Raw genomic sequence first — 71,303 nt, forward strand, 5'->3', positions numbered from 1 at the left:
AATCATTATGGGTATCACAGTCGTAAATATTTTCCAAACGAGATGATTTTTTCATAGAAAAACTGAATTTTAAAAAAAAACAATTAAAATAACAGAAAATTAGTGAAATAGCGGTCTAGTATTGCTATGATTGCCTGCTATCCGTTAAATTGAGTTTCCATTTCATTCTCCTTCATCTTTGAATATTCATGTATTGTTTTTTTGTAAAGATTTGTTGCATAATTTTGTAAGTAGTCATTGAAATATTGGATTCTTTTTAATAGTCAAAATTTAGATTTGAATTTTAAAGAGTGTACGAATTGAGTAAATTATACTTAATATCAGGGGTACGTAATGAGTTGAGCAACTCATGAGCTATTCGAATCCAATTCAGTAAATGTTCGACTCAGGTTGACTGGAATCGAACTTGAGCTTGACTCGAAACCTTAACGAGTTGAGTCAAGCAAAGTCCAACTCGACTCGATAAGTTTGTGAGTTGCTATAAGATATTGCTTTGTTGAGTTACTTGAAGATTACTTCCAGAAACTGTACAGGGCTTTCTCTAGTTTGTTGCGCACTTGTGCGTCAATCTCCCTCAAGTACATCTTTATTACATATTCTAATAACACCGAAGCCTTCGTAAACATATACCAACAATAATGCCAACCACCAGCACCTAGTCCTCCAAACATATTCATCAACAATTCCAGATTAGCAGCTCTAGGTGCCGCTGAAAATACAATCGAAAAAATCGAAGGGTAGAAGCATAAAACGGTTGAAAGATGTAGTGAAGGAAGACGGCGCTACAAAATGGAGAAAGCCTATACAATTTCAGGAAGTAATCATGTTCTTTTTAGAGAATTAACTACAGTTTGAAATTATTTTAATTTGTACCTGTAGTACCACCGGCAGCAAGTTTATGAAGCCATTATGAAAGCTCTAACGTCCAACGTCAAGCTTTTAGTTAGTTCTCACGATGGCAAACACAAAAAGATTACAAACATTTACAGAACATTCGACTTGGAACATTTTCAGAATCTTGTCTTGCGTGGCGCCAATGTGTTTGCAGGGATGTTGTTGATATAGGCTTATGCATACATACTCGTGTTTTTATTTGGGGTTAAACAGAAGACATTCAGATTTAAACATTTGTTCGACTTAACAGAATCAATAAGCATTTCATCAATGACCTCAAGGACTACATGACCTTGACAATGCAGCAGAATGCTGCCTTAACAAAACAAAGTTTCAAATCACAGAAACATACATTATTCATCCATGAAACAAAAGAAGAAAGAAGACAGACTTCAATCCTACACCCTTAGACAGATAAGCTGTCTACCTCACTCGGACTCTGTGGAAGTCCTCGTCCTCCTCTTTGGAATAAAGAGTGACCGAAGCATCCATCCTCGACCGAGCGAAACGCCTCCACTCAGACCCGCTTATGCAGTTCACATCGTCTCTTTCATTCTTGCATTCAAACTCCCACCAGTCGGACCCGTCCGTGACCGTTAAAACGATTCGACCATCGGGGAGTGTGTGGCTACGATCACGAAACCTCCACCTTGCTTCGTGGGGTGCTGCGAGGTTAACTTCCCCGATTGCTGCCATTTCTTCAACTCCGCAAATACAACTCTCGTTTTGTCCCTCAAATTGAGAAATCAGAAGACCGTGATGTGATTGCATTTCTCAAACAACCCATCCTTCATTTTCTAGCAGAACAAAGTCTGCTTAATCGAGCGAAGAAAGAAGTAACATGTATGTATGTATATATGTATGAGGTTTAAAAAAGGATATTGTCGCGAGGGAAGGTTAAAGGCTTCCGACATTGTTCCAAGTCGAATGTTTTCGAGCTTTTCTCCTGCATGGGGTGTAAAGTTTTGCAGTTTGTTGGTTTTGGTAATCGCGAGTGCCCAAAATGGGAATGCTCTGTTTTAATGGATAAACTTGGTCTCAGACCAAACAGCGAGCAGTACATAATTCGGCAGAAAGTTTTAAGATTTTGGATGTCGGGAGAGATAGATATATTAAATTGTGGGAAGAAAATCTTTCGACAATGTTCGAACTCGATGTTCTGTTTTGCTATAACTGTGTCTGTGAATGAATGTTTCTAATTTGTTTGTTTTCGGTGTTTGAGAGAACCAACTCATCATTCGGTTTATAATTAATATTGATTTGCTCTGCTTTTTCTCTCTCCACAGATAATCCCGGCATCGCTCGCTCGCGGGAGAGACGATGAATCATATTACCTATTATTAGGATATATTACAAACTTCATCCTCCAGATTTCTTCTCTCTCCAATTTTGGTCATTAACTTTTTTAACTTTTTTAATTTAATCATTTTGAATTACTGATTATTCAGGTCTAAAGTCAATTACAGCAGGATAACATGGCCTTTTTTTTTGTACTGACATGATATTATATTTTAAGTAGATATTTTGAAATTTTCAAAAAGATCGAAATTTAAATATTTCTTATGTAAAAATGATAATTTGTTCTAAAATATATTTTGTGTTAACTCACGGTTGTTAGTGTATCGTACTTAGCCAAATTTCTTAAAAGAACTTGACATAAGCATAAGCCCATCTCGCCAGTTTATTAAAGATCAATAGCAGGATGCGAGTTTGGTTTTGTTTTTTCAACAATTGGAGCTGATTAATTCTAGAGATCGAGTCGATTTTTTATTAGTACTTTTGGCTTTTTACAGGTTCGGTACCAAAGCAGGAAACGACTAGCCGAACAGCGACCTCGCATCAAAGGGCAGTTTGGGCGACGAACACCGAAAAACAATGACCTAGCATCCGAAGGCAATTCATGTGATGAACAGTGAAGAAGAAAACAAGCAGAACAAGATATAAATCAAATCCTCTTGCTGATTACCACCGACTGGTCTAGACTATTTGACAATGTTAGGCTTGATGAACTGTGTTTTATTGGTATGGACCTTCCTCTCTCTTTTTTATTAGACTGGAGAAGATAGAAGACCTGTATAGCAATAAGACCCCATTTTATTTGGGGTGCTGGAACCATGAACATCATGGGACAATAGGGTGCTTAGCAAACCGTTTTAATCATGTTCTATAGGTTAGTTTCTGGTGTTCTTTTAACCATTATTTCATCCTCAAATCATCCTTGGATATAGGGCGTTTAAAAAGTTAATTCAATTACCGATCCAATCAAAACCGATTTTTCTTTAAATATTAATCGAACAAAATAAAACTCGACTAATTCGGTCAGTTTCCGAATTAATCGAAAGTTGTTACAATTTTTTTAATCAGATTAATTTGGGTTTAATAGATGTATCTTTTTTATTTGAGTTAAAATTTGACTGGATCTTGAAACTTTATTGAATCTAGTGTAATTGAATTTTTTTTTTAGAGAGAATGCTTTAGAAAATTAGGAGAAAATAAGAGTGTTCGGAAAAATGTATTAACCTCCCGCTTTAAAGAATAAATACTTAAAAATGTTTTAAAAAATTACCAATCTATTAAACTTTTAATAAATAATTAAAAATACTAAATTAGTAATTAGTAATTATTATTTTATTACACTCAAAAATCAATCTCCAATTATTATTTTAATATATTTATAGATTGTTATTTTAATGTTTAGACTTTGAATTTGTTTCATACACTTTTTTGATAATTTTCTAGTTAAATTTATTAATTTATGTTTATATTAAGTTCTATATGGTATTAGCAGATTTTACTTATAGTTAAAAAAATAAAAAATTCGGTGTGCTTAACAAGCAACGAGACGAGCAACGAGCTTAACGAACAACGAATCGAACAACAAATTTTCTTAATGAGCACAAGTCTAGCAACAAATTTTTTTAACGAACACAAGTCGAATATTACTCAACTCGTGAACGACTCGCTCGATAAGCACCCCTAGTGGAAGCTTGCTTAAGCTACAATAGCACACCTTGCAACCAGACTACGCTTAAGTATTTATAACTACCAAATTTAACACCATGATATCAGGCGTTTCAAATTTATTCATATAGCGGCAAATACTTGTACAACATAGATTCTCAACCGAGAACAAATAACTAGTCCAAACAGAGGCTATTGCCATTCACACTCATTAATATATATATATAGTCATATGATGTTGGCACTTTCATCACTTCTGGGCCTGCAACAATAACAATTTGTTTCAGTAGTTAGCAACCTCCGGCATAATCATCAATGATGAAAATACTAGTAATCTGAGTTAAGGGTGTAAACAGAACAGTACTGAGAATATCTTCTTATAAAGTTCCACTAATTCTTTCGGATCGGTTTTCTTCGTCTGCGCGTACGCATCGATCTTGTTCACCGCCTGCATCACAAAGTTATGACAATAATAAGTCTCACTCCAAGAATCGAAATAGATGAAGAAATGTTGCTCATGTTATATATTGGCTGTATCTAAAGCATCTTCATCTGCATTTTCTGAAGCAACAGAAACATACATGATGGTAGACAAAACATATATGTATGTGTGTGCATATATATATATATATATATATGCTCTAAACTATACCTCAATCCATGCGGTCAGTTTAGGCCTGCCTTCCGTGACGTCGTACTGGAACACCTCCGACAGATACATCTGGAATCTTTCAACAAAAGGAATGAAGGCAATGTCTGCCTGCAAATGACAATATCATTCATGTATCGTTTTGAGAAACAGGCGATGATGTTATTACAGCACCGAGAAAGCGGTTTAGCGATCTCTGAAGAGCCGACTTACCAGAGAAAACTCGTCGCCGAGGAGGAACAGGCCGTCGTATTTTGTAAGAGCATGTTCCAAGTGATCAAAAGCAGCACCTGAGGCATATCAGATCATATGCAAATACAGGATACACTCAGTAAAACAGAAGTATGTTTCATTCAGACTAACCAGCTTCAGTTGTTGAGTCTCCTTTAATGGTAGTAAATACCATCCCTGCAAATTTGTCCATGAGTGATAACAACTCCTCAAAAAACCTCCTCTTGTCAGGATCCTAAAACAATTTCAAGAGATCACTTGGTTTGTGATGAAGAGAGAGAAAATCCACTAAACGATTCAACAGATCTTACATTAGGTAGAAGAGATGGCCCTTCAAAGTTGCCGTCAACATATTTGATCAAATCGAGACTGTCCCCGATGACTTTGCCGTCATGTTCCAACGCCGGCACCTGAAAATCAAATAATTAACAGAAGAATATTGGATCAGCATTTTCAACTTTTTTTTAAATTATTCATATATCAGAACACATGATATCTAAGTGACCTTGTTTTCAGGGTAAACTTTTTCCTTATACCAAGCAGGCCTATTTTGAAGGTTCAAAGGGACCAACTTAATCTTGTCTTGCAAACCCTGCAAATCAACCAAAATCACAACAATTTACTCTCGAAATTTGGGAAAAGAAAGAAAATTGAAAACAAATCCAAGGGAAATATACAACCTTGGAATTCCTAGTGATCCACACACGCTGTGCAAAGGGGCAAGTATAAGTCATATACAACCTTCAAAACAAGGAAGCAGAAAAGGGTCAACTTTTTTATTATGTAGCAATAAACACAAGCAAACTGATATAAGATCCAATTTCTTCTTGAACCAGGCCATAAAATTACGATCGAAACGATGGGTTTTCCCTCTAGGGTTTTCCACGTAAATTTTGGTGTCCTCTTTCTTTCTATTCTACAGAATTCATTCGTTGTTAATCGTTCCAATATTATAACACAAGCAAGTACTGTTAGGCACAAAAAAAAAGAGTGAAACCTGGTAGTTCCATCAAAGAGAGCAGGTTCTTGTGCAGTAGCATCCAATAGAGGAGGCAAAAACTCAGTAGCCATTGCTTGAAGGGGAATTCCTGAGATCTCAGCTTCAAAAGTTTGCCTATTGTTTAATTTGCTCTACAGAAAATGAATTATTTGCCTTTATAAATTTTAGGATTAACTACCTGGTTAGTCACTTATCTTTTAGTTTTATACACTTTTGGTCACTGATTTCAAAATTCATATTTAACTTACGTTTTTATTTAAATAAGATTTGGCCACTCAGAGCTAATAGCCAGTTAAATATTTTGATATATTCACATATTTTGTCCTTGTAATTAACATATTTTCTTAATTTAGTCATACTTTTAAAAAATTAAAATAAATTATGTATTTTTAATTGAAAATAAAAACAAAATATTTTTAAATTAAGTTAATAGTAAAATATATTTAATAAGATAATATAAAAATATTTTATATAAAAAATTATATTATTTTTAAAAAAATTATATATTTAATATAAAATATTTTGTCCCTGTTCATGATTTTTTATTTTTTCTTTAAATTATATTATTTTTAAAAACTATATCAAAAATTTTAAAAATTAAAATTTACACATAAAGTTCAAAAATTAAAATTACATAATTGAAATAAAATTTATTAAAATTTAAAAATAAATAAATATAATTAAATTTCAAATGTTTTGAAGTTAAAATAAATATTTTAAAAATAATTAAGAACGTTAATGTGAAATAATTTAAGAAATTAAGAATTTAGAACGTTATAGTGTCAAAATTTAAGAAATTAGAATTTTAAAATGTTAGAGTGAAATAATTTGAGGATTATGAATAAAAGTTTAATATAAAATAAAAATGAAAATATATAATAAATCGGGTACTGGGTCAGAGGGTACCCGATTAACCAACATTTTGTGACCTATGCTCGACCTAGAAACCTAGTCAGGTACCCGATCCGAAAAATCGGGTATTTTTATTATAAATATCCAATATTTTTTAACTGGGTCAACGGGTTGATGAGTCAGCTCAATCGGGTCGGGTATTTTTGAACAACTTTACTAATATGACATGTGGTATCATTCGATTGGATAATTAAATTTATTTTAACTTATTAAAAGTATGACTAAATTTAGAGAATATGCAATAACAGGGACCAAATGTGTGATTATATCAAAAAAATATTTAACTGTTATTAACGACAGTTAACTCTGGGTGACCACATCTTAACTAAATAAAAACGAAAGTAACTATATCTTAATTAAATAAAATCGTAAGTGATCATAACTTATGTATTTTGAAATCGGTGATAAAAATTGAACAAAACTAAAAGATAAGTGATCAATAGTGTAGCTAACCTTAAATTTTATGGACTTGTTGAAAGGGCTTGGTCAGCAATGACGAAATTGTCAATACTAATATAATAAAGGGTATAAAGTACATATATGGTCCTCCAACTATAGTGTCTTATTTTTTTGAGTCTCTCAACGATTAAAAATTACAAAATATTCCCTGACTATAGGGTATTACTTTATTAAATCCTTCTACTATTAAAAGTTACAAAACGGTAACTAGACTATTTATATGTTGCAAACTCGTCCTTTTTCATTAAAAGAATGATGATAGTCTGAGCTAGACGTTAATATGTTAATTGAGAAATGATAATCGTTTGAGATTTTGGAATCAGATTTTATAATATCACACTCAGCATGCTAACATCCAATTGATACTTTTTTCAATCTTTTAATAATCGGGTGACCATTTTACAACATCTGATAGTCATAAGACTCAATAAAACAATACCCTATAACGATCGTTTTGTAACTTTAATAGTTGAGACTCAATAAAGAAATAACTTATAGCTGAGGGACCAATTGCATACTTTACCCTATAATTAAACTATTATGACAGCTAAATAATAAAAAACGTTAGTAAATTCTCAAAGCAACCATCGCACCAGGCGGCTATAAACATTAGTGAATTTCAAGATTCGTGCTCAGGTCTAAAAATGTGAGGGTCCACAGTTTAAAAAAATGTCAGCATTTTGTTTTTAAGAGGGACGAGAGAATGACACTTTTTAAATAAAATATTACGATTATAAAATTGTTTTGTGATAGTGTTTTAGTTTTATACGTTTAAAAAATTTTAATTTTGTAAGAAACAATCATAATATGATAAATTTTGATATTTTATAATTTCTTGTATTATAAAATATTTTATGATCTCATTTTAAAATATAGCACAATAACTTCACATCTTCGGGAACGGACTTGGTTCTATCGTAAAAACAGTCGTCAAAGAAAAACACAATAACTATACGAAATACAACAACGTATATAGCCTTGATGATGTTAGTATATGATATTTATGTGGGAATTTTCCTTATGATAACATAATAGGAAACTTATGATGAATTATAGAATTATACGCTGCCATATTGTTTGATTTCTAGCGAGGAGTTTTATCCATTAACCAAAACCCTTGTTTCATTAGTTCAGGTTTTCTACTCGAATGTTCATGTTTCATTTGCTAAATCCTCGAATGATACAATCGACCAAGCCATTAAAGGGTCATTTCATTACCATCACTGTCGACTTCATCCTCCAATCATTCAATCTACCTCTTCTTAGGTGGTGTTTGTTTTCACTGTGCAAGTTCTTCAAACAACTTATGTCTGCGTCGCGCAGACCACGCGCAGACATTAGACTTCGCAGACTGTTTGTTTTTTAGAAGACAGAAACTCTTCAAACGTCTGCGTGAGCTCTTCTTGGTGCAGACTTGTTTTTATGACTTCAAAGGTCTTCAAACATCTTCAAGAACAATTATATAAAATATAGTTATTTATTAAAACAATTTTAAATAATTTAATAAGGTTATTTATTTTAAAATAATTTATTTTATTTTAAAATAATTTATTATAAAATAATTTATTTTAAAATAATTTATTATAAAATAATTTATTTTAAAATAATTTATTATAAAATAATTTATTATAAAATAATTTATTATAAAATAATTTACTTTAAAATAAATTATTATAAAATATGCATTGATTTATTTTAAAATAATTTATTTTAAATAATTTATTAGTATGAATTGATTTATTTTAAAATATAGATTGATTTATTTTAAATAATTTATTAGTATGGATTGATTTATTTTAAAATATGGATTGATTTATTTTAAATAATTTATTAGTATGGATTGATTTATTTTAAAATATGGATTGATTTATTATTGTAGTTGTATGGATTGATTTATTTTAAATAATTTATTAGTATGGATTGATTTATTTTAAATAATTTATTAGTATGGATTGATTTATTTTAAAATATGGATTGATTTATTATTGTAGTTGTATGGATTGATTTATTATTGTAGTTGTATGGATTGATTTATTTTAAATAATTTATTAGTATGAATTGATTTATTTTAAAATATGGATTGATTTATTTTAAATAATTTATTAGTATGGATTGATTTATTTTAAATAATTTATTTGTATGGATTGATTTATTTTAAAATATGGATTGATTTATTATTGTAGTTGTATGTATTGATTTATTTTAAATAATTTATTAGTATGGATTGATTTATTATTGTAGTTGTATGGATTGATTTATTTTAAATAATTTATTAGTATGGATTGATTTATTTTAAAATATGGATTGATTTATTTTAAATAATTTATTATTGTAGTTGTATGTATTATTTAAATTTCAGTATTGTAAAACTAAAATTATTTAAATCTCAGTATTGCAAAAATCTTTTAAGTTTAAAAAATCAGTTTATTTATATTTCAGTTCATTTTAGCCGTCTGCAGACGTTAAAAAACAAACAGTCTTCTTCTTGCAGACTGCAGACTTTTGGTCAACCTCTTCTGCTGCAGATGCCTACAGATGTGGTCCGCAGACTACAGACCTTTTACCTCTGCAAAAACAAACACCACCTTAGTGATAGTAATGATAAAGGTCTCTTCCCTTAGGAATGCATGCTCTTAGTAACAAAGTTAGCTACTTTAATCTTCATGACCGTATCTTCCACTTGATTTTATCTCGTGTTCTTCGACCTTGCGGCACCAAATATTCCATCGTTTGAGAGATCGACTGTTGGTGGATGCATTGTATCAAGGTGGGACACAAATTTAACTTGGCAAACCTGGTCTTAAATGACATAACTAGTGCCATCAAGGCCAAATCTCATCTGACTTTCATATATGCAATGTGCCTTGGTTATATTTTTAGATCCTTGATATCGACACTACGTATGAGCAGGACATCGTTCCCTCCATTGAGAAGCCTATCAGATGGACTTCAATGGAAAAGCTGGGTAATAGTGAACAACCTGAATTGAATTCGACAGGGACGTAAGATCCTCAAGGCAGATCATGATGATGGGACCATGGATGAGGCTTATGGTGACCATGAGGACGTCGCGCCACATGATATCTCCATATAAAAGCTTCACGAGTCAATGATGCAAGCATTTAGTTCTTATACTTCCATGTGAATTCTCGATTTAACGAGATGATGACTCATCGAGATAAGATGAAGGCTCGTTAAACCTCCCTTAGTGAAAAGATTCGAGTGATCCAATGTCAACTTGATAGTTTCAGCTTCCCATTTCCTCTATCATCATCATTATAGTTCACGTTTTAAATATATTATGACTTAGTCGAACTTTTTCAAATACATACTCAATTATTTTTGCACTTTAAAGTTGAGTTTTTTTTAAAGAATTTTAACTCGAATGATTGATCTCTTTTTCAGAAGGATCGATGCTTGTGATCATAGTAGTCATTGATATGACTCAATTCCAAAAAGGATTGATCTCTTTCTAGGAGAGCCTATAAAAATCAATCATTTCTCACGAATGATCGTTCCCTTGTAAAAAAAGGACCAATCTCTTCCATTGAAGAATCGATCTCTCTGTTAATAATAGTCAAATATTTAAAAAAAAATATTTATATCTTTCACAGAAGGATCGATCCTTTGTGTCACAAACGTTATCTATATTTGTAGGTAGCGATTTTATTAGATCTCCAACGGCCCTAACAGCTAGAAATCATAAAAAATAATCTTTAATAGTTTTAAACACATGCGTAACACATTATATGTTAATCAATTAAAATTTTATTGAAATAATAATTTTTAAAAATAAAGAAAATGGAAAGAACATTAGAATATGGTTAATACTTCAATTATTTATAATTTCAAGCTTCTTTTAATTTAGTTTATATTTTAATAACTTTTTTATAGTTTATAATCATTCAAATAACATTTTTTTTTATATAAACCGTCAATATTATAAAAATAAGTTTATATCATAAAAATAAAATTAAAAGTGAAAAAAGGCAAACGAAAAAATTCTCAACGTTTTCTTGTTTTTTCAATTGCATCCTTAATGTTGTCATACCACACCAGTAAAAATGTAGGTCACTAATCGGTCACCTAAAAATGGTTTATTCGAAAGAAAGAAAGAAAAAAACTTTAGAATTTCATTTGCAAGAAAAATATTTAAAAGGTGCAATTGAAAAAAGTAGCAAAAGTTGAGGGATTAAATACAAATATAATGGTCCCCAACACTCAACACCACAAAAGCAAGCCTAATCTGCATCATTTACACTGGTCAAAAAGCTGGCGGAGCATTGTTATATGCGCAATAAATGTTGTTATCCTTTAAGGTTTCGGGTTCAAACTCATTGAGCTTAGCTAAATTTACTTACACTGCTGATCAAGAATTCCAAGATTGAACCAGATATCAGTAAAATTAATATGAACTATATGAAATATACCCAAACTCAGACAAGGTCCTGATTTTCCGTTCAAACTCAATTCTAAGCACAAACCAAACGATCCTAGTGGTCTCAAGTTTGAATATGATGTCTAGAGGGGTGTTTGAGCATTCATTGACAAATTTTTAGGACTCTTTCAAATAGATACTATCTTATAATCATCCGGGACTCGATTCTAACCTAAGTGAAAGGATATAAATAAGTGCATATGAATAGGCTTTGGGGACCGAGCCAATGGACTCAATGGAGGGTAACATCCTCACGCCACATGCTAGAGGAAAAGTGGAAAACTCAGCACCGACCAAACCATTTCATCTAAGGCAAATCTAAGTACAAGAGACTTTATGCTCCCCATTTATGTTTCAATGCAAGAACATCTGTCACTGTGTTTTATTTTATCTTAATGCGACAATAATTACTGTTTACCTTGTATGAATTCAAGATGGCCCTACTCTAATCATTTGTCTTCTTTCCATTGAGCTTTGAATTCTTTCCTTGGCATGCCTTAGAGTTTCAAGAACTTCCCCTATACGTTTGCTGACTATCTTCATCTCCGGGGCCAACTTGGTTTCTGGTAGGAAGAGCGGGACCAATGCCAACGAGTTATCAACATAATCATCACCACCACCATCCTCAAAATTCTCATTTTCTTCATTATCGATCTCCACTCTTGGAGCTTTCAAGCTTGAAGAACTGAAAATGAATTATATGAAGTGATCAAGTTAAATATTTAGTGAAAGCAAAATCAGTAGGATAAATGTGGGCAAATACCTTGTGTCATTAACCTTTGGAACTTCATGGCCTGAACTTGGTTTAACACTGGAATTCTCATGTGAAGAGTCTTTTGTATCAGATTTAGTAGTCCCTGAAGAATTGGAATTTTCTTTGCTGAAAGAAATTTCAAAGCTTTTTATAGATGCAGTGGTGTCTGATGCCTTTTGAGACATGGAAGCTGTTTTTTCTGGGTTTTTGGTGCTCGAACTGCTTGTGGATGAAGCACAAGAAACTGCACGGTGCTCTAATTCTTTCAAAGTAGGCAATAATTTGAGGGATTCAAGCTTCTTCCTCAGCAATTTGAGCCTTCTCTCAGCTTTGTTCCTTAGTTTGATCTCTTCTTTCAATTCTATCTCAAGCTCCATTAGCTGCAGTTGGAGAAACAAAAGAAAAAAATCAGATCTTTTTCTTTAGCCGATTGAAACAAAGGCTACAACAACTTAACCTTATTTCCCATAAGTTCAGCATCTTGTTTTGCAGTGTTTGAAGCTTGCCTCTCAGCAAGAAGCCTTCCCCTCAAGCACTCCACAGTCCACAATCCTTCATCACTTTCCTCCATCTTTCACTGGAAGGAGAAAACAAAAACAAACCAACCCAAATTATATTATGAAGCAATGACACTCACTGATTGAGGAAAAAGAGGAACCCACTCACCATGCACTTTGTACTAAAATGACAGCACAGTAAGCTATGGCCTGTAATTAATGGGGGAGTTCTTCCAAAACAAAAGACTCTCGGGCTGCTAACAATGTTGCAAAATCCAAGGTAAAGGCTTTGGCCTCTTTGTCTTCTCCAGGTGGCTTAAATGTCATACCCTTCTTCAAAGACACAGCATTTGGCTGCTGTTTTCCTCCTCACTCTTGCCTTCTGCACTGCCACAATCTTTATGACACTTCTTTTAACATTCTACAAATTGGGGTTAACACAAGAGAAAAAAATTGAGAATGAAAGCAAAAGAATCAAATATTTAATCTTTTAGTTGCAGAGATTTTGACACGCATCAGTCAAAGGGAACTCTTAAATTGTCTTTCACTTTACTCAAAGAAAATTGATGAAGATGAACAGCCAAATGGTACAGCTTCAAGCAAACTTATTTTCAAGAAGTGGGCCACTGTTATTTATGTATTTGTTTTTGTAACTGGTAAAATAGGCCCTGAAATATATTTATTGTTGTGGTTTAGATCCACATTCAGTATCAATATGGAAGTAATGCCATCAACCACATGAATTAAGTGATGATTTGCTGCTAACGGAATACATTGATTGACAGATTGAGCATCAATTGCACTGAGAGATTTGGGTTATCATGTATGTGGAGCCAAGAGGGGAATGTTGGTGGTTAGAATTATAATGGAATTGGCCGGCAAATGCCAATGTAGGCATGTTGTCTGCAAGTTTATGTACATTTCAAGAATCTGTTGACACCCTGTTTCTTATCTTATCTTATCTTAGCATTATCTCTTCCCCCTTTGATATGCAATAAAACAAGCAGAGAAAAAAATGAAGAGCTTGACCCATTTCCTCGAACTTCATCCTCTCGCCTCTTTTGCTTACGAGTTAATTGGAAGAAAATGATTGAAAGACAAGTTAGTATTTTATTCATCAATTTAAAGTTGGTGAAATTATTGCTCTAGTCATCTATCTCTCCACCTCTTGCACTATAAGATAGTCCAATTAATTCTTAGCCATTTTACTTCCTCCTTATTTGCAAGAACCAACTTACTTCATTGGTTAAAAGAATCGTTGTTATTTCTAGAGATCACGGGTTCGAGCACCATCGACTGCAGCAGGGTGATTGAGCGGTCAATATCAAATGGTTGAGAGTATTTAGAACAGATACTACTTTGTAATCACCTTAGCTTAATAAAAAAAACTTACTATTCTTTAATCCATCATATAAAACAAAATTACTAGAATTTTTGGAATTATCAGATACTAAAATAAACATGTCGGAAAAAAGTTCTCGATCATTAGACATCGATTTTTTTTTACATCGGTTTACGGGTGTTACAATTAACCCTCAATTCCTTCTCCAAATTCTTTTTGTAACATCCCTTTTAATGACAAATTTCAAAGAAAAGCTAAGATTTCTTCATAGAGACAATGTGAATTGATAGCAAGACGTCGGAGAGAAAGAAAATTTAGTGTTTCATGTTAAGTCCAAATTGAATAGATGGAGGAAATAATCTATATTCCAAACTATTTTATGAAAGTAGTCATTGCAACGTTTTCCCAAAATTAGTTCATTAAATGCAATAAGTGCCGTCACAAGTAAGACCAAGGTCAAACTATTTTATAATATTCCCTTCTCTTCGACGACAAGAGCCCTTCTTCGTGAACCTCAAGTTCTAGGTTTACATATTCTTAATCTTTTTTTTTATCAGTTTTCTTTTGACATTATTATTCTTTATATGATTATTGATAGGCCCACATAATTTATTAAAAATGATTCATTTGTCAGACGGTCATTATTATTTAATTTGTCAACTTACGAGTAGTCATTATAATCTTAAATTTGAGATTAGTAATAAGAATCATTACAAAACTCTTCATATAAGACTAGGAAAGGAGGACCTTCTTCTTCATCAATGATTTTTCTTCTTTGAACTCCAGGAACTAAACAAGATGAGTCGTTCTTAATTCTACCATGAACATCTGGTTGCGACTCTTTATTCAAATCATAAGAGGTGAACTACCTATAATCTTCACAACCCAAATATTACTATCTAACACAAATTATAAACTTTTGATATATATATATATATATATATATATATATATATATATATATATATATATATATATATATATATATATATATAATAATATGTTTGATTATAATTTTAAAAATTGATAATTGACTGTAGAAATTGAATTTATAATCGATTTAACTGTAAGATAGGAAGAGTAAAAACGACAAAATGTAATTATATCAACATATTAATATAAAGGTAAAAACGACAAAAATCAATTATAATCAGAAAATTTATCAAGAACATAACTTTTTAGGTTGGACATAGTAATATTTTGGGTTGAAAACCTTTTCCTTACAAATCATGTAACATAATAAATTTGGTTTCAATCAAAAAAGTTGTTGTAAGATATTTTCGATTGTAACCGAAATTATTATTAATTATATATTTTTTAGATTTGACATGTAACATTTTAAATTAAAATCCATCGCATTATAACATTTTAGGTTGGACAATATCATCGTAAATTAATCTAAAATTAATCATACTTCAAGGACGAAGGAAGCACCTTTGCCCATATGGCATGCCACATGTAAAATATAAATTACGTTTATACTTCAAGTGGTGTGTCACGTAAATAAATACACTTCTTTAAAGAATGTCTCTTCTCTTAAAAAGATGTTGTCACATAGGCACGTCTTTATTCTAAAAAAAAAATTAAAGATCTTTTTGCTAATTTGGTAAAAAGGAGTTGAAAATATATTATTTTAATAATTTAAGCTTTATTGTTGTTGTAAATTACCTGGACGCAACAACAAACTTTACGTGCAAAATAAAATAAGAAGTTGGCGCATGATTAGTCTGACAGAAATGCTTAATTAGTGTAAGTTAAAGGGTGAATTACAAATTTAATGACGAAGTTTTACTCAACCTCATATTTCATTTATTATATTTTAAATCTTTTCAATTTTCTTACTTAATATTAAAATAAGTGCCTAAATTATACTATAATTCTTGAATAGGTATTTAAACTATTTTTGAACTATCCAGGTACCTAATGTTATCATTTTAGGTGCTTGGGTCATCAATGATATTAATTTCTCTGTTAAGTGACACATGTCATATTTTTGGTGATTTTAAAAATTTTATTCAAAATTAAAATTATATATTTTTAAAGAAAAACATAAACATTTTGAAATAACCCTAAAACTTTGAAAACCTTCATTTCAACCCCTAAACCCACGTCGATCGTCTCCCTTTGCCGTCGATAAAGCTCCACCTGATCTCATCTCCCCGACGACAAAAAACCCATGAAATTGTGACCGATCGACGGCGAATCGACGTTTTATACCCAACAAACCCTAGGATGAAGATCGCGATCCTACGCGATCTCGACGACCAATCGATGACAACTACGATGGCATACGACTAGGAGGATGGTAGGGACTACATTGGCGGCAGTGGTCGTGGCCGGAAAAGGCAACAGTGACACGTTAAGGATAGGATTTTAGGATTTTAGGTATTTTGGGGCTTTTTTATAATTTAAGAGAAATTAGGTTTTTTTATAAATATAATAATTTTTTAAATAAATTTCAAAATCACTAGATTATGACACGTGTCATTTAACGGGAGAAATTAGCGTCGCTGACGGTCCGATCACCTAAAATGATAACGTTTGTAACATTAGATACCTGAATATGTCAAAAGATAATTTAGGCACATATTTAAGAATTGAGATATAATTTAGACACTTATTTTAGTATTAAGTTTTATTATAATTATAACTTTTAAAGTCAGTGAGTAAAATAAGAGCGAGTAAAGTTTAATGATCAATTTGTAATTTACCCTAATTTAAACTAATAAAAAAAGAAGAGACTTGTCGTCAATCTAAAACAGGGTCAACAAAATAGTTGTTTAATGATACAATTATTAGATTGAATTTGATAGTTAGCAACCCTTGTCCAGGTTTTGTGCAGCATGGATGTCGACTAGTCTGCTACAAAATTGTTTATGCATTAGGAGACCGGAATCCTTTTTATTTTTAAATAGCATTTAAAATATTATCATAATCAATATAAAAAGTTGTAATATTTATAATATATTTTCGGTTACAATCAAAAAGTTATATAATGAAAAGTTTAGGATTTATAGTCGAAAAATTATATATTTTATAATAATTTTGATTATTAAAAAATATTAATCTAATTATATTGTAAAATCTAGAAAGTTATACATTTAAAAAGATTTTTGATTGTAACTTATTTATATTAACGAGTTCTGTTTTAGATATTTATATTCTAAAATGGAATAATTAACTAACACATGGTTCTTGCTGCAGTTTTCTTTATCTCCAAACCCCTAACCGGCTAACTTGATCAAGGAGAATTTCCATGATATAATCAGTCAACATAATGAATTGTTTAGTCGGGATTTACGTTTCTGTCTATATGCATTATTTATATTAACAAGTTCGTCACTTGCTTTAAATAAGTGAAGAGATCCAGATGTTTCTGTAGGGTTTCGTTTGAGTAATAGAAGAGATTCGAATCACGATGACATCAATGGAGCTTGAAGAGTTGCCTTCAGAAGAAACCCAGCACTCGGGCTCTGCAACTTTCAGAGGTTTCATTATTCCGATGGAAGACGAAGGCAAAAACGGTGAACTTGTCCTCGAGATTCCCAGCAGCTCCTGATGCAGGGAGATCCGAGACAGATGATGCTGAGCTGTCAGATTGCACGTTGATGGCGCTGAGATACCATGAGTTGGCAGATCAGCGCAAAGGCGGGAATTGATTGTGACATGTTCCTCATTGGGGTCGTTTTGAGTATGTTTCAGTCTTTTGGCCATAACTTTGGCTACAGGTGTCAGAATCGCGCATAAGACCCCAATCCGGAAAGCTCTTTTCGACGCGCACGCTCTCCACATGGAGCTATGCTCCATGTGGCCTTTTTTTCAACCTCAAATTCTGCCGTTTTCCCCTCCGAATCACTAGATTTAGTTATTTTTTACTATTTATGGTAATATTTCGATTGTTAATTAGGAAGTCAATTTAAATCCGATTTTAGGCCGGATTTTTGGGAGATTGCTTATTTTATTTCGAATTTTAATTTAGAGTGATTTTCGGGATTTTGCTATTTTTGGCAAAATTCTAATAAAGACGATTTTTGGCTATAACAGTCCGGCTTGTGGACTGCTTTTTGGATTATTGATTTTATAATATTTTATTAAACCCTAGAGACTTTTTTTCTCTGGTTTTTGGGCGAATTTTCTCTTGTGAATCGTCTGTCGGAGCTAGCCTACAGGATAATCACTATTCTGTCTGGCGTCAGTTGGTATCAGAGCTTCAACATCTTCTTGGGAAATTTCACCAGTTTCAATGGCTGGAGGTCGTGGTCGTGGTCGTCGTGAGCAGGTTCCGAATGAGGAAGCCCAACGCCGTGATCGCAGCGTTCAGGATGTGATGATTGCGGATTTGCAGAGGCAAGTCGCAGAATTAACCCAGCGCCTGACGGCGCAGGATTTCGAGGATCGTGAGGCCTCTGATCACGATACCAATTCCACTTTCGAAAACCCATATCACAATCGCGCAGGATTCCGGGGCGCAGGATTCCGGGAGCACCGTGGTCGGGAGGAGCGTCATGGAGACCTCGGTTTTCGGGTCGATCTCCCTGAGTTTTCTGGTACGTTACAGGCCGAGGGATTCGTGGATTGGATTAATGAAGTGGAGCGTATTTTGAATATAAGGAAGTCCCCGATCGTGTGAAAGTGAAACTGATCGCCATCAAACTCAAGGGCAGAGCATCTGCGTGGTGGGAACAGTTACGACGTTCACGAGAAAGACAGAGCAAAGCCAAGATCACTGATTGGGAGAAGATGAAAAAGAAGATGAAGGGCCACTTCCTTCCCTTCGGCTACACGCAAACCTTATTTCAGCGACTTCATGCGTTGAGGCAGGGCGCGCGATCAGTCGATGATTACACGGAGGAGTTTTACCAATTGATCGCCCGGAACGATTTATCTGAGACGGAGGAGCAGATGGTGGCGCGATATTTGGGGGTTTACGCCAGCCTTGCAAGATGTCCTCAGCCTTCATTCATTGTGGAGTGTTTCGGAAGCATACCAGCGTGCACTTGCTGTTGAAAAACAGCAAAACAGGAGACCAGTGATCAGGAGCGATCACAACAGTCGACCAGTTCGCCCTCAAGAGTCCCGTCCTGCTCAGCAGCCACCGCAGGGTAATTCTAACCCTACTATTAGATGTTTTCGTTGTGGTGAACAAGGGCATAGGGCGACTGATTGCAGGAAGCCTGCTAGTCAAAAGGGCAAAAATTTGTTGATTGAGGAAAACGTGGAAGACGAGACTGAGGAGATTGGCGAACCCGTGTATGACGATGATGAGATCGATGATGTGCTGTATGGAGATGGTCATGAGACTCTGGTCGTTCGCAAGAGTCTACTTACCCCCAAGGGCGATTCAGGGGACGATTGGTTGAGAACCAATATTTTCCACACGACTTGCACAGTTGCAGATAAAGTCTGCAAAATGATCATTGACAGCGGCAGTTGTGAGAATGTAGTGTCCGAGGAGGTTGTCCAGAAATTGCAGTTGAAGACGGACCGTCATCCTAAGCCATACAAGTTGTCATGGCTAAATAAAGACAGTGAGGTAACAGTTGATAGGCGATGCCTCGTGTCTTTTTCAATTGGTAGAAAATATTTTGATAATGCCTGGTGTGATGTTGTGTCTATGGATGCGTGTCATATATTGTTGGGTCGACCTTGGCAGTATGATCGCAGTGTCATTCATGATGGACGGAAGAATACATATTCCCTTAGCATCAAGGGAAAAAAGATTGTGTTGGCACCCGGCGGGAAGGACTTACTCCTACCCCAGTAACCCATAATACTAATCTGCTTTCTATGTCCAGGTTTTTAGATGAGATTGAGCATGGCGGCGTGGTCTATGCCTTGCTACCTTGCGAGAACAATGCAGTAGACGTGGATACAGATTTACCAGTAGAGGTGCAGCGGCTGCTAGCAGAATTCTCTAACTTGATGCCAGAGGATCTTCCTCCTGGACTACCACCTATGAGGGATATTCAGCATCAAATTGACCTTGTTCCTGGGTCAAGTTTGCCAAATCGACCAACATATCGCCTCAGTCCCAAGGAGGCCGAAGAGTTGCAGCGACAGGTGGAAGAGTTATTGGAGAGGGGCTATATCCGAGAGAGTATGAGCCCATGTGCAGTCCCTGCTCTGTTAGTGCCAAAGAAAGATGGTTCTTGGCGTATGTGTGTTGACAGCCGAGCGATCAACAGAATTACAGTGAAGTACCGGTTTCCAATTCCCCGTCTAGATGATATGTTGGATCAGCTATCTGGTTCTAAGATCTTCTCAAAAATTGACCTTAAGAGCGGTTACCACCAAATCAGAATAAGGCCTGGAGATGAGTGGAAGACGGCATTTAAAACGCCACAAGGGTTGTATGAGTGGATGGTCATGCCTTTTGGGTTATCCAATGCGCCCAGTACATTCATGAGATTATGCATCAGGTCTTGCGGCCTTTTATGGGGAAATTTGTTGTAGTTTACTTCGATGATATCCTCGTTTATAGTCCGACATGGACTTCACACTTCGATCACCTCCGTGCTGTTTTGAGATGCTGAAAACGGAGTGCTTGTTTGTCAATCAAAAGAAGTGTTCTTTCTTCACTACTTCTGTGACTTTTCTTGGTTTTGTTGTGTCTACTGATGGTGTTCATGCAGATCAGTCAAAGATAGATGCAGTCTTGGAGTGGCCCAGACCAAGAACCTTACATGACATCCGAAGTTTCCATGGCTTGGCGTCTTTTTACCGTCGATTCATTAGAAATTTCAGTACTCTGATCGCCCCTATCACAGAGTGCCTCAAGGGGCGTGATTTCCAGTGGTCTGAGGAGGCAGAGGCCAGTTTTCAACTGGTCAAGCAGAAGATGACCGAGGCTCCAGTTTTGGCACTTCCAGATTTTGACAAAGTGTTCGAGGTAAATTGTGATGCATCTGGCGTTGGCATTGGTGGTGTTCTGAGTCAGGCAGGTCGTCCGGTTGCTTTTTTCAGTGAGAAGCTATCGGGATCAAAGAAAAATTATTCCACTTATGATCTGGAGTTCTATGCCATAGTTCAGTCCCTGAAGCATTGGCGTCACTACCTAGTACAGAAGGAGTTTATTCTGTTTACCGATCATGAGGCCTTGAAGTACATCAATGGCCAACACAAGCTGAGTAGACGTCATGCCAAGTGGGTAGCATACTTGCAAGAATTCACTTTTACGCTGAGGCACCAAGCAGGGAGTTTGAACCGCGTCGCAGATGCCCTGAGCCGTCGTACCTTACTTCTCACCACCATGAGTACTAAAGTTGCAGGATTTGAGACGTTCACAGATATGTATGCAGCTGATCCTTCCTTTGGAAGGATATTTCAGGAGGTAACTGAGGGTCACCGTCATGATTTTGTTTTGCATAATGGGTATCTGTTTCGTGGATTACAATTGTGCATTCCAGATTGTTCATTGAGGCAGCAAATTATAAGTGAACTCCATAATGAGGGACACTTTGGCCGAGATAAGACATTGGCCCTTATCTCTTCTGAATTTTATTGGCCCAAGTTGACTAGTGATGTGGCCCATTATGTGGACCGTTGTTATGTGTGCCAGCGGTCTAAGGGAGTTCTCACCAATGCGGGATTGTACACTCCCTTACCTGTTCCTGAAGCTCCTTGGTTCGATGTCAGCATGGATTTTGTACTAGGCTTACCCCGCACCCAAAGGGCCTCTGATTCTATCTTTGTTGTGGTTGACAGGTTTTCCAAGATGGCTCATTTTGTAGCTTGCAGAAAGACTATGGATGCTGACCGGATTGCCCATCTCTATTTCAAGGAGATTGTGCGTTTACATGGTGTTCCTCGATCCATCACTTCAGATCGTGATACTAAGTTCATCAGCCATTTCTGGAAGAGCCTGTGGGGGAAACTGGGAACACATTTGAATTTCAGTAGCGCCTACCACCCCCAGACGGATGGCCAGACTGAGGTGGTGAACCGAAGTTTGGGAAACCTTTTAAGGTGTTTGGCAGGAACGAAGCCGAAGCAGTGGGATTTGGCATTGCCTCAGGCAGAATTTGCCTACAACAGATCAAAAACAGAACCACAGGTTTAAGCCCATTTGAGATTGTCTATGGTCAGAACCCATCCGGGGTGTTGGACTTAGCCCCTATTCCACGTATAGGACGTTTCAGTCCTAAAGCAGATGAGATGGCAAAGTATCTTCGGGGTATCCATGAGCAGGTGAAACAGACCATTCATGAAAGCAATACCAAGTACAAGACTCGGGTCGACAATCATCGTCGTCAGGTACTTTTTGATGTTGGTGATTTTGTTTGGGCTGTATTAACTCGTGATCGTTTTCCTGTTGGTGAGTATAATAAGCTTAAGGATCGGAAGATTGGACCTTGTGAGGTCGTGCAGAAGATCAATGATAATGCTTACAGGTTGCGACTTCCCAGTCACTTGAAGACTTCTGATGTCTTTAATGTGAAGCACCTGAGTCATTGTTTTGTGGATCCTGATGACACTACTCTGAACTCGAGGACGAGTTCTTTCCAACCCGGGGCGACTGATGCAGGGAGATCCGAGACAGATGATGCTGAGCTGTCAGATTGCACGTTGATGGCGCTGAGATACCATGAGTTGGCAGATCAGCGCAAAGGCGGGAATTGATTGTGACATGTTCCTCATTGGGGTCGTTTTGAGTATGTTTCAGTCTTTTGGCCATAACTTTGGCTACAGGTGTCAGAATCGCGCATAAGACCCCAATCCGGAAAGCTCTTTTCGACGCGCACGCTCTCCACATTGAGATATGCTCCATGTGGCCTTTTTTTCAACCTCAAATTCTGCCGTTTTCCCCTCCGAATCACTAGATTTAGTTATTTTTTACTATTTATGGTAATATTTCGATTGTTAATTAGGAAGTCAATTTAAATCCGATTTAGGCCGGATTTTTGGGAGATTGCTTATTTTATTTCGAATTTTAATTTTAGAGTGATTTTCGGGATTTTGCTATTTTTGGCAAAATTCTAATAAAGACGATTTTTGGCTATAACAGTCCGGCTTGTGGACTGCTTTTTGGATTATTGATTTTATAATATTTTATTAAACCCTAGAGACTTTTTTTCTCTGGTTTTTGGGCGAATTTTCTCTTGTGAATCGTCTGTCGGAGCTAGCCTACAGGATAATCACTATTCTGTCTGGCGTCAGCTCCGCTGTTCCGATACAAGATCCGTTTGTTCTTTCCTTCAACAACTTAACGTACGACGTCAAAGTCCGCCGCAAGTCGAGGTTCCCGTTCGCCGGAGCGAACAACGTTATTTCACCGGAGAATAGCGGTAACACCAAGAGCTTGCTCAATGACATCTCAGGCGAGGCGAAGGAAGGTGAAATAATGGCGATTATGGGTCCGAGTGGGTCCGGTAAATCGACACTGATGGATGCTCTTGCCAATAGGATTGATAAGCATAGTCTGAAAGGGTCCGTCACTATTAATGGTGAACCCTTACCTTCGGGGCTGTTGAAGGTGATCTCTGCATATGTTATGCAAGATGATATGTTGTTCCCTACGCTGACGGTGGAAGAGACGCTGATGTTCGCGGCCGAGTTGCGGCTCCCTCGATCGCTTTCGAAGGAGAAGAAGAAAGCGAGAGTACAAGCTTTGATCGATCAACTAGGGTTGAGAAATGCGGCCAAGACTAAGATCGGAGATGAAGCGCATAGAGGTATCTCTGGAGGCTAACGTAGGCGAGTTTCGATCGGGATCGACATAATTCATGATCCGATACTGTTGTTCCTCGATGAACCGACTTCGGGACTCGATTCTACCAGTGCATACAGTGTCATTAAGGTCCTACAAAGAATTGCACGACGTGGGAGCGTTGTTATAATGTCGATTCATCAACCAAGTTCCAGGATTCTTGGCCTACTTGACACACTGATTTTCCTGTCACGTGGTAAAACTATGTATTGCGGTACTCCGGCGAACCTGCCACATTTCCTAGATGAGTTCGGGAATCCGTGTCCCGATTACGGTAATCCGTGCGAGTTTGCTCTCGATTTCATCCGTGAACTCGAGGAATCTCCCGGCGGAACCCAGAAGTTAGTCGAATTCAACAAGTCATGGCAGGACTCGATGAATAAGGTCTCCAATAAGCCGAGTCTTTCGCTTGAAGATGCAATAAGGAAGAGCATTTCTCAAGGGAAACTAGTCACTGGTGCCACTGCTACAGGTGATGATCACCATAATCTAGTATCTTCAGTCCCATCATTTGCCAATCCGTTGTGGTACGAAATGTTGGTGTTACTCAGAAGGCTGGCACTAAACATGAGACGAATGCCGGAGGTTTTTGGACTCCGTTTCGGGGTGATAACCATGACCGCGATTATCCTAGGCACCATGTTTTGGCAGGTTGATAATTCTCCAAGAGGAATCCAAGAACGAATCGGATCCTTAGCTATATCCACGAGCACCATTTTATTTACCTGCTCAACCGAAGTCCCCGGAGTTCATCAAAGAGCGATTCATTTTCATAAGGGAAACCGCATTCAATGCTTATCGACGTTCTTCGTACGTACTCGCTCGATCTTTATTCACGATCCCGGAACTGTTCATCCTTTCCCTCTCCTATTCCTTGATAGCCTTTCCGGCTATCGGCCTCGCCGGTGGTGTCTCCGGATTCATCTTCTTCTTCCTCACGGTACTCAGCACATTCTGGGCTGGAACTTCACTAGTGGCATTCATATCAGTGCTTTTCCCTGATTACTTCCTCGCCTTCGTGATGTCCGTGGGCCTTGTTTCCTACTACCTCTTCTTCTGCGGATTCCTCATTTCTCGAAAACGACTCCCCAAATACTGGCTTGGGGTTCATTACGTCTCACTGGTGAAATATCCATACGAAGCGTTCATGCAAAACGAATTCCGGCCGTCTCAATGCTTCACTCGAGGTCATCAGATCTTCGACGGTACACCGATCGGAAGGCTACCGTCATCGGTGCAAGACGATATGCTGGCTAGCATGGGAAATATTGTGGGCACCAATTACACGGATTCAACTTGTATAGCAACCGGAACAGATGCATTGAGGGTGCAAGGGATCACTGAGTTAAGCAAATGGAACTGTCTCTTGGTTGCTGTTGCGTGGGGCTTTTTCTTCAGGGTCTTGTTCTACTTGAGCTTGTTGCTCGGAAGCAAGAATAAAAGGAAGTGATGCCATCGGAATCCATGTTTTTGGCCACATTCAGCAGCTACTCAAACCCTTTCTTTCTTTACACTGAAAATCAAATAAATGTGTTCCCTGTTTTTCGTCTTTGTTAATAATTTTGAAATTTCATTTGTGAGAAAAAGAAAATGATGTCGGTTATATTGTATGATTTCATTATAATCGATATGATATATGTTTTTTTAGGCCCTTCAGTTTTAGGTTTCACCTCGATTAATATGGACCGACATGCATTGCACAAATGTTAGTTGGGGACTCAAAAGAATTCTGAAATTGAGACCTACTGCTGCTCCTTTTTTTTGCTTCTGGTTTCATGCGTACTAAGGAAATATGCGAGCACATTCGACCGCAAGTGCAGAAGGTTATTTGGCAGCGTCTAATATGGTATCCTTTGCATATTCCAAAGCATAGCTTGATTGCTTGGATGGCCATTTTGAATAAATTACCAACCAGAGATCGTTTAGAAAGAATGAAAATTTGCACGGATGGACTATGTATAAACTGTAGCACTCATCAAGAAACTAGAGATCATATTTTCTCTAATTGCTCCTTGGCTGTTGGTATATGGAAATCCATCCTTAACATGAATGGGATGAACTTTTATGCTTTGACTTGGGATGAAATGGTAGCTCGTGCTTGCTCCTCTTGGAAAGGAAAGTCCCTCTTAATTGCCATTTTGAAGATCTCGTGGAATGCCTTCATTTACTTCTTGTGGCAGGAACGTAATCAGAGATTATTTCAGGGTCGTTTTCGATCTGCTGACGATATTCTTAAAGAAATTGTCGATGTGGTTGCAATTCGTCTAAGGGACAGATCCATAAATAAACTAGATAGTACTAACTTATCCCTTTGTAATGCTTGAGGTATAGTATAACCAATCATTGATGTGTAATTAGGCTGTTCTGTTTTGTTGATTGGTTATTGGTTCTATCAAAACCTTATTGTTGTGGTAATAAAATGTTGAATTATCCACACACAAAAAAAACCTCGTAGGTATATTATATATGTTTCTAATTCTTTATGCGAACACCATAGATATTGCAGCTGCATTTGATGGGCACATGACTATCATACTCACATACCAGTCCCCACTATGCCACATAAACATGCTTGATATTTAAGTGAAAAGAACTTGACAATCTTGTAAATATGAAAGTGATAGTTACTCGTAAGTTACTTGTAAATATGACGAGTCTTCGAAAAGCTTGTTACATGGATGAAATTATTATCTATCGTTTTAGTTAGGTACGATCGAATATTTATAATCTAATTTATGTTTATCCAATATCTAAACTGAGCTTGACAGTCAATTAGTGTGGAGAATGTTAAAGCACCTCAAGATACTCAAAAATGATATATAGTTAAAAAAAATACATGTTGTCTCGAGAAAAAACTAAAAAACGATGTTAGTAATCATAATTAATAAGTAACAACAATATGTGAATAAAATAATGTATAAATAATGATAAAATAAAAATAATAAAAAACTATAGATTAAAAAAGATAATGAAAACAGTAGGCATATATTAACGGAGTTGATTTAAGTGATAAACAATTTGATATCGTTCAAGCAAGTCTCGAGTTTGAGTCCTTGTGTACGCATAAAATCTTTGCTAGGAGAGTCACCCACCAAACTCAAGTGTACGACTCGGATCGATCCGGATTAGTAAATGCAAAACCTTATGAATCAGAAAGGCAACAAAAAAACAGTGCGTATATATATTAATTAAAAAAAAATTAAAGACGATGATAAAGGAAAATAAATAAATAAGTTTAAAATGTAATAAAAGTATTTACACATTTATAATAACAACAACAACAATAATAATAATGAAATATATATATATATATATATATATATATATATATATGCGAGATTAAATTGAAATAATAACATAAATTAAAGGATAAATTTAATATAAATTAATATAAAATTAGAATTAGATTAAATATCTACAAAGATCGAGGGATTGAAAGGGTGATTTACCCTAAAATATAAAAAAGGTGTGGATCCTCCGTACTTCCAGGTCGTGTGATTAAGTTAAGCCTAAAACCACACTCTTTTTTCTATTTCTTTCTCTATTAATTTCTCTCTGAATTCTCTCTAAAATCAATTAGGCACCGTAGCTCATCGTCAATCACTACCACAAGTCGGTCGCCATTGATGATGGTTGTTTGGGTCCAAATCTAATCGGCAGACACATATATGTTTTCTAATTTTGAATTCTGGCTCATTTTTTGTCGAAAGATGCTCAAAATCCCATGAATCAGTCAAAAACCCTTTGCCTTCCACCTTACTGGTTTTTTATCTCAATCATCGAATGAAGTTGATTTTAAAATATGTTGATCTCCACATTAATCCCCTCACGTTGGTCGTCTGGATCTCCAAGGAAAGGCTCTGTTTGTTGGATATTTTTAAGGGATTTTCTTGTCAGATTCATTTGCATCCATGGCCATTTCTTCATTTTCAATTTCGTTCTCTTGATTCCCCTCAATTGCTCTGTCCCCTCAACAAGGGTTGAATGAGAGGTTTTATTGATAGAGATGTAACAACGGATGATTGATTGTTGTTGTAACGCCACGGATCTCGGGTTAGGAGATTTGGGATAACCCGAGATAGGCCTTGGATTAAACCTCTAGCTTGTAAGAAGCTTTGACCCAAATTGAGGTGGATTTGGGCTTGAATAAAGCCTAATAGAGATTAAAAAGGGTGTTTTTAATATGCCGTCAGAATCAAAGGGACCAAAAAAGTAATTATACCATAGTTCAAAATTAAAGCTAAAAAACAAATTAAGAGTGCATGATCTCACATCTGCGGTATTCTCATATCACTTTTTCACCATTTTCCTTGTCTTCTTCCTCTTCCCTTTCAAGGCCTCTCCATTTTCCTTTAGAGTTGAAGTAAAGGTGGGATATTTATAGCTTTTGAGACCTCAATCAGCAGTTTAAAGGTAAGAATCATAATCATCACCTTCTAAGCTCCAATTCAAGACTACTTTTGCAAAGTTTGGCCACGGTAGCAAGAAACATGTTTTTGTAGGGGTAAGAGATTTCAAGATATCATCCCATTTTCAGTCATCTATAGGCTTAGTAAGTGTTTTTAAACCATGCTTAATCTTTAAATTCCGTTAGTGACCCTTGCTTTGGTTCTTGGCTAGTGAGAGAAGTGGGGAAAACTCTCAATCAAGGGGGAAGGAGAAGCTCACCTTGGGTTAACCTTTGGACACCCATAACAACTTAGAATCGTCATGTAACTCACTCTTAACTCATCTATACCACATGTAGTTCATCTAGGTGAGATTTGGTAAGTTGCATAAGCTTGAAGCATTCATGGTAGATTGCATCATTTGAGTGTTTTCAGTATGTTTACAGACTCTTTATGACCCCTAATGTCACATAAAACACTTAAACATCAGTTGGGGACCTTAATGGGGCATTTGGGGTAGAAAGGATTGTTCGTGCCAAAATAGGGTACCTAGTAGCAATATCACATTTGGCTACTAGAATTTGTAATTTAACTCTAGTATCGATGCCCGATGAATATTATCGATACCATTGAGTCAAAAAATCCTTTTGTTTTTGGCTATCTGAAGAACAATATATGAATTGTTCATCCAGTACCGATACTCAAGCCTAGAAATACTATATCTTTTCTCGAGAATGACACCCAACTTAACCCATTTGCCCCTCCAAGGCCCTTAAACATTATTAAAGTCTTATGCAAGCTTATAGGGGGTCATAAAGAGTCATTTTCATTATGAATAACATCATAATCTGAAATCTACCATGGATGCACTTCCATGCTTCATGAAATCATGCAAACTAACCAACCACGACTAGTGATCTACAAGTAGTATGGATGAGTTAGAAATGTATTACCTTGAATTCTAAGCTGCTGGAAACACTCAATGCTCAACCAAGTGCTAGTTTTTCTTTCCCCTTGCTTTTGGAGCTTTCTCTAACTTTCCTCGCTAAACAAGGATCAAACACATGAGTTACTAACTTGTTTTAGAGCTTACAAAGATGTTAAGTGGGTTTCCTAAGCTCAAATCCCTAAAAACGGGTTGGAACAATATGTGCTTCTAAACCCTCACTAAAATCTCTCCTATGGCTTCCGATAAACCTCTACAAAGCTAGTAGGTTGATCCAAAATTTCTCTCTTGTTAGCCCAAAACTATTAACTCAAAATTTAGAGCGTTGCAACTATAACTATTGAATACATTGTTGTATGATTAGTAATTAATTTACTTTGTATTAGAATTGGATTAAAGTTTCATCACTTTCATTACGATTTTGTAAATTTATAATTAATATTAGAAACGTAAAAAAATTATAACATAACAAAATATTAAATTTATAATTAAATATTATTAGTATATAGAATTATAACATAATAATATTATAAACATAATATTTACATTTTTAATTTCTTTATTAAAGGAATAATAATGATAATTTTATCATTGTAATTTAATTTTAAAGGAAGTTGAAAGGTTATATGCTAGATTTATTTTGGAGGATTTTCTAGTGAAACAAACACAAATTCACATCAAATATGTCAAAATGGAGTGAATTGAAAATTTTAAGATTCAAAGGTTTTTATCAACGGTGGCTGCTGACAATCGGCGATGAACAATAGCGACAGTGACGAGTGACGACCAGCGACAAGAGACTTCGTTTGAATTCAGGAGTCAAATTAATATTTTATTTAAAGTTTAGAGTCAAAATGATATTTCATCTAAAATTTAAGGGTCAAATTAAAATTTTACCTATTTTACTAGCATGTCATATCAACAAACTTTTAAAAGTTAACAGTCCAGTGACCAAAATTTAATATATCAATAACGTAAGTGACTAAAATGTAGCTTTTTCAAAATCAATGATCAAAAGTGAATAAAACTAAAACTAAAGTGATCATTACAATAATTTACCTTAATTTAAATATATATTCAAGTTTATAAATTTCAGACAATGTATAATTGATTAGGTGCTGATTTCGGACATTATGATGGTGCTCATCCTTCACCACACTTAATTAACTCTCTTCTTCCCTTAAAATTTTATAAATTTGTTAAAATTTTACAACTTCATCAACACTAACATGATATTGTGTGTCTGTCGCTGGCTATATTGGCAGTGGTGGTCGAAGCTTGGGGTGGAAGAAGGTGGGTGATTCGTGTAAGTTAATAAACCCTAATCCAATGACAAAAAGATATGTTCATACGTCAGAATTTTAACAGTTCAATGCTATAATTGAAACCAACACCAGTGTTCAATGCTACAATTATCAAATTTTAGTTTAGTGAGAAAAAACGATATTAAAATAGAAATTTAGCGATATTTGAAATAACTTTAAATTCAAGTTGAAACTATTTCCTATTTTTCGGTATATATTAATTTAAGTTTGAATCATTTTAAATTCAAACTAAACGCACGAGTTGTTAACTATTATGGTTAAATCAAATTTTGATTTCCAATCCAAATCTTAGGTTCGGACAAAATTTGACAACTCTAGTTAATTATCATACATAAAAGAACATGTTTAGGCCAGGGATGGGCCGGACTCGATAGATTCCGATCCGATCGGGTTTTTTATAAAAAAAATTTAAATTTGGGTTGAATTTTTTTAAGTGTGTTATTTAGGTAAGGTTCGGATTTAGGGTGAAAAATACTCGATCCGACCCAAAAATATATAATTTTACCTTATATATTTAAAAATAATTACAATAATATCCCTCTATATATAATTTTTTACAATTAAGTCATTATTTTTATTAAACAAAAATAATATTTTTTATTATTTTAAGTCGAGTCTCTAAGTTATATATCGGGTCGGATGAAACCTTTTTTTGGTCAAGTCGAGTCTCGGGTGGAGAGTTCCTTGTTCTCGGATCAATTAGACCAAAAAGCCGACCCAACTTGACCCATACCCATCCTTACTTTTAGATTTTGGTCGACTTTTATAATGGGATCTGAATTGGTATGTCGAATTAAGTATCATACAGAAGAAACAAGTAAAAAAGCCATTTAGTTTTTTTATTATTATTAATTTGAGTAAATATAAGATAATATCTGTTCAAAGATAAAATATCCGTGTTTTTTTATTATTATTAATTTGAGTAAATATAAGATAATATCTGTTCAAAGATAAAATATCCGTACCCCTAATATCTCTGACTCTCAAACTCGGATCCTCAAAGAATAACAACAATTCATTGCCAACGAGAAACAAACAAACAAAAGGCATTGCCATTCAAATTGCTGAGGAAACCAATAGGAAATACACAGAAGTTGAAACAGAAAAATGTTTAAATCAATGGACTTGCATATGTGAACCAAAATATACTCCAAACATTGACTAACAATAATAAAAATTACCATTAACAATCAATTGATCTAGTGAGATAAAGCAAACCGAATTAGGAAGATCGCCTCGCCTCTACAGTATCGGATTTGAATTAGTCGACCAATAGATCAGATACCAATAATTAATTCAAAAATAATGAAAAATACCATTCAAAGACCTTACAAACTTCTAGTTAATTAATTAAACTCTTGCTTTTAAAATTCAGCCAGCTAAGAACTCGTTAAGCAGTGATAAGAAGCACAGAAGCATATTCAAATTTCAGTAACAAGTTAAACATAACAAGAATAGTATGGAGAAATACAGTAACTGATCAAAAGAATATTCGAAATTTAGCATCAAGTTGAAGAGAATAAGAAGCATATTCAAACCTCTGAGATCCAAGGTAGCTTGGTGTAATTCTCAAAGCTCGAACTCTTCATCTCTGAGAGCGATTTCAGCAGCCTCTTCATCATCCTCATCCAGAACGAAGTACTCATTTTTCTCCACCGGCCTAAACATGTAAAACATAAACAAATAAAACGCAAGACTCGCGGCCTCCTCGGCTGCATTACTAACCCATTGATATTTGTAAGCGGCGATCGTCCTCAAAGCAAACACCGCAATTCTCGTGAAATACAAGTACCCGATCACCACGATGTAAAACTGCCTAAACAGTGTCAACTTCGCCAAATTCCTCGCGGCCTTGCCATCGGTTTTCGAGGTTTCTCTCAATGAACGGATCGACCAAACGATCGGGAAGATGATAGCGCAACAGCAAATGATATCAACCAGCAAAAACAACTGATTCCATGTTACCCAATCTTTAATGAACGGCCCAGTTTCTCCGATCACAACCGAAGCGATATTAGCTAAAACTTGGAGCGGAATCACGATCATCAGAACCTTCTTCTCCCTTTCTTGTAGAAATGGTTTCAGAAACGACCAACCGGTGCCGATCAAAATGATGACGGTGAAAAGCAAAACGACGCGAATGAATTGAAAAATGTAGAATAAAATATCCCAACCGTGAGGAGTTCCGGTGACCTTGACGTAATGCTTATCTTCGGCGGCGCATATCAGATTCAACGCTTTGAATAAAAGCAATCCGGACATCAATAAATGGAGCCGGTGTACGGACAGTTTGTTGGTGTAACAAATGTAGATCCAACAACCAAGGAAGACTAAGTAAAGGATTGAGAAGACGGTGTAAAGGGAAGGGAGCTGGGTTAGACCGGCGGAGAGGTAATCTCTAGAACCGTCGCGTTCGAGGTTGTAGGTTTCGGCCCGGACGTTCATCGAAACGCGTGTTTCGGGGGCGCAATTGGAGAAAAAGAGGGAGTATTCGTTGGGGGAAGAAACGGGGTAAGTCTGGTTGAAGCGCGACAGCGGAGGCGGGGAGAGGTCGGCGAAGGTAAAGAGATGTTGGATGTAGCGAGAATCGAGGACGCAAAAGTGAGGATTTTGTTGAATCTCGAGGAGGACTTGGAGGAGAGCTTCTTCGGATAAGAGGAAGAAGCCGAGGCGGGAAGCGTCGGGGTTGGGAGCAGTGGCGGAAGAAGAGACGGAGACGGAGGAGACGGCCACGGAGACGTAGCCATTGTGGGTGAAGCCGAATTTCTCGAAGAGGATCATGGGGCGGGAATCGGAGGTGATGGTCAGGGTTCTGATCTCGGCGGTGGAGGAAGAAATGAGCGAGAGGAGGAGGAGGAGGAGGATTTGCCGGGGTAGTCTGGTCATTGTGGGCGGATCTACGGCTGTCGGCACGGTGATTCGCGGTGGAAGGAAAACGGAGGAAGCGATTGGATTTAAAAGAAACTGGGATCGTAGATCTCAACTTGTCAAGTGATATTCTAGACGGCAAATATACGCCTCCATTGCTGAGTTTGGGTCAGTCCAATATAATGGGCTCACAAATCAATCAACTAGCCCAAATGGTGCAACCCACTTTTAATCGAAGAAATTGATCCGACGTGAAGCAAACATGGCAACTGACTTCATCTCCAACATAAACAGTGATACCACTGGTCTATTAACTTTGTTTCCCACAGCACCCCACCACTGGTCTATCAACAACTTCATCCAATTCCTCTTCGTCTTCTTCATCGTTTTCATTCAGTTCAAGCGGACTCCATGATTTACAATTGCTGAAAAGAAGCAACAGCGCGAATTCCGAGATCGAGCATTCGATCGAGGAAGCAATCGCTCACTGTAAGCAGTCTCAGCAGCTGTCTAGTTCGAGAAAGACTGCAACTGAAGTTGGGGTTTGTTCACTTTCTGCTTCAAAGATTTCAGTTAGCGGGGACCAAGAAAAACAAAGACTTTGCAGCATATGAATATGAAAAAGGAAAAAACACTGAAAAATTGTAGCCAGTTCCTGTTACATTCTTCCAAAGTGAGTGTCACTGTCAATCCTGTGTGAGATACTCATATCAATTTGTTAATGTTACTGTAATAGGTTCCTGTGGAAGAACATATTGAAATCCATGGAAGTTTTATAATTCAATACAATGGTCATTTTATGGCTTTCCTTTTAGTACTTGCTCAAGATACTGCATGATTAGAGTTGATTGAATCCAGCAACTGTTCTTCCTTGGACTGGGACAAAAACATTCTCTTTTACAAGGACTCGCCAGTTTCCACATTTGACAATGATCTTTTACCACTTAACTAAGTTTTACACAGATGATGCTAAGTTTAAAAGTCAATCTCTTTTGATTACAATTAAGCCCCGGAATTTAAAAATAAAAATAAAAACTTTTTTCCAGTAAGAGCACCAGAACTTCAAATCTGCAGATTCTGCAAATACTGTGAATTTTACAAAAGCTGCTTCTTTTTTTTTTTTACATGAAGCTTTTTTAGCAGATATAAATTCTTTATTACTGTTTCAGCCTTTATTTTATTACCGATCTTACTTTAAAAAAGTGGGTTTAAATTACATTTTGATACCTTAAAGAAAACTTTGATTAAAGGAACACCCCACCTGCTTACTGCAGATTAAGGCTAATTAAACTAAACCAAAAGCTTTATGTCATTTCAATTGTATACTCTTTATGAAATGATTTTGATCACCATGAATACTGAAAACAAGAGCAAAAAAATCTTTCGATCTTATCGTTATTTTCTCAAGATTGTGACTAACCATTAAACTAGAACAAAACGTGCCTGCTAGATTTTTGACAAGATTGGAAAGGAAATAACGAAATTGCATAGTAGCTAAGTTGACAGATGTTGAGTCCTGACAAGACTAAAAAAAAAGCATTTCATTTTCCCTGCCCGTATGGTCAAGTTTTGTTTTCTCCATTTGGCTAGAAAAAGGAAGTGCAACTGCAAGGCTCTTAACACTTTGTAAGCTAGTGAAATGGAGCTTCATTTCAATGGAAACTCCAACTATTTATTCGAAAAAAGACTGAAAGTTGGATTCCAAAAGTATATGCTTTCATGCACAGTTTTTGTATTTGCTTTGCTTACTTACAACATAGAAAAACAGAAAAAGGTTTGCCCTTCTTTTCGAAAGGCGGTGTTAGCAGAAGAAACAGATCGGATCGACATTGTTAATCATAACATCCTCTGCAAGTAAGTTTCGGTAATGAATTCTTTGAAAGTTTTGCATTGGGACCATTGTCTGCAAGTGAAGCATGTGAGAAAATGTTAGGTGGTTTCAAGAAAAGATACTAAAATTAATAAAATAAACAAAAAATTTGTGTAACTTGTCATGTTTCTTACACTTTGTTCTGAAGCACAATGCATCTTCAACATAATGTTGACATGTATAAAATAATCAAACTATTCTCTCATCTAATTCAAATTAAACTTTATGAAGTTGGTCATCAGTATGACAGATAAGTAGCATGTACATATCAAACAAACGATAAATTCTTTTACTAGAGGTTTTTAGCCAGCATTTCAAGGTGACCCCTTTCTAAAAATTTCCAAGTTCTTCCATAATTCAGACAGGATGACAAAAGGTGAAAGAAATTACTGAAAATTTTGAGACAGGGAAGCAAGGCGTGTCTTTTTCACATTCAAATCTAAAAGGGAAAAAAAAGAGTAAATTCCATCTTTTGAAATAGACAAAACGAAGAACATGCCACACCCTATTGCTTGACATAAAGAAATTGAAGCATTTTCCTAGGAACATTGAATCATGAGAAGAATAGTAATAAAGGCAGACTTCATAAGCATAAGCATAAGATATTTCTATGTGCAATGAATGTTGTAAAAGGCATTGGCTATCGATGTCACTAATTATTCCATGATGGCATCGGTTCAGAAGGAAACTATGCAGGAGAATCACTGCAATACTCACCAGTACCTTTGTTATATTGAAAGAAGAGGAAAAGGAGCATTGTTACACTGGGAATCAGATGCATTACGGGCGTAACAAATAATCTAGAAGATGAAGCCGGAAGATGAAGCCGGATTATTGACTAATTGTTTTCCTCGATCCATTGAATTACAGAAGGAGGTATGTGTGTGTGTGTGTGTGTGTGTGTGTGTGTGTGTGTGTGTGTGTGTGTGTGTACAATCCGTATAAGCTCATCAGCAAGAAGCACCAGGCTAACATTCTGCTACAGTTAGATCCATTTACATATGAGCAGGGTTTTAAATAGCGGTCCGCATCTGCGATAACGCCCGCGAAATAGCGGTAGCGTTGCCTTCCGATATACTAGCTATAACCACAATAGCGCCCGTTATGGCCACAATCACGGTAAAAGCAATATAATCGAAAACGTGACTGCGATTTGAATCCCTGCATATAAGTAAAAAGATGCAAGCATCCGAGCTCAAACTGCATAGAATTTCTTGTGTTCATTGTTCAGTATCTCCATGTCAGACATGTGTGACATTGACATGGACTGAGATCCTCTATTCATAGAAGACCTGCGGATTGATGCGGTTCACAATCACCCAATAACACAGTGTCCACAACGTTGATACCATGATAACAGTCCCTATACCAGTAACTAGGTAAGCTAACCACCTCTCATCTTCTCCAACCACAATATACGAAAGGGAAAGAAATGCAATGGAAATCAGTACACAAGCCGACCACATGAGCTTATTAATAATAGCCATCATCTGCTTCTTTGCTTTTCTCTGTATGACTACAACTGAGGTTTGCACCACCACAACAGCCAACGATATGAAGAGGGAAACAACGTCAAAGACGATAAAAATCATAAACTGCAGTTTTGGAGCGATTCTCGCTTGTCCAGGAGAGACTCCTGGTGAAATATCTTGAGGACTGTCAGCATATTGGCCTGGGACATTGAATATGGCAGCAAAAGCAATAGTGGCGATGAGAACAGCCACCACTGTGGTGTAGTTGATTGCATTATTGAGACTGTAGGAGAGATTCTCGCTTTTCATATTTTTGCTTCATAGGCAGTTACAGTTTTCTGGATGAATCTTTGCCTTTTTCAACGTGAATGAGTAGTTATTTTGAAATTATTTTAAAATTAGTGGATCTGATTGAATGAGACTATGAATGACGTTGTGAGTCAGATTCATGAAATAATTTCTCCTTACATTACTGTTTATTAAATTAAAATGTTAATTACATCATATATCCTCAAATTAGAAGCCTTATTTTAAGTTATTCTTTAAACTTTTAGATATTTTAATTTCATCCCTAGATTATGATGTTCATTTGAAATTAGTCCTTAAACTTTTGAACATTCTAATTTCATTCCTAAACTATGAAACTCTTTCTAAAACGGTCCACAAACCTTTGAATATTCCTATTTCATCCCCAAATTCATCAAAATATGTAATTAATTTCAACCATAGTTTAACCTAATTTTTTTCAAATATATAATGATATGACTTGGTCTAACAGTTTTATTAACACGGAATGTGATTAGAATATACGTATAATTTGGGATGAAATTAAAATGTTCAAAAGTTTAGGGACTATTTTATAATAAAGTCATAGTTTTGCGGATGGAATTGAAATGTTCAAAAGTTTAAGGATTAATTTAGAATGAAAATCATACTTTAGAGATAAAATTGAAACATTTAAAAGTTTAAGAACTAATTCAAAATAAGGGTCATACTTTGAGGACATGATGCAATTAATTCTAAATTAAAATGGAAAACTACACATTAATCATCAAACTATTCACGTGATTCCGTCTTGGCCTCCCAATTTTTTTATTAAAAACCTCATACTTAACGTTATGTTTTGATTTTATTTTGGTCATTGTTAAAATATTACCATAGCTGCAGACATGACATTTTTTTTTCCGGTGGCAATGTAACATTACTTGATAACCACAAGTCATTTTGCATCATGTTTCATATCTTCAAACCGTCTAGAATCTGTTGAAGATACCTTGACGCTCAAGTAATAGAATTATCAATCAATGAAATGGTTATACAGGACACAAGAAGGGTCAATGACTCAGAATGTTGTGTCCAACGTGTTTCGTCCAACTGAATACTTACCCTACATGGACACTGAATATTGTGGGTTTTCATAATTCTTGCTGGTGAAGAAACTATTGAATGCAGATTTTTGTATATAAATTTCCTAAACCAAAAGCAGCTTTTACAAACCTGTCACTACCTCAGATACTAGTTCATCTACCAACAATCTCTCGATTCCCCGACCTATTTCGTCGACATCCGTTCTCAAGTCTAACCATTGAAATTCTCCTGCAAACACCGTCTCTCCTTCATCCATGTGAGGTTTCTTGCTTTGGCTTACTAGTGACTTGCACAGGCTATCTTCAAGCTCTCCGATGTTGCATTCCGGAATAATAAGTTTCCTTCCAGATATCATCTGGGGTTGGTCTCTGTATTGCTGATAGATCTCCAGTATCTTTGAATTAATCCTATCAAACATCAACCTCCTGTCAGCCCTTGACCGAGAATTTACGTTACAATATTTTTTCTCGAGTTCTTCAAATACTAGCGGATTCACTGGACATTCTGTAGAATGCCATGCTGCTAAGAAGGTATCCGGTTCGGCTCGTCTAATTCCAGAATCGACCAGCACATCAACTATGTACACAGATTCCCAATTTTCTTCTGGCTTTGGTCTCCCGTTTTCCTCAGCAAGCCCAACAGATACTTCATTGCCATCATCATCACTAGAAAGAAGCATAGCTCCATCTTCATATACCTCAGATTCTAGTTGTAATTGTCGAAGTTGCATCCGAAGCTCTGAAAGCATAAACAGTAGTAAAAAAAAGGAGTGGAAGCTAAATATAAAAGTAACAAAACTAAAACCGCCATTTACCATGAAGATCAGCACTAATACTCTCGAAGCATTCAGAACCAGATGATGCATCATCTGCAAAAGGGGCTTCTATAACTGAGACTGGACTAGGTTGCTCTGCCTCCTTAGAGCATACTTGAGATTCTAGTTCCGGTACAGGGCAATCGGGTGTCATTTGCTTAGGTCCCTCAGATGGTTCCTGGAGATTGTCACAAAAGAGATGCGTACGTTAAACTGAGTGGAGAAATATCTCCTCAACAATTCATATAATCTACAAATCTACATAATATAACAAATACCTGGGAGTTCAAATTATCTAGGTCACTGGTAGAAGCAACAACAGCATTCAATGAAGCAGGAGCCGACAATTCAATGTTAGAAGGTTCAGAGAGCACAGGCATATTCAGATCATTGACACCCTCTGCATTTTCGACTGAACTTGAATCCACGGCAGTACCAGCAGAAGCCCTCGAGACCATAAGAATGTGTTCGGATAGCTTATTTTGCTTTACTTGATAAGGGGTGTTCTCAGAATCTTGTGAAGTGCCACTATAATCCTTATTGCTGCAACTACTATCCAGAAATTGAGATTTTTTAACACGGGATCTTTGGTTGCTAGGTAATGGAGCTTCCTTTTGATTAAAATTGCCTTTTACTGCTTTGTTTTGGTCCAACTTGAAACCCTCTTTTGGAATTACATACTTGTTTCTGAGAAGACTTTCATGACGTGCGCTTTTTCTGGGACTTCCGAAGTCAGTATATGAAGCAGGTAGAGAACGTGATCTCGAAAGATTACCAAGACAACCATCCTTCCAACCATCCCTACTGCTAATGCCTAAAGGTTCATTCCAAACTGCAGGCCCACCACAACGACCAACCTCACTGCATCCTTCCATACCAACCGAGCCACTAGAATTTCCAGGAATCGCTTCCCTATCTGAATTGGCAAGCATTTCACCCAGTGTGCTGCCCCTGCTAACCACGTGTACCTCTTGAGGCTTGTGTGTTATTTTCCACCTCTCAGACAATCTATTCTTGGCCTCTCTACTGACTGATGATTCACTAGAACGGGATGATGACCTCTATGTCGCTCATTCCAGCCAATGTTATCTCTGTAGGACAATGTTGTTACATCTGAATCATTTGCAGATTCAGATCCGGATACATCACATGAACTCTCATCCCCTGCATATCCTCTCAACTTGGAGGTCGAAATAGTCATGGAGTTATTGTTAAAGCTATTTTTCATTTTCCTCGTAATCTCCTTGCCCATCATTTCCCTAGAGTCTCTAGGATTATGCGTTGAAAACACAGTATCTTGATGAACATTATTCTTCCCCCGCATTTCTGCCTCCTTATCTTCGACCCCCAAAATTTCTGAGTGTCTTGTGAACTTGGATGGAAAATGATGAGAAGAACGAGGTGATGAAGAAGTTCTGGAAGAGTTCTGCAACTTCCCAAGATTTGGTTTCAAGACAACAATTCTTGTAGGTACAAAAGCTTGCCCTTTTGTCTCTTCTAATTGAAACGTAGGTGACTTGGGGGGATTGTGAGCAGCACATCTCCCATGAGGGTGACTCGGACAACCTTCTTGATGTCCCTGAGGAGATTCACAGTGATGCTTCGTACGAGTTTTACTCCCATTTTTGTGTGCTAAGCTACCATTCTCCTTATTCAGAGTGCGTGATGACTTTATAGCGGATACATGGCTACAATGGGACTGGGGTGGCATTCCTCGCAAATCATGCAAATGCTTTGTGAATAATGAATCAGGTTGTTGAAAGAATTTCAGCAGAAGATCAGTGTTGGAGTCTAACACCTCGAGGGTATCATTGAATTCCTTAGAATCTTGAAGCTTTTCGTCGGTTGAAAGACGTTTGGCCTTCATAAATTTCTGCCCAATAAAGGCTACCTTCGCATCGGAAAGGTTTGAATTCGCAGAACCTTGAGAGAAACCCGCACTCTCCATTTTCAATGCATCTAAAACTTCAAAAACATCTTTAAATTCCTGCTCATCCTTAGAACTTTTCCTAGAAGATTGCCAGCTATCGAATGTACTACCCTGACTACTCTCGATTCCGTTTTGATGCTTGTGGCCATGCTGCCGAGGCGGCAGTCCATCAAGCCCCATCAACCTTGCAATAATACTCGGTGACCGTCTTCTAGGTTCATTTTCTTTGGACATCTCTCGCGCCAACAACTTATTCATCGGTGTCCCAGTCGATTGTTTTGAAGATGTAGAAGTGAACGCAAACATTAACTGCAACAATCAGAAACAATTGATTGGTGTTACAATCGAGAAGCGTTTAATGGTAAGGAGTATAAATCTTATCATATCAAACAATGATGGAAACAAGAAAAACTAGCACACCTGTTTTTCATTAGTAGTATCACTGCTGCAAGAACTAGAATCGGATGGCAATTTAGGACAATTTCTCTGCTTTTGAATATTCATGTCTCCTGGAAATAAATCCTTATAAAAATCATAAGAATTATTCTAATAAAAAAACAACCCAGCATGGAAGCCCAGACACAAATATTCAACCCTGGGAAAATGTTTAAACGAAAGGAAAACAGGGGGACTAAGGCGTTTGGTAACTAAGAAAATGTAGGAAAACAAAATCAACTTTAACGTGAAAAAGGAAAGAAGCTTATAATCATGAGTTCTTTTAACCTTTTTTTTTTTTTTGCAGGATAAATTTAGCAACACAACTCACTCATTTTCATGAGTCATTTTCAAAATGGAAAAACAAATACGGAATATTTATATAATGACAAGAATTCCAAAAAAAATCCTTCTGCCTCGCATTCCTCGACGGAAGAAACAAGCGATCATTTAAAAACACGTTAAAAAGGGGAAAAAAGAGAAGAGAAAATCGAACCTCTGAACGAAGAAGGGGCAGTTAAAGGAAGCAGGTCGATTAAGGTCTGATCAGAAGAGAAGCTCGAAATCTTATGACTCCAATACCCAAATGTCTTCATTTTCACTCATTTGAACTGATAAAAGAAGAAAGAAACAAGTAGTCGGACGAAATATAGATCCGAAATGCACGAAAAAAACTCATAAGCCAAAACAAAAACATATCTCTGAACAAAAGAAACTCTTAAGAAAGTTTATTTTTTTGGGGGGCGTCAGAAGGTGAAGAAAAAAAAAGAAATTTGTTAGCTGAGCTGGTTAAAACGGAGATCGTGACAACGGCGGCGGCAATAAAGACGGGAGTGGAGGAGGTGGTTCATTAGAACCGTCGAAAACGGGGAGAGTGTGTGGGAGTGAAGAAAGAGAAAACAAAAATGAAATTTTTGAACATTCAAATGCCGGAGTGAGAGTGGGGGAGAGAGAAACAAAGCCGCGAATTGATTTGTCCACATGTCAGTCTCGTGTGTGCCACGTTTTGTATCCTTATTGGTTTTGATTTCATAGAAAATGCCTTCCTTGAAATATTTAAATTTAAATCCATAAGGACTATATTTTTCAACCTGTCGGAAAAATCAATTAAAATTTAAGAACTTCATATATTTTTATAAAGTTTGAGAGGTGATTTGATCCTTAAGTAAAAAATTAAATATTATTTTAAATTTAAAATTATATTTTCGTCCCTTGAAATTTTAGTTTACCCCTAACATAAAATCATGCATTTGTCATTAAATAAAATGTTTTTTTGCTAAAAGTCAAGGGATATAATTTTTTTATAGGACAGATGTATAATTTTATATTAATATGTGAATTTTAAAATTTTATGATAGATGAATTTATAAAATTTTAAAAAAAATTAAAATAGATTATCAATATAAAAAAATTAAAATAATAAAATATACGATAATTTAAAATTTAAGATACTAAACTGAAACGGTAATGAAGTATATGTAATTGGGAAAAATGAAAATAGATTGTGTGTAATGGTCTGTTTGGAACGGAGAAAACAATTTACGAAAAATGTTTTTCCCGTTTTCAAGTGTTTGGTTTACGTAAAACTCCCAGATCAACGGAAAATGAAATCCGGTCAATGGTAAACTTAGAGTAAATTTTTTCACAAGTCAAATATGTTGGATGAAAAATGACTTGCCCTGCTTCTTTTATAGTAAGGGGTTTTCTAGATAGAGGATCTTTACCTGCAATTAAAAAATTGTTTACTGTTGCGTTTTTTTAGTTAAACTAGATAACATGTCACTATCCGTTTTATTCAATATTAGGTATTCAAATTTTATTTTCGTCTCCCCAATCAAAAGATCTAAACAGTAAAAATTTATTGTTATTTTTTAAAGTTTTATATTCAAGCAATCCATACCATTAGGGATGTAAACGTTCAATGTCAAATGATGAAAAATTATCTATAAACATATATTTTCTTATATTTACATGATATTAATAAGAAAAAACTATTTTCATCATACGACTCAATACATTTAAGTGGTACTCGAGTATTTCAATCCACTAATGCACACGAGAATATATATGAAATTTTATAATTTTATATAGTTTTAAGTATTTTTATATTTTTATTAATAATTATTTTTTTACATAAGTCGCGTATCAGTTGAAACATCGCTGTTAAGTCTTCAGCAACTTCAATTCTTATGCAATATCCATTAAAGTATCACTGGATTAACTGAGAATTACTTTTCTACAATTGAAAAATCGTTGTAGCAAAATTCATATTATATGTCTCTAAAATCGCTAACAAAATATGCAGCAATAAATTATTTCAAAACTCCACAACCTGACCCATAGCTCTAATACTATTTATTAGGAATTTGAGAGCAGAAAAATAACCAAAGCGATGTTAACATAAAATAAGAGATGCATAAGATACGAGATTTAACGTGGTTCAGCATTGTCTACCTTCACGGACGAGAAGAACAATAATCTACTATAAACGTAGAAAACACGAACAATTCAAATACATGCTATCACACGTAACCCAAAACTCTATAGATACCAAAGCCCTATATATCTCAAAACATACTTCCAACATCCCTACGAAATTATATTTACAACATAAATCCCAAAAATTACAGAAATTCTAAAAAAATTACATTTCTCCAAAATAATTATCTCTCACATTAACATTAAATGTTAAGAAATAATCTCTATTTATAGACTTAGATATTTGGTCATTAAGAACTCTATAATTTCTTAACATAAAATAAATATTTACTTTATTAAATAAAATAAATTACCAAGTTATCTGAATTACAATAAAATTTAACCCAATTATCAATTATAATTTAAGTCAAAATATAACATCATTACATAATAAAACATAATTCTGTTAATATTCAATTTTTAATAAACTTAATATCTTTTTAATTTAAAATATTTAAATAAGTATATTATATTAAAAAATTAATTATTATTTTCATCAATGAATTCAAATATTTTTCCCACACTTCCATCTAGGGGTGTAAACGAGCCGAGTCGAGCTCGAGTATTATTGAGCTCGACTCGACTCGACTCGAAAACTCTGAAATAGAGCTCGACTCGACTCGAAAACTCACGAGCTTAAAATTTTTAAGCTTGACTCGAACTCGAAATCCTAAACTGAAGCTCGTGAACAGCTCGAAAAGGCTCGAAATGAAAAAAAATCTTAAAATTAACAAGATTAAATCCTCAAACTCAAACTCGAACTCGAACCTGAACCATAAATACATGAAAGTCTTATTGTATTTTTTAAAAAAAATCAACACATAAATGTTAATATTATTAATAATTTTTTTTAAAAAAATAAAATCTTAATATATTATATTTTCGAGCTACTCACGAGTTTTTCGAGTCGAGTATCAAGTAGCTCGTTTCGGCTCGTTAAGAATTCGAGTCGAGATCAAGTTCGAGTCGAGTCTATTCAATCCGAGTATTTATCGATCCTTGACCGAATCGATCTCGAATAACTCACGATCTGTCTCGTCTCATTTACGACCCTACTTCCATCCCATCACGATGATGGAGATTCGAGACTGGAGAGTGCTTTTTTCCCTATCATTTTCATTTCTTTCCTTTTGCTTACTTTTTTCCACAAGGGACATGAGCATGTGAAAAGAAGTTAGAACAGATCAAATAGAAGGATAGCATCTTTAATTGAATGTCTTTTCATATATTTGATATAAATCGATTTAAACTCAAATAATATTATCGGTATTATATCTTTATATCTAATTTTTTTTACTGTTATCCGTATTAAATTCTTAACAATCTGTTTGTTTGTGGAACTGATATGATAACAAAGGTGCAACGATAATAAAGTTTAAGGTTAACTACACAGATGATGATCATTTATGTTTGTGTTTTGTTCATTTTTAATAAAAAAATATAAGATATGATCACTTTCGTTTTTATTTAATTAAGATGTGATCACTCCGATTTAGCTGTCGTTAACATCAGTTAAATATTTTGATATAATCACACATTTAAAAATGATATTTTACAATCTTCGGGTCTCAAAAATGATATTTTACTGTGGCAAGGAAGCACTTGTAAAGAGTGGTTGGATTGGGCGGCTTCTTAGCTTGACTCTATAGGGCTGGCAAGATTAGTTGTGCTTCTATGGAACATATGTAATAGGCACAACAAATTCGTCCATGAGAGTGAAGTTCAAGAGGATAGAGAAGTCATCATTGCTGCTTGGAATATTTGTTCTGATTTCTTAGAAATCAATGGGAGGAGGGTGCCTAATAAGGGAACACCGTTCAGAGCAAGAAGATGGACTAAACCCCTTAAGGGGTTATCAAGATCAATGTGGATGGTGCGTTTAGTTCTATAGCTAAGGTTGCAGCTTTAGGTGTGGTTGCACGAAATTCTCATGGATTGGTGCTTAGAGGTATGTGTACGAGGATCCAATATCCTTACAATGCGAAGATTGCTGAAGTGGAAGTTGTCATCCATGGGCTCAAATTTGCAATTGATAATGGAAATCGTCAACAGGATCGTAAATTGGAAAGATGATGTGTCTACAATCAGATTGTTACTCAACGAAGCTCGAGGGTTGATTTCTTCTTACTTAGGGTTTAAACTTTTCTATGTTAACCGGATCGTAAATTGAATGAACTTCGTCGAATCTCAATCCGATGTGGTTTTTTTATGGATGTACCTGAATGTATTAGACATATTGTAATTGATGATGTCATTGGCTTTTAATGAATCCTTTTTCTCAAAAAGAAGAAGAAGAAGAAAGAAACCAGTGATAAAAAAATATAAAACACAAACATAAATGATTATCTGTGTAGTTAACCCTAAAGTTTAATAAAAAAATAATAATAACAATCCCAACTACTGAAATATATTTTTTTTAATTCGAGCTTGTTAGATACATAACTTAAATCTCGAAGTTCATTCAAGTGCTAGAATTAACAGTGTAAAAAGAAAAGCATTAAATCAGGTGTGTTCAGTAGGTGCATGACGGTTGCTTATATTAATCGTTAGGCAATTCCTAAGAAATATTATTATTTTGTTGCTGGTTGGAAGAACAAGAAGAAGTTAAAGTTAAATAGGTTAGACTAAAGTTGTATTGGATGCCCAAAACAACTATAATTATGGCTTTCTTATTCATTCACTATAATTGTCTGTTACCCTTTGACGGACCAATTAGCTTAATTAAGAAGGAAAAAGATGCCCACAAAAGCTAATCAGGCAGAAACATACTCGTTTCACTCAACTTAATCTTCCCCTTCAAGAATGAATCAAATGGTTTATGTGATACAGAAACTGCATTGTACTCCCTTCAAAATAATAATAATCTTCCCCTTCAAAACATATTATTGGTCCAATATAAATCATTTGAAAATATTACTAGAAAAGAATTGACCAGATTGATTGTCGTTAAAAAGTAGGGTTTCTCGGAACATGTTAAAATTCACTCATACAAAGAGGATGATGGAGTTGAGATGGAAGGTGGGCTTATAATAAAAAAAAGCTCCAAGTAGGCAAGTAGTGGTATATATGTAAGTTGCATTATAAGGTACATGAATTTAAATTACGATTTTGGTTGTATAATATTTATTGTAGTTGCGGATATAATAGACACTATTACAATGATTGTGTGTTACTGTCATGTAATAATGATGTCGGATGACACCATTATCGTCACATAACGGGTGTGTCGACATTGTTTTTCGTCCAAGCAGAGAAAAAATAATATGAATAAAGAAAATTGTGAGATTTTCTTTGAAAAGATTTGTGAAATGTTGGGAGTCACCACCAATCATTTAAGGTGCAATTGAAACACCATAAAAATCGAGTGGTTTTAATAAAACATTTTATTTTTATCAAAACACCATGTTTGGGGTCTACGAAAACCAAAAAATAGGTTCGGGAGTCAGTTACGCGTGGGGAAATATTAGTACCCCACAACACCCAAAAATTGGTACATTGTGGATTATCCTATATTTAAAATAAAAAATTTTGAGTTCGAAGTTTTATTTAATTTAGAAATCAATACGAATACAAAGTTGAAGAGGGTTACCAGCGGAGATTAAGAAAACAAGATAAGGGGTTTTTTGAAAAGGGTGTCCACCTACTTCGAGAATTACCAGCGGTCACCCCTTGAGCATAGTACAGAGGATACGCCATTAACTCTTTGGTAAATGAATATTGTCTTAGTCTTGAATTCGTAATGCAATCAAATGGCCCATTTATTGAACCTAATTAAACTAAGTGATTAATTAAGGCTTCCTTTATCTCAAAGTGTCAAATTATGAAAAATAAATAAAGAACCTAGAGTCCTAAAGCTAAAAATGTAGGCTCTAATATTAATCATACTTGATTTTAACCAGTTATTGAATCAAATAATCGAAATGGTCCCTTGAGCATTTAGGCGAGGGCCAACTCATATTACTCCCTAAATTAAAGGGACTAGATTAAAATCTAACCTAAAGTGGAGGCTCTAATTATCCTAATTGATTATGTTGAAGGAGTATATAAATAAAAAGGTTCAAGGACTAAAAAGTGAGAAACCAAGATTAAAGCTCTAATTACTAACCCTAATTAATCTTACCAATCATTAAATCAAATAATCAAAATGAACCCTCGAGTATCTAAATGCGAGAGCCAAATCGAATTATTTCCTAAATTAAAGGACTAAAATGTGAGAAATCTAAATCTAAGGTTCAATCTAAAATGCAAGAGCCAATCATTGTATGATATAAAATTTGTGTTCGTTCTTATACGGGACAGTTGTGAAAAAAGAATACACAAGGAATGAGAAGAATCTGCTGTCATCGTTGACTCTAATCTGAATTGTTCAATACAAGAAAATGGTGTATGAAATGAACCTTCTGCAAATTTCCATGCAACTATTTGTTGCGGAAGACGGCTATCGGATAGAGCAAAATCACAACTGATAATTTGAGAAAATAAGGATAAAGATAAAGAAGACACAAAATTTACGTGGAAAACCCCTAAATAATATAGGATAAAAACCACGAGCAACGGTAGAAGAATTTCACTATGAGAAAATAGGAATTACAACATCTCTCGATCTACCAAGGAGAAAACAATGATAATTCTCTCTTGATAAAAAAAAGGAGAAAACAACTCTCAAGAAACTCTCTAAATTCTCTCTAGTATTGGAAGAAAGCTAGAATGTTTTGTGATGGTTTTGAAGCTAAATGAGCTAGGGTATTTATAGTTGAAGCTTAAGAACTAATTTGTAAATACCCTAAATTACAATGACTAAGTGTGCATTTCTACCATTGCTAATTTTCAACACAAAGCCACCCTTTTTGACATTTGCCATTCGGTGCATTAATTGCACCAAAATGGTCTGACTTTTAACAATCTCCCACTTGAAGATTTGATTGGAACAATCATATCTTCACACCATTCTTTCTACATTGTACCTTCATGTTGCTTACGTTTCTTACAGGCCACAAGAGGATCGGCACCAAGTAAACTTATTAGCATTTATCACCTTTGTCAAGAAATCTGCTATGTTCTCTTTGGTATGGATTTTCTGCATATCTACCGTCCATTCTTCCACCTTTTCACGAATCAAATGGTATTGTACTCGTATGTGTTTTGTTCTTGAATGAAATGTTGGATTCCTTGCTAGATGCAATGCGCTTTGACTGTCACAAAACAGAGAGACATACTCTTGATTACGCCCAAGCTTCTCCAATAGCATCTTCAACCAAATTGCTTCTTTACTGGCTTGTGTAGCTGCTACATATTATGCTTCTGTTGTGAACGTAGCCATAATTGACTGCAATTTTGAAACTCAGCTTATAGCTCCACCAGCAATTTTGAACACATATCCTGTAGTAGATTTGCTTTTATCCAAATCTCATGCATAGTCAAAATCTACATACCCATTGATTAGTAAGTTTGATCCTCCGTAACATAATGCAACATTTGAGGTCCCTTTGATGTATCTCAGGATCCTCTTTACTGTATTCCAATGCTCTTTGCCTGGATTCGCCATGTAAAGACTAACCACTCTCATTGCTTGTGCAATGTCTGGTCTTGTGCATATCATAGCGAACATTAAACTTCTCACTACTGATGCATACGGTACTCGAGACATCTCCATCCTCTCATCTTCACTGCTAGGACTCATACTGGAGGATAATTTGAAGTTAATAGGAAGAGGGGTAAAAATTGGCTTACAATCTTGCATGATGAATCGTGACAAGATCTTCTTCAAGTAATTCTTTTGTAAAAGCCAAATCTTCCTATTACTTCTGTCTCGGTGAATTTGTATCCCTAGAATCTTGTTTGCTGATCCCAAGTCCTTCATTTCAAATTCCCTAGCCAGCTGTGCCTTCAATTCTTCAATATGATCTTTGTTGGGTCCTGCAACCAACATGTCATACACATACAACAACAATATAACAAAATCGTTATCACCAGACATCTTGAAATAAGCACAAGGGTCTGCATTAAGTCTGTTGTATCCAAGACACATAATGAATGAATCAAATCTCTTATACCAACACATCGGCGCCTGCTTTAGACCGTACAGAGATTTGTTCAACCTGCAAACCAAGTTCTTCTTTTCTTTTTCTTCAAAACCTTCAGGCTGGAGCATATAAATTTCTTCTTCAAGATTTCCATGAAGAAAAGTTGTTTTAACATCTAGCTACTCTAGATGTAAGTCCAATGTAGCACACATTGCCAAAACTACTCGAACTGTTGTTAGTCGAACCACAGGAGAAAATATTTCATTGAAATCAATACCTTCTTTTTTAGCATATCCTTTGACCACCAGTCTTGCACAATACCTCTAAACTTGATCGTCAACATTTCGCTTGATTTTGAAGACCCATTTGTTACCAATTGGCTTCCTTCCTTGTGGTAATGGCACAAGGTCCCATGTATTATTTTTATAAAGGGCTTCAATTTCTTCTTGTATCGCTATCATCCATAGTAAAGCATCTGAGTTGTTTATTGCCTCATGGTATGTTGATGGCTCACCGTCCTCTGTTAAAAGGCAGCATGCAATATTACCTTTTATAACATAATATGAGTGCCAATTGGGACGTCTTCTCACATGATCTGATTAACGAGTTGTTGGAGCTTCAGAACTCTCTAGTTATTGTTCATCATGTGCTGGTTCTGCTTCAGAAGAATCTCCTTGTTCAAACTCCTTTTCCACATGTATCTGTGTAGTCTCTGACTTTTCAGCGCTATCATCATCTTCTTTTCTTTGTAGCTTATCTTCTAAAAAGATAACATCCCTGCTTATGATCACTTTGCGGGCAGTGGGATCCTACAAGCGATACCCCTACACCATCAGCATACCCCAAGAATTTGCATTTCCTGGATTTTGGATCTAACTTTGAAATTTCTTGAGAGTTGTACATCACGTACACTATACTTCCAAATACATGGAGGTTTGAATAATCAGCTGGTTTTCCAGTCCACATCTCCATTGGTGTCTTCAGCTCTATTGCAGTTGATGGAGCTCGATTCACCAAATAACAGGCGGTATTGACTGCTTCTGCCCAGAATGATTTTTCTAGGCCTGCATCCCTCAACATTGCTCTTTTTCTTTCTAACAATGTTCTATTCATCAGCTCTGCCACTCCATTTTGTTGAGGAGTGTTCGCCACTGTGAACTGTCTTTTGATGCATTATTTCCTGCAAAAGTCATCAAATTCTTCACTTGTGTATTCTCCTCCATTATTTGTTCTGAAACACTTGATCTTATTTCCAGAATCAAGTTCCAACCGCACTTTGAAGTTTTTGAAAGTTGAAAATACATCTGACTTCTTCTTAATAGGGTACACTCAACATCTCCTGGAGTAATCATCAATAAATGAGACAAAGTATTTTACTCCGCCTAGGGATATAACTGGTGCTTTCCATACGTCAGAGTGAACCAATTCTAGAACACTTTTACCTCTAGAATTTGATGTGTTGAATTTCAATCGGTGCTGCTTACTTGTTATGCAATGCTCACACAAAGGAAGTGATACATTTGTTAAGCCTGGAAGTAGTTTTTGCTCCACAAGGACTTTCATTCATTGTTCTGAAATGTGTTCAAGTTTCTGATGCCATATCATTGCAGAATCTGAACTACATGAGGCAACAGAGGCTTCTGCTTCTAGCAAAGTCTCTCCTTTCAGCATTTACAAGTTTGCAACTATCTTTTCGCCTTTCGGCACCACAAGCGCTCCACGGAACACCTTCATGATTCCTTTTTGTGTTTCAATCTTGCTTGCATTATTATCCAATAATCCGTAGGATAATAAATTTTTCTTCAGGCCTTTCACGTGCCGCACATCTCGAACAACTTTAATTGTTCCATCATACATCTTCAATTTGATGGTTCCCACGCCAATGATCTCTAAGGCATGATCATTGCAACTATACACAGATCCTCCTGAGACAGGTTCATAATTATGGAACCATTCTCTTCTTGAGGTCTTGTGATATGTTACCCCTGAATCAATGAGCCATATATCTGCAAATCTTTTTCTACATTCCACGGTGGTTGACATTTCACAGTATAGAGCATCTCCATCATCTGAAGTGTTTGCAGTATTGCCTTGTGGATTGGACTTTTTATTTAGACTCCAATAATCATTCTTCAAGTGATCATTCTTTCCACAGTTGTAACACTTTAAATTCTTCTTGCTCCTCGACTTTGATCTACCATGTTTGTGACTGCTGCTTTGGCCACGTTCTGTTGATCTCCCTCTCATCGTTGTCAATTCTTCTGCTTGTTGCAGATTTACTTGTCTGTCTTCCTTGTTATTGCGCCGATTTTCTTCTTGTAGAATAGTAGTTGCAACGTCATCGAAGACTAGACTGGTGACATTACTGTTTGTCAAGTTGATGATGAGTTGATCATACGAATCAGGTAGACTTTGAAGTAGAAGTTCAGCACGTTCTTGTTCTCCTATTGTACATCTTAAGGATGTAAACTGAGAAAATAACGTGTTCAATGTGTTTAAGTGCTCCGTCACTGAAGTATATTATGGCATACGGAGAGTGTACAATTTTCTCTTAAGGAAAATTTTATTGTGCAGCGATGTGGCCTCGTACAGTTTGGTGAGATGATCCCATATCTCCTTGGTTGTCTTCTTTTCCTCGATGCTTGACAATACTTCATCTACTAATGCTAGATGAAAGTTTGCCATAGCATTCCCGTCCATTTCGATCCATTTGTTGTCATCTGTGAAATTCACCGGCCTTTCACTAATAGCTGCTAGACAACTGTCTTTCCTCAGGATGACCTTCATCTTCAATTTCCATAATGAGAAATTTCTCCCATTGAATTTTTCAATATCAAATTTCGTTTGCCATAGCATTCCCGTCCATTTCGATCCATTTGTTGTCATCTGTGAAATCCACCGGCCTTTCACTAATAGCTGCTAGACAACTGTCTTTCCTCAGGATGACCTTCATCTTCAATTTCCACAATGAGAAATTTCTCCCATTGAATTTTTCAATATCAAATTTCGTTGCCATAGCTTCTATTACAGATAGCTCCCACTATTTCACTATTGTGAATAGTTCTCTGGAACCTTCAAAGAATGGGTAATACCTTCTTACTTTCTTATGTTGGAGGATCCACCTTTTGGTGGCAACCAAAAAGACAATAAGCAGATATTACACACTCAAATCTGGCTCAGATACCAATTGTTGCGGAAGACGACTATCGGATAGAGCAAAATCGCAACTGATAATTTGAGAAAATAAAAATAAAGATAAAAAAGACATAAAATTTATATAGAAACCCCCTAAATAATATAAGATAAAAACCACGGGCAACGGTATAAGAATTTCACTATGAGAAAATATGAATTTCAACCTCTCTAGTATTGGAAGAAAGTTAGAATGCTTTGGGATGGTTTTGAAGCTAAATGAGCTAGGGTATTTATAGTTGAAGCTTAAGGACTAATTTGTAAATACCCTAAATTACAATGACTATATGTGCATTTCTACCATTGCTAATTTTCAACACAAAGCCACCCTTTTTTACATTTGCCATTCGGTGCATTAATTGCACCGAAATGGCCTGACTTTTAACACTAATCAGGGCAAGAATACGAAATCGAGCGAATTTAAAATCTGTTTTGAATTATAAATAGATTTCGGATTGTTTATCACTTTAAATGAGTTTGATTTAATTGTCGATTCATTAGATGAACATTTTAATTTATATAAATTACAATTGAATTTTATGCCTATTTAATTTATTATTAGCTTTATGAACAATTGATTAATCTAGTATGATATGACATTAGATTCCTCAAGTAGTATTGGGAGTTAAAATTTTGATTTTATAAATATAAAAAATTGGATTGAAAAGGTCGTCATCATAATGAATCTCTACAATATCTGTTCTAAATTAGTACAACAATAAGTCAAATACAAGTGGTTATATGTCACATGGGTGTGCAACATTAATCTCATGTCTGAAAGGAAAAAGGATAGTAGTCTCATGATAAGTAGCATAATAATAACATTCTGACGATCTAATTTCACGTCGAGCATCCAACGCTCTATTAGTGAGGCAGGTAGATTGGACAATCATGATGAAAGCATTAAGATATTGAATGTGAGATAATATCATACATTGAAGAGTTGAAAGATATTAATTCCACATCAAAAGAATAAAAGGAGACTCTAAAATCTAAAAGCAACCACATTACATATCTTATCAAACGTATCTTTTGAGAAGATATTAATAATCTTGTTGGCTTACTATTGCACCAGGAACGTATATCCACTGGCCTACTATTTTCAAGTATCTCGAGTGAGACCTGAATCTAACATACATAAAAAAACGTACACCCAACTAACTTATTCTTATAGATTTCTACGTATAAGTTCTAGGTCATACAAAAAGCATCATCAAGCAAATATTTTCACATCATAATTTTCTTGTACTTATCAAACATATCTTATCAAATTTTAGATTCCTTACCGAATCTCAATTGATAACAAGGTACACTAGCATAGGGTATTGTTTTCGTTATTAATTCTAATCCTTCAAATACAAACTATTGAATTTGAGTATAAATTGAAATTTTTTAATAATAATTAAAAATAAAAATATTTGAATCAAGCATTAAAATAATTAAATTAAATTTACTCAATACATGGAACTTGAATCAACAATAGCAGAATAAAATCGGAGAATTGTAAATGCAAACTCAAGTAATTTGTAACAAAAATATCTTATTCGCGTAGGTGACGGTGGAGATGCCCAATGCTCTATAGTTTGAAATGCAACATTTTACAGATTTGGATCTTAAATTTAAGGCCCAATATACTCTTTCCACTCTATTTTAGACCTGAATAAGCCCAAATTTAGCGATTCTCGATTTCAAATTTAACATAAAAATATTTTGAAGTTACTTTTTTAAAACGAAATTAATTTAATAAATCTTCTGTATCTTTTTTATTTATTTTTTAGCTGGGAAATTATTATAATAAATTGTTATATTTTTTTTAATATACCATATTACGATAAATATATATTGAGTTGTATACCGCCATGTCGTTTCTGTATGGTTCCAGTTTTCAGGATTCCACCGCTAGCTGAAGGATTCCACCGCTAGCTGCTCCCATGGTCCATTGTTTGACAGCACCATAGGTGTTAAGTTAGAGCACGCCAGGGACAGGAGGTCTCTAGACTTGATTTCTCCTTGGTCGAGTGGTGTGTTGGACGCAATTCATCGAGCTTGCAGAGATAGATATAGCCTAAGCGCGAGCACTTTGAATAATCGCCTCCGACGACCAGCTTTGCCATTGAAGATGAGAATGTAGCATTGCTTCCATATCCGCCAAATCATTATACCGAACATATGCCTTACCTATAGGAACCTCCATCAGTACATGCATTATCATTTAGATTAGAATAAAGCCAATCAAAAAGGAAATGGGTGAAGAATCTCCCTGTTCTTTGTCTCGGTAAAATTTGCGTCCAAGTGGTCCTAGTGTTTGAGCAGTCCCGAAGGACGTGAAGGATGTTTTCTTCCTGGTCACCGCACATCGAACATGAAGGGCTTCGTGGTGTGTCAGAAGCTTATATCAAAGCTTAATTAGAAAGGTTTCGTTTTGAAGATTGAGAGGGTGCAATCCAATATTCCCATGGGAAGTTGGTTGACAACATCACTCCCATTTGACAAAGGTCATCTTAGGATGATCATTCGTTCCACCCCAGATGAACTGATGGGCAATCATATCTATTTTGTCACACACGTCTTTAGGAATAGCCACAGTGCATGAAATAATTCGGGATAACTAACGGAGTAGATTCGGCCAACGTGATTCGGCATGTCAGAGAAAGCTGCGAAGCGGTCCAATTATTCAGCTTGAACGTTATCCACGATGAATTGAAACATACTTTTGGTCACTCTGCTATGAAAAAAGCGGTATACCTAGGTAGGTGCTAAGGTTAAAAGAACGTTTAAATAATAACTAAATGCATATGATGATAGATTAAATTTACTTGAGGTAAAAAAAATTCACATGAGTGTTCATCATGACCATATTTTAAGCCATTTCATTTAGTTTTACTTTGATTCTGATGTAAAATATCATATATTACTCATGTGTTGCATCACATGCATGCATTATGCACATTTATATTTTTATAGTCATTTAATAAGTGTTTGTATGATTTTTGTGTAAGTTATGATTTTTTTAAAATGAAGATAAGATACCGAGAAAGAGAAAAAATAATATATCTCAATTCTACACTAATTGGACGGAGTCGTTTGTAGATCATATCAAAATAATATCAAAACTCTTATTTGAGTTTTATTGATTTTATTAATTTCGAAGAAAATAAAATTGAGAATAAAAAGAAGAGAAAAATGAAAAAGTGTTAGTACAAGTTACGTTACAAACGATGATCGACAATGATCAAACAAAAGTGGGCAAGGACGTTGGCCACGAGGATGAAAAAAAAGTTAAAAGTTTAGATCAATTTTAGAAATAAAACACCCTAAAAACACGTGTTCACATTAAAGATTTAATTATTGAATGATCAAATTTTGATGTATTCTTATATTTTTTTATTAACAATATATTTTCACATTCTAAAATTTTATAAATTCATTAATTTTATACATAAAATTGTGCATTATTTGTCTCTGATGCTGATAATCATCCGTCGGCGTCCTTGTCATTAACACAGCTCTGAATCCTTTGTCTTTTCTGTATCTTTGTAGCTTCTTCATGGCTTCCTTTTGTGTAAGCCTCGAAGAACTCCTTGTTCTCTTTCTCCAGCTCATTCCAAACTGCAAAACTTAACACCCTTCATTAATTTCCACGAATTCATCCACACACAACGAATTCATCCACACACATATATATGTGTGTATGTATGCATGTATGTATGTATGTATGTATGTATGCATGTATGTATGTATGTATGTATGCATGCATGTATGTATTTATGAGAATTAATTAATAATTACCTGTAGAAGTAATAACTGGTTTTATATTTGCATGCTTAGACAAAGCTTCCATGCACTCTTCTTTGCTCATCTTAAATATCAAACACTCTTCAATGAGCCGGTGCACCTGCGTTTATATATTCACACGCTATCATCAATATATTATTTATATCAAAAAATTCTACCACCAAATCTTTAACGTCAACACCCCTTTCTTGTATCCGTTATTGATAGTGGCGGATCTAGAAATATTTTTTAGGGCACACATATGTTCATAACATAAAATTTTTAAATGGGGCTGGTACAAATAAAATTTTAGGATGGACACCGTACAGAAAATAAGTAACTAATCAGAGAAAACTCATATTTCTGGGTGGACACAAAATTTTAAGGTGATCACTATCAGTAAAATAAGTAACTAATTGATGAAAATTCAGATTTCAGGAGGAAGTGCCCACCCTAACGAAGCTGTAAATCCACCACTGGTTACCGAATACGAGTAAGAGATGTAACATAATATTTGTAAAACATTCCTTATTCGAAAATCCGATAAATTTTAAAGAAACAAAATTTCACCGATTTTCGAATAAAGAATGTTTTACAATGACATCTCGAACTCGTATTCAATAACAGATACGAGAAAAGAGTGTTACATAACGTTTTTATTTTCTGAAAGTTTTAAATTCGATCTTAATGAACTCTAATAGTCCCTTACTAATCAATCCAAGCATCTGATAATTTGTAGAACCATATTTGATGATCCTACTTATGATCAACAACCGAATACAGGAAAGGAGTGTTACATAACGTTTTAGTTTTCTGAAAGTTTTAAATTCGATCTTAATGAACTCTAATAGTCCCTTACTAATCAATCCAAGCATCTGATAATTTGTAGAACCATATTTGATGATCCTACTTATGATCAACAACCGAATACGAGAAAGGAGTGTTACATAACGTTTTAGTTTTCTGAAAGTTTTAAATTCGATCTTAATGAACTCTAATAGTCCCTTACTAATCAATCCAAGCATCTGATAATTTGTAGAACCATATTTGATGATCCTACTTATGATCAACAACCGAATACAGGAAAGGAGTGTTACATAACGTTTTAGTTTTCTGAAAGTTTTAAATTCGATCTTAATGAACTCTAATAGTCCCTTACTAATCAATCCAAGCATCTGATAATTTGTAGAACCATATTTGATGATCCTACTTATGATCAACAACCGAATACAGGAAAGGAGTGTTACATAACGTTTTAGTTTTCTGAAAGTTTTAAATTCGATCTTAATGAACTAATAGTCCCTTACTAATCAATCCAAGCATCTGATAATTTGTAGAACCATATTTGATGATCCTACTTATGATCAACAACCGAATACGGGAAAGGAGTGTTACATAACGTTTTAGTTTTCTGAAAGTTTTAAATTCGATCTTAATGAACTCTAATAGTCCCTTACTAATCAATCCAAGCATCTGATAATTTGTAGAACCATATTTGATGATCCTACTTATGATCAACAACCGAATACAGGAAAGGAGTGTTACATAACGTTTTAGTTTTCTGAAAGTTTTAAATTCGATCTTAATGAACTCTAATAGTCCCTTACTAATCAATCCAAGCATCTGATAATTTGTAGAACCATATTTGATGATCCTACTTATGATCAACAACCGAATACAGGAAAGGAGTGTTACATAACGTTTTAGTTTTCTGAAAGTTTTAAATTCGATCTTAATGAACTCTAATAGTCCCTTACTAATCAATCCAAGCATCTGATAATTTGTAGAACCATATTTGATGATCCTACTTATGATCAACAACCGAATACGGGAAAGGAGTGTTACATAACGTTTTAGTTTTCTGAAAGTTTTAAATTCGATCTTAATGAACTCTAATAGTCCCTTACTAATCAATCCAAGCATCTGATAATTTGTAGAACCATATTTGATGATCCTACTTATGATCAACAACCGAATACGGAAAGGAGTGTTACATAACGTTTTAGTTTTCTGAAAGTTTTAAATTCGATCTTAATGAACTCTAATAGTCCCTTACTAATCAATCCAAGCATCTGATAATTTGTAGAACCATATTTGATGATCCTACTTATGATCAACAACCGAATACAGGAAAGGAGTGTTACATAACGTTTTAGTTTTCTGAAAGTTTTAAATTCGATCTTAATGAACTCTAATAGTCCCTTACTAATCAATCCAAGCATCTGATAATTTGTAGAACCATATTTGTTGATCCTACTTATGATCAACAACCGAATACGGGAAAGGAGTGTTACATAACGTTTTAGTTTTCTGAAAGTTTTAAATTCGATCTTAATGAACTCTTATAGTCCCTTACTAATCAATCCAAGCATCTGATAATTCGTAGAACCATATTTGATGATCCGATCAACAATTAACCCAAAATATGGAAATAAAATAAGAAGAAATAGATTATGACTTACCATGTGGATATAAGAAGAAGAAGAGCAGTCGGCCATGATAATACAGAACTAATATTAGTATTAAAAGAGAGAAGGTCTTCAAGTGTGATTAGGGTTATAGGTAGATCAGATGAAGAAGAAACTAGAAAACGGAGGGTAAAAGTAGATGGGAAAAGAGAAGAGTAGGAAGGCAGAGGAGGAATAATAAGGCAAGAGAATGCCAAAATGTCGAGTATAATATTAATATTATATTAAGGGTGGTGATAATGAGAATTGAACAAGTTTTGAATTCGATAATAAATTAATAATAAAATTTTGTTGTTTTTAGGTCTAAAGTCCCACGTGGGCCGACGTCTTTGATTGGTCTTACGTGGACATTATGCCACTCTCCACGTGACCCTGGGACCCATTTACCTCCCATCTTCGTAAGCAATTTCTAATATTATATAAAATGACAAAATGAAAAATAATAAGGTTTCATGTAAGGGAATATTCCCTGGGACCTATGGGCAAAAATGCTTGAATAATGTTTGAAGGATTTTTATTTTTTCAAGTAGTGAATCCGCCAAATTATTTTTCCCAATAGGTCATTTGCTACGGTATATAGTGAAGACGCCAAGTAATCCTTGTGATCTGTTGAAGACTCGAAAATTACCATACGTCTTCAACGCATTTCCCCTCCTCTTGCAGGGCCGATTTTGGGCCTGTGCGGGCTGCCCAACCGCACAGAACCCAATTTTTGTAAGGGCCTCCAAATTTTTTTAAGCCTTTTGTATGTATGTGTATTTAGAATATTTAGCCCAAGAATTTTCAAGTCCAAGGCCTATTTTACTGTTATGGTATAGGATCACCAAATTTTAAAATATTAGTGAACTTCTTTATATATCTAATATTTTAATTTTAAAATGCATATTTTATTGTTATGGCACAGGGCCACCAAAATTTACAAGACAGCCATGTCCTCTTGCAAAACTGCATCATCGTAGAAGTCACCCTATTTGGGGAAATAATTTGGTGGGTGCACTACTTGGGGAAATAAAAATCCTTGTTTAAATTATATTTTTATTAAATTTTAAATTTTAAAAGTTTTTTTTTTGGAGTAGGTGTTTAAAGTTTGTAATGTTGCTCTTTTAAGTGCATATGTTGTAACGGATGTTAGAAATCTGTTATTTAACATATATTATGATTATAAAATTTTTAAAAAATTATTTTTAAAAAATACTTCAAATTATTATTTTTTAAAAATATATTTTTTAAATTATAAAAAACTCAAAATTCAGAAATTTTTTAATTTCAACCTATTATCATTGTTGGTGGTCACCAACGCCACCAATCGATTGATTACATAGACTAAAATATTATGCTTCAAGCGATAGTTGAAACGAAAATGGATGATTACATAGACTAAGTGATTCTAGCAAAGGGCGACGATTCCTCTCGTCATGTGTTGGAAACTGATTAGATAAAGTGGCTAACGGTAAAGGGCGACGGTTAAGACAACATCGGTGACGGCCAACGTGAGTGAAGGCATTTGGAATTTGAGTTTTTTTTTAAATAAATTATATTTTTAAGTTTTTATTTTGAAATAAAATTTTTAAAATTTATAAGCATGACACTTGTCAAATAACAAATTCTTTTAACGACCCTGATAAAATAGATACCTAAAAACGTAACACCAAAAACGTTAGGTACTTTGAGCGAAATTTTTTTAAACACCTAAAGTTAATAAAGGGTATAATTTAAACACTTATTTTTTATTGAATGTAATAATAATAATAATAATAATAATAATAATAATTCACTTAATAACCATTTTATATATTTATTTTTAAAAATATTTTAATACTAACTACTTTATTTTAAGTTTAAATGATCTTTTTATAGAAGAAAATTATTATTCAACTAATACTCAATACCCTAAAATAACTCAATACCTTAAAATAACGTGACAAACATATATGACATTGTAAATTGACATTACAATGTCACATGAACAAAGGTGTTGACGTGACATATTAACACATCAACAGAAAATTTTAATTTTTAAAATAATTTTATATGGTTATTTTTTATTAAATTAAGTACAACCAAATATATAAGGACACATGATATCATTTAATTAAATTATAATTATAGTATTTGAAAATTTACTTTTAAAAAAATTCAACTACTTAACCATTAAATTAAGTTGTGGACTTACCATTTCTTAGAAAATATATAACACATTATAGAGTTTCAACTTCATCATCAATTCCAACACCGTCTTTTTACTGCTATATTTTGTCTAAATTATAAATTTTAGAATTTTAGGACAGACATGACCCCATTAGACCTTTTTATGTTCCGTTACTAAATAGAATTAAGGATAACAAAACTCGACTTGAATCGAAAAATTAAAATTTTCGATTCGACTCAAAAAACTCACCTTGAATTGACTTCGAGTTGCAATTTCATAAACTCGACTCGAAAAAAATTCAAGTTCAAATCGAGTCATAAAATGCAACTCGAATAATTCGAAATTTTTAGTAATTAGTGGATTTATTTTCAAGTTTGAGTCGAGTCCTTAGACTTTGTATGATATATGTATATCACGTATGAAAAAAATATGAATAAATATATTTATATTGTATATATAGCTATAGAAAGTCACTTAAGTTGGAATGAAATAATATTATAATATTATAAATATTTACAATTAAATTTAAACATAAACTCAAAAAATTGACTCGACTCAACTAGAATTTTATAAACTCGACTCGACTCGAAAAAAATTCAAATCAAGTCCAAGTTGTAAAATAAGACTTGTCAACTCGAATAATTCGAAATTTTTTTACTCGACTCAATAGAACGCTCACCCTAAATAGAGTCAATGTAGAGAAGAAAAACTCACTTAAAATCACTTGAAAATTTGAACTATAACACCCTTAGCTCTTCCCAACTCATCTCGTCTCTTTACAATTAAATCAAAGAAGGGAGGAGGAATAATAAGCCTAACACGTAGACATACAACCTAAGGCTTGCTCTTGTGCTGAAAAGAAGATTCATTAGTGAAATTAAATTAAACTATAATACCCTAAATTCAACCCATGATGAACGATGGGTCTACGATGTCACTACCTTAATTATCAAGCTAATTGAGCCCGATCTTCACCTGATTAGGCACATACCTTAATTATCAAGCTAAATATACCTTATACCAACCAGTTCTCAGCTCGTGTCAACTCTTAAATGTTAACTCGAGATTTTTGGGTTGTTACATAAACTACCTACATGATTGTGATGTCAACACTCTCTCGAGAAAATAAAGCAAACATCACAACGATAAGAGCTTAGAAAAGATGTTAAACAATGTAGCTTATATATCCAATTAAACGATACAAAAAAAATCACCATGATATGAACATAGATCAAAAGTTTTCTTAGTCTTACGGAAAATGCTATTCAATACATTAGAAGACATCGACTCCACAATTCTACCTTGACATATAACACATGTAACATAATTGGTCACTTGATTTTGTGTCATACTTTATGATAACATTGTACATTATACATATGTGCCCACAAATATAGATTTTACTCCAACAATCTCCCACTATGGCAACATCTGTTTCCTGACAAATGTACAATCTTAAAATCTCAAAATTTGCTATCATATAATAAGTATTCTATAGCAATCTCGTCCATCAACTATATTCATCAGCTATATTTTTGTAATTAATGCAGCTAGTATCGATACCCAAAGCACTCGAAGATTCATTTTGTTTGTCAGAATATTCCACGGGCCTTACGAGATAAAACAATGCATTAGGTCAGCTGACTACAAACTGGAATTATTTGAGCACTCGAAGATTCATCCTGTTTTCCATGTTAGTGTATTGAAAAAGAAGATTGGGGATAAAATTTATGCTACGAGAGATCTTCTAGAAGTCGATCATGATGGACGAATCTAAGATATCTTGCCATGATATTTGACAAACTAATGGTGAAACGCAATAATAGTGTTGTAACTCGATTATTAGTAAAATGATCTAATTTGAGTTATAAAAAAAGGCTACGTAGAAAGATTATAACTAGGGTATTTTTTGGTCCGGGACGAAATAAAAGAAATGAGCACCTATTTATGTTCTTTATTTTTTGGTCTGGGGCGAAATAAAAGAAATGTGCCCATATTTATGTGATATTAACATGCATAGCTTAGATATTACTATGAAAATATTATGGGCCCTGGGCGGGAGCCTCTCCTGCCCTGACTTAGGGCCGACTTTGATTATAACATCTTGAAATCTTAATTTTCATTTTATTTTTATTAATTTGAGATAAATATAAGATAATATATATTTAAAGATAACTTTAATCATTTGATATTGAATTCGTGATCTTTATCAAAGGTGAGACATCATCTTTCTTAAAACGTCCATTTCATCCCATTGATGTTTGTTTATATTAAATTATTAATTTAAAAAACGTTTGAATAATTATTACGTATCCTTGAAATATTAATTTACCTAAAGCATTACATGTTAAAGTATGTTTTGCTGGTGCAATCACAGCTAGAAACCATAGCCCATGGGTTTCGCTTTATGCTATTAGTTTTCCCTTTCAAGTAGGGAAGTGGAACATCTCTTTCAATATTTTGCACCCGTCACTCTTTTTCTTTTGAATAATACGATTATAAGATAATATTTTTTCAGAAATTTTTATCTACTAATAATACACATATATTCTAATTATTCGAACGTAAGATCTCCAGAAAAATAGTATTGTATTTGTTGAAGAATCGGGAAAAGTAAACGAAAGAACACAAGAATTTTAACGAGATTCGGCAATGTGCTTACGTCATCGGTGCCTAGGCGACGCTAGAAATTTTATTCAATGTCTCATAGGTTTAAGTTACATCTCTATTTATAATAGAAAACCCTGGTACATAATTACAAAATTAACCCTGTACCATCGACAAAACTGACTTTAGATACAGTTTTGTCGTTAAGGATTTGGACATAAGTTGACTTTCCAACTTCCTCCAAATTTCGTCTGGAGACGATAGATGCATGACGTGATACATGACCTCGTCCGCCAAGCATAATCGTATGGTTCCTGCCGCTCGCTGTTGCAATTCTTCCCAATCTTCCTCCTCCATCGACACCGGCTTTGTAGGTCGCAAAGCCTTCAAGATCTCCTGCTGCGCCAACAGATCCTTCACCCTCGTTTGTCATAATCCGAAGTTACCCTGACCATCGAATTTCGCAACTTCGAATTTTGCTCATGACATCTGATACCAATTGTTGAAGAATCGGAAAAAGTAAACGAAAGAACACAAGAATTTTAACGAGGTTCGGTAATGTGCTTACGTCCTCGGTGCCTAGGCGGCGCTAGAAATTCTATTCAATGTCTCATAGGTTTATGTTACATCTCTATTTATAATAGAAAACCCTGGTACATAATTATTGTGTCCTCTTTACCGGTATATTTATGAGCCATACCTTACAGTATTTTACCACTAAAATAATTTGATAAGTTATGTAGAAGTCACTCTTAATTATATTCAAGGAATTTCAATTTTTTTTTTTTTTGAATTTTTGGTCATTCAAATCGTATTAGCTTCTAGCATTTATAAGATCGAGCCAAGATTAAAAGAAAAAAAAAACTACGATATAAGGGAAGTCATTGAATATCATTATTGTCTGATTCTGAATTCCAACTGCTTCACATTTCATTCTTTTTTTTTTCACCCAAAGGTCCGTCGTCGGTAGACAATTATTGATTAGCGTTTAAGGATTAGATATTTGAGATTTTAGAGATATAAATTTAGTAATTTAAGTGTTTCAGATGATAAGGGTGATCGTTGGTCAGTGGGTGAGCGACGACGCATGGATGGTCGGTCGACGACGAATGGGTGGCCAGAAATGGTTGATGGGAGGAGTAAAGGGATTAGAATTAGAAATTTTAAAAATATGGTGCTTTTTTTCAAAATTTTAAAAAGATTTCTAGGTTTTTTAAAATATAATTATATTATCAAAATTCTATAATTGTGACACACAACCTAAACACCTAAATGCTAAATTGGTAATATTAGACACCTAAATTGACAAAAAAAAATTATACGAAAAATGAGATATAATTGAGGCAAAATTGACCTAATAAGCGAGCCATGTGAAAAAACTTAGTACATTAGGTCATCTCCAAAATTAATTTGGGTTCTACGTTAAATGCTACATTGTGGGACAAACTCGTCACGCTCACGTGAAGAGTTTCAATAAAATATACTTTTTATTAGTTCTTGTTGCATCAGAGTGACAAGTTCTAATAAAAATATATTTTATTAGAATCCGTCTCTTCAATGTGACGAGTTTCAAGTCACTGTAGCAAATGCTGTAATTCTCAACGACAACAAAATGGTGCCGCATTGGGCTAAATAATTAACCCGCAAACGATATTGGGCCAAAATTGCCTATACTTGGAACACTTTTTACATTAAGCCTATATCTGATGTAGGCTTGCTTCTCGACCACGTCTTTCACTCTTGAACCATGTACTTTCTAAGCCACTTTTAGTTGAGTCTGGAAATTTCAATGACCCAAAGATGCAGTTAGGAAACCAAATTCAGCAAGGAAGATGCAGCATGAAATAAAGGACCTTTTATTTCTTGTCATTATCACTAAGAAGAGTCGGCTACAAATACCCCATACATAATGTGTGCATTACTGATACAAACTCAGATCTCACCATCCCAGAGTTCTTCAATGGTCTTGTACGGGCCACAAGTCGGGTCTACGAATTCGCTGCCCCTAATTAGCTTCTCCTGCAGTGGAAAGTTCACATTGCTTGCAACGTTAGGTCTCAGAAAATGACGTTTATAGAGAGCACGAAAACTAACACTTCCACAGTAAACATCCACATGCACATGTAAGAGAGACTGAAACATTTGCAACTTGCCTGCTCGATTTCGGAAAACTTGGCAAACAAATCTTCAGGGATAGAACAGTTAAAAACATCAAGGTTCTCCTTCAGCCTTGCCTCACTACTGCTCTTAGGCAGTACGCTGTGGCCCATTTGAAGTCCCCATCGGAGAGCTACTTGTGCCAGAGATTTCCCCAATCGCTCTGCGACCATCTTGAGAACCGGGTTTTCCTGAACCTTTCTCCTTCTATTATCTCTCGCTTGGCTACCCAAGGTGAATATCCCTGGGAACAAAGAAATTAGCTTCCGTTACCGACACAATCAGCCTGCTCAGATGATTCAAAATGGTTGATATTCTTTCGGATCTGCAGACTTACAGACAAGTGAATTCCCTTGGATTGACAAAATTTGTGCAGCTCTGGCTGCTGCCATACAGGGTGAAGTTCCACTTGATTGACAGCAGGAACTATGCGTGCTACTTTCAACAGATACTCGAGCTTCTTCGAAGAGTAATTACTCACACCAATAGCCCGAGCCTTACCAGTATCATATAGGGCTTCCATTGCGCTCCACAATCCGGATATGTCAATTAGAGTCATGTTTTCGGGCTTAACACCAACCGAACCCTTCTTCAAACCGACCGGCCAGTGTATCTTCACGATTCATCAGAATTAGCGACAAATATGATGATGCAAAACATATAACTTCAGATCATTTGACACTTAAATTCAAAGAGGAACAAAGAACATCTACTTTAGCAAAGCTACAAAAAAGTAACTTCATGAAGCAAATACCAGATAGAGATCAACATAGTCAAGCTGCAAATCTTCCAGTGTTTTATTTAAAGCCTCCGGTACATCTTCAGGCAAGTGATGGGTGCACCTGATCATCATTTTACATGGGGAAAAATAAACAAGTCCAACAGAAATAAAAAAAATATGGACACTCAAGTACAACTGCATTACTAAATTCTTCTGATTATAAAACAAGACTATATAAAATGGAGGGGAAAAGGAAAAACCAGAGCTTGGAGGTGATAAATAAGTCCTCACGCTTCACCACACCATTATCAATTAACCCCTTCAAAGCAAAGCCGAGCTGCATGTACCAGAAAAATCATTAATTAATATTAAAAAAATAAGATTTGGGTGAATTTATCAAATTGAGACTGAGAAATCAAAGAAAATTTTTAAATTGATTACCTCCTTCTCATTGCCATAGCTAGAAGCGCAATCAATGTGCCTATACCCAACCTGAATCCAACAATATAAAAGTAAAACCCAGATGGAATTCAACTGAAAATCACAAGCAAAAGACACCCACAGAAGAAAACAAGAAGAAGAAGAAGAAGATACCTTGACAGCAGTAGCGAGAGTGTCTCCAGTAACAGCGTAAGTGCCTAACCCGACGGAGGGAATCTTAGCTCCTGTGTTTAGTTCAAAGAATCTGATTTCATCCGCCATTTTCTTCCAACTATTTCAGAGAAAACAAACAAACCAGCACTTGATAGAAGATTCGAGCATCGACGGTTTCATATTAGAACTGAAAGCTGTCCAATTTAGATTAGTTGCCTATCGTCACCATCGGAGCTGGTAGGTGGTGCATACAGATATTATAATTAAGGGTAAACTACGTATTTAGTTCCTAAACTATTAGTTTTAGTCCGTTTAGTATCTAATCTTTTAATTTTTCATAATCATACCTAAAGTTTAATTTTTTATTTCATTTTAGTACTCATTCAAAATATAACGTTTAGTTTTGAAAACAATTGAAAGTTTAAGTACTAAAACAGAACAAAACTGACAATTTAAGTAATAAACGCATTAAGTTTTTAACGATGAGTATTAAAATAAAACAAAAACGAAACACTATGTATGATTTTTAAAAAAAAATAAAAGTTTAGGCAAACTCGTCTTTGAGCTGGGTAGAAGAGGCACTCGCCCAGTGCCCTCACTTGCTCAAGGACTAAAACTATAAATTTATATATAATTAAAAAGGCTAAATTATTTTTTAATTGCTCAATTATTATTTTATTTTTGTTTTGGCCATCTAATTATTATTTTTCTTCAAAATCATACTTAATGTTATATTTTATTTCTTTGTTGTTACTCATCATTAAAAAATTAACAGCGATGCTAAAGTGATATTTCTAAATTATTTTTTTCACTTTTCATTTAATTATTCTTTAATTTTTTTGTGTAATACTTGTTATTAGGGGCTTAATTTATACATTCGCCCCAGGCCACTAAAATCTCAAAAACATACTTGAGTTTATGTACTAAAACCACCAAAATCGATAGTTTATGTACTAAATATGTAGTTTACCTTATAATTAAGGGTAAACTACGACAACATTCACTTTTTTTTGTTTTATTCACTTTTGCTCTCCAAGTTTTAAAAAATAATATTTCAATCACTTGTGTTATTAATTTATTAAATTTTAAACATTATGTTATCAATCATCACATTTTTTTCATTAAGTTGTTAAGTCGACATGAAATGTTAATAAAAAGTTTTAACTTTTAATTTAATCCTTAAATTTTAGATGAATCATCTTAACCATTAAATTTTTAATAAATATCAATTTAAATTTTAATTTCAACTAAAGTCTCTTATCATCATTCATCACTGTCAGTCACCACTAACCACTTTCATTAACGATCTTTAGAGTCTAAAATTTTCTATTCACTTTTTTTATCTCCTAAATACAAATATAATGTTCATTTCATCAGAAAATACATCTGATTTAACAAACTTAGTCTAAAACTCTTTAATTTCCCTTAAAATTAAATAAGGGTAAACTACATCAGATACCACCAAACTTTAGGCGGCGTATCGTTTACACCACTAAACTTTTAATGTTATCAATTATAACACTGAACTTTAATTTTTGTTTCAATTATATCACTAGGCCATTAAACCTTTAAGAATCATATTAAAACTACGTCATTTTGATGAGGTGTCTACGTCAACAATCGTCAGTCACGTCAGTAGCCGTCAATCACATCATTGTGTCGTTAACGATTTAACGGTTTAGTGGCATAACTGAAACGAAAATCAAAGTTCAATGCTATAATCGATAAAATTGAAAGTTTAGTGGTATAAATAATACAATACCTAAAATTTGGCGGTATCTAATGAAATTTACCCATTAAATAACACACATCATGATCAAATTTATAACTTTACAAGGAAATGAAGCAATGCTACAAGTTTTTCATGACAACCAACATGAACCTTGCTTGCCCCAACCGCAAGTTCAACATACCACATTTGTCATGGTACAAACCTGCCAGACTCTGCACTTCTAGACCCAATTTTGGTTCTTTGTAGTCCACGTTTCGTGTTCACAAGCTACCATTTTGAGCTTTCCTATTGCATACGCATTCTTAATGGAGTTTTACAGCTTATGCCCACCCAAAGATTTCATTTTTCAAGAGAGCAATACAAATGAGTTTTTATTTTTAACGATAGATGTACAAAGTTTGAAAGATTATGTTAATTTTAAAGATATCGTCTATTATAATATTTACATTAATTCAGATGAAATTATTTTTAAGACGTTGACATTTACCATGAAGCAATAATTTATACCATTTTCTTCGTTTGTTAATTATTGTTTATGGTAATCATATGATCTTTCTTTTACCTAGCAACACAAGTGAGTTTCATTTTCTTCATTTTTAAGGCAGTGACACTATTATTTTAATATTCGATGTAGCTCTTAAAATTGGAAAAAGAACCCAATACGACCCTTTGATCAACGATTTTCATCGTTGATCGTTACGATACTAATGTAACACTTTACGGTGATGAAATAACGGTCTACAATGACTGATGATGTGACAGACATGCTAAATTATTTTTTTGGTCTAGTTTAAGAGCTAAATTGCTTTTTTCTATGTTAAAGGACTTATTTGATTTTTTAGAAAAATAAAATATTTTAAAATTTAAAATTTAAAATATACAAATATACAAAAAATAAATAAAAATACTAAAAATAAAAATTAAATTACTAAAATATATATACATTAATAAGAGTTTTATCTTATTTAGTAGTATAATTATATTGTTATATTCATACATTTAAATTCTAATATGAATTTTATCTCATTTTTATTTTGTAGAAAATAGATTATTATCCTTTGGAAAATTAAAAAAAAAAACAGAGGGTGAAAAAAAACCCAAACACGTGGAGTTCATATTCACACTAATGTTAAAAAATTGTATCTAAAAATTATCGGGTTAGGTCGATTTTCTTTTTTTTATATCAAATTTAGGTGAAATTTACTTCATTCTGTCATATTATATTCATTAAAATATTTATCTTAATTGTATAATTATTTTTATATATTTTTAATTATATAAGATAATTTATAATAAACTTTAATTTTATAACTTTTAAATTTTATTTTTAAGATTTATAATGTTTATTTAATTTAATTTTATAGAAAATTAGTGAAATAGAATTACAAAGACATTATAATTAGAGATAAATATATAAAATAAAATTTATACATGATGAAGAGTTTAAATTTATATAAATAAAAATCAAGATAAATTCGAGGTAAAATTATATGTTATTAATTTAATTTTTATTTTTAGTATTTGTATATTTAATTTATCGAATATTTTTTATATTTAAAATTTAAAATATTTTATTTTTTATAAAAAAAATTAAATAAGCATTAAAACTTTAAAAAAAAATAAATTTCACTTTCAAACTTGATAAAAAGTTAATTTAATTCATTTGTCACATCATCGATAAGTGTAAACCGCTACATTAATACTATAAAATGTCACGTCAATAACATATCAATCAACGACGAAAATCAATGATCAAAGGGTCATATAAGAAACCTCGTTTGTACAAAGGGCTCTTCTCTATCTTATAATTACTGTTACATGTGCTGTTATCTAATTTTACAACATTTCCGACCTAATTCGGGAGCATCAGGGATTCAAATAGCGGTCCGCTATCGAAACCAAGGCCGTGACAATCGCAATGACCTCAATAGCATCCACTATTGCCTTAAATCCCTGATCGGGAGGGGAAGCAAACTAAGGTTGGATTCTAAGATCCAGTTAAAAGAGAATCACCCCAACACAGCATATCAATTCATGCCCTCTTCTGAAAATTCATATTATTCTGCATGCAAATTTCCTGATATGGTTTAAAACGCTCTTGCCACTTGGTGAACCGCCTTTTCAAAATCTTGAATCCCTCTAATTCCTG

At 34.6% G+C, this 71,303-nt stretch overlaps 8 protein-coding genes and 2 pseudogenes across 9 annotated transcripts in view; 1 reads left to right on the plus strand and 9 right to left on the minus strand.

Moving 5' to 3' along the window:
* Positions 1 to 3,959: 3,959 nt before the first annotated feature.
* On the minus strand, positions 3,960 to 5,860 carry LOC120166210 (glutathione S-transferase L3-like). 2 transcript variants are annotated; one of them, XM_039175537.1, is made up of 9 exons: positions 5,733 to 5,860; positions 5,416 to 5,476; positions 5,241 to 5,327; positions 5,047 to 5,145; positions 4,868 to 4,970; positions 4,718 to 4,794; positions 4,508 to 4,615; positions 4,220 to 4,303; positions 3,960 to 4,117 (listed from the first exon to the last, which is right to left on the minus strand). In XM_039175537.1, exons 1-9 carry the CDS (start codon positions 5,804 to 5,806, stop codon positions 4,106 to 4,108), a joined length of 705 nt encoding a protein of 234 aa, XP_039031468.1. In that variant the 5' UTR covers positions 5,807 to 5,860; the 3' UTR covers positions 3,960 to 4,105. The 2 variants fall into 2 exon arrangements, with proteins under 2 accessions (XP_039031468.1, XP_039031466.1); XM_039175535.1 differs by lacking the exon at positions 3,960 to 4,117 and having other exon boundaries at positions 4,124 to 4,303.
* Positions 5,861 to 11,895: 6,035 nt separating this feature from the next.
* On the minus strand, positions 11,896 to 13,098 carry LOC120166225. Its single transcript, XM_039175541.1, has 4 exons — positions 12,965 to 13,098; positions 12,756 to 12,875; positions 12,308 to 12,678; positions 11,896 to 12,205 (listed from the first exon to the last, which is right to left on the minus strand). Exons 2-4 carry the CDS (start codon positions 12,867 to 12,869, stop codon positions 11,974 to 11,976), a joined length of 717 nt encoding a protein of 238 aa, XP_039031472.1. The 5' UTR covers positions 12,870 to 12,875; positions 12,965 to 13,098; the 3' UTR covers positions 11,896 to 11,973.
* Positions 13,099 to 17,564: 4,466 nt separating this feature from the next.
* Positions 17,565 to 25,293, plus strand: LOC120166051 (annotated as a pseudogene).
* Positions 25,294 to 32,070: 6,777 nt separating this feature from the next.
* On the minus strand, positions 32,071 to 33,404 carry LOC120166258 (protein CANDIDATE G-PROTEIN COUPLED RECEPTOR 7-like). The gene has a single exon (XM_039175563.1). It carries the CDS (start codon positions 33,386 to 33,388, stop codon positions 32,072 to 32,074), a length of 1,317 nt encoding a protein of 438 aa, XP_039031494.1. The 5' UTR covers positions 33,389 to 33,404; the 3' UTR covers position 32,071.
* A 3,113-nt stretch (positions 33,405 to 36,517) lies between these two features.
* On the minus strand, positions 36,518 to 37,021 carry LOC120166095 (ankyrin repeat-containing protein At5g02620-like). Its single transcript, XM_039175461.1, has one exon. It carries the CDS (start codon positions 37,019 to 37,021, stop codon positions 36,518 to 36,520), a length of 504 nt encoding a protein of 167 aa, XP_039031392.1.
* A 1,116-nt stretch (positions 37,022 to 38,137) lies between these two features.
* Positions 38,138 to 39,941, minus strand: LOC120166236. The gene is made up of 3 exons (XM_039175546.1): positions 39,173 to 39,941; positions 38,895 to 39,072; positions 38,138 to 38,818 (listed from the first exon to the last, which is right to left on the minus strand). The coding sequence occupies exons 1-3, from the start codon at positions 39,824 to 39,826 to the stop codon at positions 38,202 to 38,204; spliced, it is 1,449 nt and encodes a 482-aa protein (XP_039031477.1). The 5' UTR covers positions 39,827 to 39,941; the 3' UTR covers positions 38,138 to 38,201.
* LOC120166247 lies at positions 39,880 to 41,939 on the minus strand. Its single transcript, XM_039175555.1, has 3 exons — positions 41,756 to 41,939; positions 41,245 to 41,333; positions 39,880 to 41,133 (listed from the first exon to the last, which is right to left on the minus strand). The coding sequence occupies exons 1-3, from the start codon at positions 41,853 to 41,855 to the stop codon at positions 39,880 to 39,882; spliced, it is 1,443 nt and encodes a 480-aa protein (XP_039031486.1). The 5' UTR covers positions 41,856 to 41,939.
* Positions 41,940 to 56,404: 14,465 nt separating this feature from the next.
* Positions 56,405 to 59,352, minus strand: LOC120166086. The gene is made up of 3 exons (XM_039175456.1): positions 59,189 to 59,352; positions 56,742 to 56,847; positions 56,405 to 56,561 (listed from the first exon to the last, which is right to left on the minus strand). The coding sequence occupies exons 1-3, from the start codon at positions 59,222 to 59,224 to the stop codon at positions 56,428 to 56,430; spliced, it is 276 nt and encodes a 91-aa protein (XP_039031387.1). The 5' UTR covers positions 59,225 to 59,352; the 3' UTR covers positions 56,405 to 56,427.
* Positions 59,353 to 65,605: 6,253 nt separating this feature from the next.
* Positions 65,606 to 67,608, minus strand: LOC120166269 (annotated as a pseudogene).
* Positions 67,609 to 71,186: 3,578 nt separating this feature from the next.
* Positions 71,187 to 71,303, minus strand: part of LOC120166106 — a 2,726-nt gene continuing 2,609 nt past the window's right edge. Inside the window, exon 2 of the mRNA XM_039175471.1 lies at positions 71,187 to 71,303. This exon is cut by the window's right edge and continues 1,930 nt beyond it. Within this exon, the coding sequence (XP_039031402.1) occupies positions 71,187 to 71,303 (117 nt within the window).

Source organism: Hibiscus syriacus, unplaced genomic scaffold (genome assembly GCF_006381635.1).
Source record: "Hibiscus syriacus cultivar Baekdansim isolate YM2019G1 unplaced genomic scaffold, ASM638163v2 tig00002942_pilon, whole genome shotgun sequence".
Lineage (NCBI taxonomy): Eukaryota > Viridiplantae > Streptophyta > Magnoliopsida > Malvales > Malvaceae > Hibiscus > Hibiscus syriacus.

What these genes read in the sequence shown, in the direction of transcription:
- LOC120166210 (XM_039175535.1), bottom strand. Translation starts at nt 5,806, where the DNA reads ATGGCTACTGAGTTTTTGCCTCCTCTATTGGATGCTACTGCACAAGAA. An exon ending in GGCCATCTCTTCTACCTAAT is followed by an intron (nt 4,971 to 5,046) that starts GTAAGATCTGTT and finishes AAATTGTTTTAG; the next exon opens with GATCCTGACAAGAGGAGGTT. An exon ending in TCGGCGACGAGTTTTCTCTG is followed by an intron (nt 4,616 to 4,717) that starts GTAAGTCGGCTC and finishes TGTCATTTGCAG; the next exon opens with GCAGACATTGCCTTCATTCC.
- LOC120166225 (XM_039175541.1), bottom strand. Translation starts at nt 12,869, where the DNA reads ATGGAGGAAAGTGATGAAGGATTGTGGACTGTGGAGTGCTTGAGGGGA. An exon ending in CTGAACTTATGGGAAATAAG is followed by an intron (nt 12,679 to 12,755) that starts GTTAAGTTGTTG and finishes CTCCAACTGCAG; the next exon opens with CTAATGGAGCTTGAGATAGA. An exon ending in CCAAAGGTTAATGACACAAG is followed by an intron (nt 12,206 to 12,307) that starts GTATTTGCCCAC and finishes GAAAGCTCCAAG; the next exon opens with AGTGGAGATCGATAATGAAG.
- LOC120166236 (XM_039175546.1), bottom strand. Translation starts at nt 39,826, where the DNA reads ATGCTTGCCAATTCAGATAGGGAAGCGATTCCTGGAAATTCTAGTGGC. An exon ending in TAGATAATTTGAACTCCCAG is followed by an intron (nt 39,073 to 39,172) that starts GTATTTGTTATA and finishes GACAATCTCCAG; the next exon opens with GAACCATCTGAGGGACCTAA. An exon ending in TATTAGTGCTGATCTTCATG is followed by an intron (nt 38,819 to 38,894) that starts GTAAATGGCGGT and finishes TTATGCTTTCAG; the next exon opens with AGCTTCGGATGCAACTTCGA.
- LOC120166247 (XM_039175555.1), bottom strand. Translation starts at nt 41,855, where the DNA reads ATGAAGACATTTGGGTATTGGAGTCATAAGATTTCGAGCTTCTCTTCT. An exon ending in TGCCCCTTCTTCGTTCAGAG is followed by an intron (nt 41,334 to 41,755) that starts GTTCGATTTTCT and finishes ATTTATTTCCAG; the next exon opens with GAGACATGAATATTCAAAAG. An exon ending in ATACTACTAATGAAAAACAG is followed by an intron (nt 41,134 to 41,244) that starts GTGTGCTAGTTT and finishes TGATTGTTGCAG; the next exon opens with TTAATGTTTGCGTTCACTTC.
- LOC120166095 (XM_039175461.1), bottom strand. Translation starts at nt 37,021, where the DNA reads ATGAAAAGCGAGAATCTCTCCTACAGTCTCAATAATGCAATCAACTAC.
- LOC120166086 (XM_039175456.1), bottom strand. Translation starts at nt 59,224, where the DNA reads ATGGCCGACTGCTCTTCTTCTTCTTATATCCACATG. An exon ending in CTTCTTCTTATATCCACATG is followed by an intron (nt 56,848 to 59,188) that starts GTAAGTCATAAT and finishes ATATAAACGCAG; the next exon opens with GTGCACCGGCTCATTGAAGA. An exon ending in ACCAGTTATTACTTCTACAG is followed by an intron (nt 56,562 to 56,741) that starts GTAATTATTAAT and finishes TAAGTTTTGCAG; the next exon opens with TTTGGAATGAGCTGGAGAAA.
- LOC120166258 (XM_039175563.1), bottom strand. Translation starts at nt 33,388, where the DNA reads ATGACCAGACTACCCCGGCAAATCCTCCTCCTCCTCCTCCTCTCGCTC.